This window comes from Aegilops tauschii, chromosome 1, assembly GCF_002575655.3.
Source record: "Aegilops tauschii subsp. strangulata cultivar AL8/78 chromosome 1, Aet v6.0, whole genome shotgun sequence".
In the NCBI taxonomy this organism is placed as follows: Eukaryota; Viridiplantae; Streptophyta; class Magnoliopsida; order Poales; family Poaceae; genus Aegilops; species Aegilops tauschii.
Genome location: NC_053035.3, coordinates 346,609,166 through 346,681,254, shown reverse-complemented (window position 1 = coordinate 346,681,254; position 72,089 = coordinate 346,609,166). Strand labels below are relative to the sequence as shown.

The window sequence follows — 72,089 nt, the reverse complement described above, 5'->3', positions numbered from 1 at the left end:
TGTGACATGCATGAAAATTTGGTTAGTTAAATTTATAGTCAAAATTTGGCAAGGTGCATCAAATCAACACATGCAAGTATCAAAAGGAAAGTCACGGCATGCATGCATGCGTTGTACTCCCTCCATTTCCAAATATAAGTCCTTTTAGATATTGCAACAAGTGACTACATATGAAGCAGAATATGTCTACTCCTACATACGAAGTAGCCCATTTTAAATGTGTAAAAAGACTTATATCGAGTGCAGTGCTTTGATGTGTCGCGTCAACTCGTACAAGACCGAGAAATTTGATTACTACAACGCCCTCTCCCTCGCGGACTGAGCTCCGGTGCATTAACTGCACCTGCCTTTGGCTGCATGACAGGAGGGCCAACCACCTGTTGGGCTCACCTGTCATAGACGCAAAGGCAGGAGCAGTAAGTAGAAGCTTTCGCTACACGCTATCCCTCCCGCACGAGGTGGACGGACATGCAGCGGTGGATTCGATACTGTAGAAGTAGGAGTAACATCATTGTTCGTCTTCTCAAAGAGGCGAAGAGCCAAGCGCAACCCGAACATGGCAGTTGCGAACGCTCGCGTGGTGCGGTTCCTTGGAGTACTAGCCAGGCTCTTGCATGAGACAAAATTGCTATTGTTTAACAATTAAACTCCATTATCCATTGGTTGATACTCATTCTGCATAGGTCCACGCGCTTAGCACCGTTTCCTCCTGGTGTCACCAATGTTTATTTGCTAATTAATAGCATTGCATGCAATGAACTAGCCATTGCAAGTCATTAAAAGCATGCACACCTCTCATCTCTTATTGGTTGATATGTCAAGAAACAAGAAACAAGGTAGAAGTTAATGCACCGCGCCTAAGTGTTTTGGGACTATTTGGTTTTCGTAAGATGACTTACACACCTAGACGGAGGGAGTAGTACAGCCCTGTAAACCGGAAAGGAGTATTTGCCTTTCTAGAGATTTCAACAAGTGACTAGACTACACCGTGTGCAGTACTCCCTCCCTTCCGGTTTATAGGGCTCAAATCTCAAATCTCATGAACCAAGGCATTTTGCGATTGGAGGAATGTATCTCGTACTTTACAAAACTACCCTAATTAAACTCATGCATTAATTACGTAGTTCTCTCGTTTTCCTCTCCGCCTTGGTCGCGGTGCACAATATTGAGCACTCCTATATGACTAGCCGCTCTATCTACATGCGGGACATTTCAAAGCATCCGGGCCCGCGTGCCATCCACCAAATCACAGCGAGGTGCTACAGTCGAGACTCACCTGTCACCCCGGTGTGCCCGTCATGACCCGTCATATCACAAAACCCACACCTTTACCAGCAATGGTAAGGTGGCCTCCAAGTTGGACTGGACGAAGCAACCATCATCTCACTGGAACACTCGTTCAAGCCCTTTCTTCCCTTTCTTGAAGAAAACCTCACTCCAGGCTACTCACTTCTGCCATTTTTCTTCTGTACCGACGAAGGAAAGGTGGGCGAATCAGTTATGCTGCTATATTTTCATTCCAAGAATCTTCTTTTTGCGAAGCACCGACCGATTCTCACATCCTATTCTTTTCCCGTTTTCATTGCGATTGTGGTTTCCTTTCGATTGCTTTTTGTTTGTCAGTTCATTGATGGATCCTGGAGCACTAGGCAAAGAGTTGCCGGCGGACAACCCACTGGAGACAGCGATCTCCAGGAAGCGAGCACCGACCAACGAGTTGACCATGTTGGCGGGCCAACCCATGGAGATGAAGAACTCCAAGAAACAAGCACTGGCCAAAGAGTTGAGGACGTTGGCGGACGAACTCCTCAAAGAAAGTTGGAAGAACAGCAAGGGCCCCACCGTGCCTACCCCAGGAACTCTGATTGCCACCTATGTGAGGCTCAACACCGAGTTTGAGGAGATAGTCACCGTTGAGAAGCAGTATTCCCCTGGCAAGGTGATGGCCCGCATCGAGGACGAGGAGATGTACCCCGGAGGGATGAGATCCCCCGGTGAGCTGCACAAGGTAAAAAATAATGGCTTATTACCATAGTTGTGGTTTTTGATTATTTGCAATGTGCTTGCTAATATGTTAGGGTTGTGCAGGTGCCGGTGGACGTCCTTGATGATTCCGGCCCGTCCTGTTGGCATCGCCCCGGAGATCGATTCCGATGCCGCTGTCCATCCTGTGGACATCGCCCCAGAGATCGATTCCGATGTCGCGGTCAGTCCTGTGGACATCGCCCCAGAAATCGATTCCCATGCCATTGTCCGTGTTGTGGTCATTGCCCGAGAGATCGATGACAAGAAATAGTTGGTAGCGCTAATCCTTTAGGGTAGTTTGCATTGCCATGTGTTTAATTACCAGAATGATGCGTGTTATCAAACCATCTTAGGGCTAGTGCACTGTCTTGTGTGGGCAGATCTTGCTACTTTTGTTTGATAGTGAATCATGCGAACCCTCTCCGAGTTATGGAAACAGATGTATCCTCACCAGCTTTTGATGTAATATATGGCATGCTTAGATGTAAGTTTGAACTGTTTATCATATCAGCAGGGCTTGTTTGATGATTCTTGGTGTTAGTAGGCTAGCTACTGTGCGAGCTATAGTACTTGCAAAACACTCACCGAAGAGAAACGTTGGGACTGATGAGCTCGTGGTACGCTTATACTTATCCCTCGTTGATCGACCAATAGCCCTAGCTCCTAAAATTGTAGGCTTAGAGATCGATCAGACAATTGTCGACATACATTCAGGCCTCATTTGGTTCATAGGGTAGGAAAGTCGTAGCAAAAGTATAGAGAACGTGCAACACAAAATCATAGCAGTGCAGAGACGTACTCCCTCCGTTCCAAAATAGATGACCTAGGCGGGCTAGTTTGGCCTAGTGGGTTTCAGTGATATGACGTGGTACAGTGTCGTCCAGTCTTCGCGTGTGGTAGCAGTATTGCGGGTACAGTAAGTTTTCTTGAAGAAGCGGAATTCAACGAAGTCATGATGGTTCCTTCGTCTGAACAACTTACAGTGGGAAAGGTTGGGCCTGCGATACGACCGGGGTAGACCAGGATAATTTTGTGCATGGCAGGTGGACCAGGATGGTCGACGTCCCACATGTCGGCGAATGAAAGTATTCTTTCCGATATAGAGGACGAGCAACGAGTATTCATTGTTTATTTTTGATGAAAGCTGTTGTCTCCACTGTTACGACAGAGGAGTATGAAACACGGCAGCCCAGTGAACTTGGCATGTGCACCACTCCCTCCTTCCTCATGTAATGCCCAGGTTACAGCTTTTTCTCACTTTCTCTCTATCTATTTCCTCTCAAATGTTTTTTACCTTTCTTTTTTTAAGACACAATTGTTTTTATGCCTTTTTTTAGAATTATTTTTTATACCTAGGAGCACGTGTAGAGACGGGCTCTTGCAGAGGCCACTCCTTGACTTTGTCAATGCCTCTCTCTCCTCCACATAAGGAGTACTACTTGCTATGCATGCATGCAGCGGGCAGCTGGCGTCTTGAGGGGCCAGGGCGGTGAGAGCGGGCTCCGGAAGCGGTCCGGACTCCAGCATGGCCCACCTCACATTATCACCATATATTTCTTGGAGTCCGTGCGAGGCGGGCGGGCGATCTCTTCTCCCTCCCCCGTTTCTCTCTTCTCAGCCGACGCCCGCCGAGCGATTAGATTTCGGCTATCGACGGTTTATTCAATTACGGTCCCACATGTCAGTGAAATTGCAAGACAACGCGTGTCCCCTCTGGTGAGCGGCGTGTAAGCCGGACTGTCGGGGTTGCGACGTGTACGAGTCGTAAGTGTGCCGCCTTTTCCTTTAGAACTTGCGAAGCGTAACATTTTTGCGTGATCGATCGATAGAAATCCAGAACAAAATGATGAGGGCGGTGCTTTCCCGCTCGTTAGGCGGGCTAGTTCGAGTGATATGACGTGCTACAGTGCCGTCCACTTTCTCCATTTTTATGTAAGCAAGAGTTTACACTCTTACGCGGGAGGAGTGCGAAACACCGCGGATCTGATTTTGATCGAGGGATAACTGTTCCCTGCCAAATAATGGAGGATTGTTAGCGATTATAGCATGATAGTTAGGGCATCTCCAGTGCTGGCCCACAAATTTACACCGGCATCTGTCCGAGGACACTGATGGATGCCATCCGATGCTGCCTGCATACCTTTCGACAACTATATGAACTAACCGGACGAAATTCGTGCAAACAAAACAAATTTCAAATTAACCGGATGAAATTCATTACATTTCGAAAACTTTTCCTACAAACTGGACGAAATTCATTACATATTTCGCACAAACCGTACTAAAACCTACTGTAAACCTAATCTAAACGATCGCCGGCGCCCGACCACCATGTCCGGCCATGAACCCGAGAAAGCCGGCCATTGCCTTTGCCTCCTCCTCATCCGCCTCGATAACCTTCGCCTCCAGAGCGGCGGCGACCTACCGTGTACTACTCTTCCTCGCTGCCGGCTGCGCCCGCGCACGCGCGCCGGCTTCGTGGTCGTGGCGGCGGAGGGCGGCCAGGGGGGTGCCGGCGATCTCCTTCGTTTGCTCCTACGACAGTACGTCGAAGAGAGCTTTGGGGCGCGCCCGGAGCGGAGCCGCCGATGTCCCTCGTCTGCTCCTGCGACAGTACGTCCAAGAGAGCTTCGGAGCGCCAGGAGGCCATGGTTAAAGTGGTGCCGACAGAAGGAAGGGACCGGAGGATAATAAGTGTGGGTCTTTGGCTATGGCTGGGAGCTGGGGCTCAAGTTAATATAGCGGGCGAATGGCAATGAGCCGCGGCAGACGGATGGACAACTGGCGCCGGAGTAGGTTCGTCGGGCGTGAATGTGGACGCCGCTTCAGTGACTTAACTGCAGATGCGTTTGGGTTACTAACATGTGGGCCCAACGGGCATCTGGCCCGCATGTCAGTGACACACCAATTGCACCTGCAGTTAAGTCCGGTGAATGCGGCATTGACATTCTGGAGAGACGGTGACCGTTTCAGGCGGGAAGCGCGCGCTAGCGATGGAAGGGGTTTCGGTGTGCAGTGGCACTAAGATCGGTCGCTCACGATAGTACATACTCCATACCATACTACCCTCTCTAGCTTAGGTTGTTTTATAGATTGTCGTTGTGATGGACGATATACATGAGCAAGGTGGTCCTAGTATGACCGTTGGTGTTGAGCCAGGTGAATACATGCTCGGCGTTCACGTAGGCCTCCATCAAACGTCTAAACAGTAATGTCAAGCACCGCTGGGGCGCGCAGGTGATGGGCTCGCCGTTTGCGTTGCGCCATGAGCAGGACTTTGATTTAGAGGGCGACGTGCATGCATTAGCATGCTTTGACAGCGTGAGCATGAGTGTCTGACGCGAAGTATTTCATTTTCATTTGGCCGACGAGGGTGCGTTGCAGCGACGAGTCCGTGGTCTGATTCCCCACATACGCATAATTTTGGTTTTTACAGTATTTCTTTCTCCATTGACAGGTAGGCCCGCGTAGATAGATAAAGAACACGAGCTGATGAGGCGCATGCGGACTGTTTGACTGGTCAACCAGACAAATACGGAGCTATACGCTAGGCCAGTGACCGTATAATCACCATATCTCGTATACAATGATCAAAGTGAGCTATCAAGACAAGTTCGATGACCGCCAATGCATTTTACTCGGTAATAAATGACCAGGATTGAAGGGGAATCCAAATTTGCTTCGTCTTCTGTCCTTGAGCTCTTGACAAACCAATGCACTATACGGTTGTCCGGCCACTCCACCCCAGAGCTCTCACCAAGCGTCGTTCATTCGACCGCGCCGCACACTAACCGGTAAGGCAGCGATGGCATCCTGCCGCGCCGAGTTCCTCACCGCCCACGACCGCACACAAAATGGTAGGGAAGTGATGGCATCCCGTCGTGCCGAGTTCATCGCCGCTCGCGACCTCACAACTATGTGGGAGGAATTTGAAGATGCCAAGGCCGAACGGGCGGTAGAGCAAGAGGCGGCCAAAGCCGCACAGAGGGATCGGAAAAGTCAGAAAGCACTCAAGAAAAGAGAGGCCCGCCGCCGCAAGAAAGAAAAGGACGCACGCGCTGCTGCGGAGAGGTCGGCGGAGATCCAAGCACGGTGGGGTGTCGCCGACAAAGCCGGGAAGGAGAACGACGGCGTCTGGCCAGCATGTGAGAAGTAGTAGTACTAGTAGTTAGTGTGTGTGTGTCTGTGTCTGAGTACGAGCATGTACCAATACTACTAGTTACTACTGTAGTTTTTAGAGCAAATTACCAGTACATTAGCCTAGACTAAATGGAAAAATTCCTATCCTAAGCCTCAAATGGCATCTCTTTCTCTATAGGAATTGAGATGCATGTCATCTCACTTCCTATGATTTTCATATTCCTATCCTATGAACGAAAGGAGGCCTCTGTTGGAGTAACTACTGTAGCTAGCAGTACTGCTGGTACAGTAGTTTTCTTCAAGAAGCGGAATTCAACGAAGTCATGATGGTTCCTTCGTCCGAGCAACTTCAAAGTGGGAAGTGGGCCTGTGATTTGACGGCTCATTAGTCATTGTTACTGCGTCGCGACGACCTGGGTGACTCTCCCTTGGAGTTCTGCGTGCATGGCAAGTGGACCAGGATGGTCGACGTCCCACATGTTGGCGAACGGAAGTATTCTTTCCGATATCGAGGAGCAAGGAAACCGCGTGGTATAGTATCACTGCTGATTGGTTCGCAAAAAAATAGTATCACTGCCGATTTATAATTATTTTTTATTTTTTATGAATGCTAGCGTTTCAACTCTTACGATGAAGGGTGCCAAACACGGCACGTGCTGGATGTCCCACACGTCAGCGAAAGGAGTGGGACATGAACAGCGTGGTAGAGCCCAGCGTAAAAAAATAGCGTGGTAGAGCGTCTCCACTTCTTCCACTTCTGGGTCGGAGACCACACGTAGTAGTACTTGGTGGTATGAACGATACAAAGTGCGACCTGGAGAGAAAGATACGTCTAGTTGGAAGGTCTCGGGGCATACAAGTAAACAAATATAAAACTTAATATGTGCCTCCAACTAATATAGTAGTAGTAGTAGAGTATTTAGGCATGTACTCCATAACATGACCGTGCATTGCACGTACAACATTTAGTGGTAGTACATAGTAAGAGACAAATGCCGCCCAAGAGTTCCCTTCTCGACCTACTTTTGGGTGTTTGGTAGAGTGTATGGAGGGTGCATGAGTCCACACTAGTTTAGCACAAATACACTAGAAGCATGCATGAAGAGAGCATGCATGAAGAGGGGTGTTGAGTTGAGCATGCATGAAGAGGGAACAACTATGCTGAGACGAGAACGCAACCAAACACACCCTATATGCCATGCATGTTCATACCATTTGTGCCTTTCTACTTCACTTACTGCGCTACAATACTCAGTTTCGTACGTCCACTCCTGGGTACATGTCCGTCTCGTAGTTCCAGTCCCACGTGTTCTTCATATAGATGGAACGATCCTTGCATAACACGTGCACCTTGATGCTAGATGTCTCGTGTGTTGGCAAAAGGATGAACAAAGCTCACGTAAAAAAATAGAGTGGAAGAACATAGATTCCGGACGACCGAGAAGGAGCAAGGAACCTCGTGGTGGAGCGTCTCCACCCATAATATTTAATATTATTCAGTGATATAAAATTAACCAATCATCTCCACAGTGGACTGGAAGAGTACGAAACACGGCAGCCCAGTGTAGTTACATCATACTAGTACATGGCTAACCCACGCTATCACCATATTTCTTGGCTTCCGTGCGACACCTATCTCTAGTAATCCAGCAGCCTGTATCGCTTCTCCCTCCCCGTCTCTATCAAAGTGCGGCGGGCTGGCGTTTCTGCCGTCTATTGAGGTCGGTTAACTATCACATGTTACCGACATGCCAAGAGCATTCTAAAAAAAATTCCTTTCACGTTCCGTTTTCAAAAATAAAAAATCCTTTCACGTACGAATTTGCCTGTAGGGGAGAGGATTATAGGACACCATAGCTTATCTGCCTTGATTTCCGAAACCAGAACTACCTCGGCCTTCCCTCAACTGATTGACCTAGCCGTTGAGCAACTTGCATGTCCTATACTGCTCCTGTTTGATACTCTAACTTAGCTAGAGGTTAGACTAACTCATGACTAACCCTGAACTAACTGTATCCAAAGAGGTGTTTGGGTGACAGGGTTAGATTGACAATAAATGCACTTCATGGAGAGAGAAAAGTGATTTTTTAGTGGTCCCCATGAGAACTATCTCCAGTTAGCACCTCTTGGGTGGGATAGTTTTTTTTGGTGGGTTCGGTGCAATTTGCTCCAATTTAAACCCTCATGCTTGGATACTTTAGGGCTATTTGAGCCCCAACTAGCTCAAACTAACTCTAACCCATGGATCCAAATAGGGCCTATGGCCAATCTCGACGCGGAGCAGTCGCGTGCACCGGGAAGCGGCGCTCTCACGGCTGTCGCGCCACTTCTAAGCCGGCGCCAGTGAGAGGTCGCCTCTGCTCTGGCTAGGCATTAATGCGGCACTGACGCTCCAGGGCGACGCTGACCGTTTCACGCGGGAAGCGCGCGCTGGCAAGGGAGTATAGGTTTTGAACCGTTTCAGGTGTAGTACTGGTAGTTTGCAAAACTACTCAATTATTGCACTCAGTTTCCTAAGAAATTGTGGTAAAAAATGTTACTCCACAGCCCGCTTCCCTTCTCCTTCCTCTTCCACCGCCCGCGCATGTCCGCGGGAAGCGACCGGTCAACCCTTATATAGGAGTGCTAGCACAAAAAGATGCATGCATGACCACTAAAATTTCCATATTAAAGCGCCGCTCCGGCGAGAGTATGGCGTATGTTGTTCCCTTCGGCCGGCCCATGGCTACCGGGCGACGGCGACCAGAGAAGAGGTGGCGGGAGGGGAATGAATGCAGCTACTGTTTGGGTTCGCCTTCCGGCTTAAATAAATGCGCAGCATCACGTGTACCCGCGGGTGCACAAATTGTAACATACGTGTCTGCTTAAGTGCCCGTCACGTAACTGGTGTGTGTGTGAGAGAGATTCTGAGAGACAGAGTGCGTGTGTGCAACTCTACTCTTCGGACATGTACTCAACCTTTTGCATCGGGATATAAGTATAATGGTATTTACTTTAGCTAGTGATTTACGTGGCCATGTTAACGTGGTTGTGTCAAAAAAATGTCACTTCCTGCTCGTGATTTGCGTTATAATTACAAGCAAGATTCTCGTGCATTGCACGGAACATCAATATGCATTTTTTTACAGAACACCTGTTGTGATTGACCCATGCAGGAGTAATCCCATGTGTAAAAACTAATGATATCTCGAGAATTTTATCGGAAAACTGGTATCTCGAGAATGTCATCGAAAAAATGAAAGATGAGAGATAAGGCGAGGAGGAGTGGAGCATGGTGGTGACTGGTGGTCGGAATGGGCGGAGGCATGGGGATGGACGGCGCCGGCAGGCGGCAGCGGCCACCATGCATGCTAGATTGTTCCAGAGACTTATTCCTTTTTTAATTGCTGAGCAATGAGGTTGCGGGAGATAATGATGTGGAGAGAGGTGCGGGTATCTTTGGTAAAATTATCATAGTTTTCTTTCTATCCTCAGATATAGATCATACGGTCTGTATTACAAGATGGTAGGCACACCATCACCGCCAACTCGTTTTTTTATAAGGGTACAGATGATAAGTTTGCTGACTACTAAAGTAAAGTGGAATTTGTCCATGTTATGCAAGTAAATAAAGGTGATTATTTATCATACAGGTAAGGTTGGATGAAGGGTGGTAGGAACAAATGCTCCGCCTAGAGCATGTGTGTGTGAGATGGAGTCTTAGTGTGTGTGTGGGGTGTGTGTGTGAGAGAGAGAGAGAGAGAGGAGAGAGAGAGAGATGGAGTCTTAGTTTGTGTGTGTGTGAGAGAGAGTGAGAGATGGAGTCTTAGTGTGTGTGGGGGGTGCATGCGTGCGTGCGTGTGTGTGTGTGTTTGTGTGTGTGTGAGAGAGAGAGAGAGATATGGAGTCTTAGTGTGTGTGGGGGGGTGCGTGCGTGCGTGTGTGTGTGTGTGTGTGTGTGTGTGCGTGTGTGTGTGTGTGTCGCGGGGTCCTCTGTGGCGGATGTAATTTAAGTGTGCATGGCTTCATCATAGAGAGGTGATGTGTATGGCAGAGGCCACCAACGATGGGGTGCGAGAGAGAAAATGCCCGTAGAGAGGGAATAGAAGGTGTGTGCGCGTGAGAGGAGTCGACATCGAGAGAACGTGTTTGTTCGAGAGACACCGAGGAAGACTACTATATATTGATGGTGCATGTAGGCGGGAATTAAACAAAGGCATGGTCTTATTGGTTTCGGGGATATAGGGGAAGAGTGAGAGGCGGGGGGGTAGCTAGAAGGAGATTGTTAAGTGTGAGTGTGTGTTTTACCCATCCGGGCGGAAGTTATGTGCACAAAAGAGGAGAACGATTCGATGTGGCATTAGAATTGAGGGTAATTAACTACGTATGGAGACATAGAGACCTTGAACGTGCATGTGTGAGAGGTATACATGTATACGTGGGATGTGTGCGTGTGCGCGCGCGCAGGATCGAGATAAAAGAAAGAAGACATAAGTCATAAGATCAACGACATGGGAGAGACGGATCGGTATGACAATATGCATGCATGTGAGAATGCAGGGAAGAAGGCCCGACAATTGAGCATGTGTTTTTGTCTTTAAGAGATAGTGGCGTGGGCTGGAGCATGCATCTATGGCGAGCAGAGGGAGTGAGGCGCAACGATTGTGCAAAAGGGACCAACCTATAAATGCATATGTATGGAGAGACATATATAGTGTGGGTGATAGGAAGCAAGACTCCGTGCGAGAAAGAAATGTTGACGGAGAAACTACACATAGATACAGAGATGGAGATGCTAGCTAGAGGGACATCCGCTAGTTTGGGTGTTGGAGATGACCGTCGGGTGGTTCAAAGGGTGAAGTTATATATGTGTGTGAGAGGGCACTTGACTGCATGTAGAGAGAAACATATGTAGTGTGCGTGATAGGAATCAAGAGTGAGGGCGAGAAAGAAGGTTGATGGAGAAACAGATAAATAGAAAGATAAAGATGCTAGCTAGTGTGCGTTAGAGATAGGAGTCGAGTGGATCAGAAGGCTGGGTTATGTGTGTGGGTGTGAGAGAGATAGAGAGAGGGTGCATGTGAGTCACATACAAACAGATATCAGAGAGAAATGAGATCTAGAGAGACGGAGTTTTGTGTCTGCGAGAGAGAAAGATATTTCACAACGAGAGTGATAGCTAGAGAGACATACGAGGGAACGCAAGATATCTCTAGGGAGAGAGGGTGTGTGTGAGCGACACACAAGAGAACAATGGAGAAATATGAGACCCTGGGAGACAGAGTTTGTGCTTGTGTGTGAGAAAGAGATATTGAAGAGGAAGAGTCGTAGGTTCTCATATCTAAGGAGCGAAAGACATCTCTGTATGAGGGGTGTGCGAGTGGCACACATGGGAATAGTAGAGAGAAATGAGACCCCGGGAGACAAAGTTTTGTGTTTGTGTGAGAGAAAGAGATTCCACGTGGAGAATCATAGTTAGAGACACATAGCAGGGAGCGAGATATACTTAGAGAGAGATAGAGTGATGAAGGTCGAGGGAGAGAGTACCGTCAGTGTGTTACGAAGATAAAAGATCATTGTCGACATACAGGTAGCACGAGAGATACCTGAGAGACGATGAACGCGTATAGGTCCAGAGAGATAGTCCTATATAAGCATGAGTGATAGCTATATGAGACGAATATCTGGATTAAAGGGGATTCAAATATTTAAACTGGAGATCACGACATCAATAATATCATAACGCAAATTGGTGTATCAAACATGCATATTCATTTGAATTTGGGCACACGTGTAATGTTATATAGTTATCAATATTGGTGATCCATAGATTCTTCAATTACAAACAATGCATGGTTTATATGCAATTAATGTCTAAACGGGATTACACTATATGTTGCGTGTGTGAAACACATTATACATGTTTGAGAAGTAAAAAAACCCGCATGAAACACACATTAATTGGAGACAGTTAGCGAGGAATGCATACATTGGATTTCAACATAAAGTGGTTTCAAATATTTGAAAATCCAAATTGATGGATACAACCTTATGAATCTGAGATCATGCCATTTGTAAACCATATTTATGTATAAATGGTGTTGTGCTTTTGAAAGTATATATAAAAAATGATGTATATAGAATGTAATTCCAATTGAAAATGGATCCCGCCCGAAAAAAAATAGAATACAAACGGGATTCGAATTGAGTTGGCACGGTAAACGTGCACTCTGCAAAATTTGAACGAAGCGGGGAAAGTCGCAGTAACCGCCCGAAACCAAAATCTGCGAGATGGAAATCACTACTGCCTATCCCTGCCACGCAAAGCCTATCTGCTGGATTTCTATAGGTTTCGATAGGGGTAGGTTTGTAATTTCACCCAAACGTGACGTAACCGCCTCTCACCCGGATTCATACACGGTGGGCGCCAAAACACAGTGTGTCCTCGGCCGAAATCGACTCCCTCCCAGATTCATATTCATACACGGTGGGTGCCAAAAACAAACTCTCGTCGGCAAATATTCGGTGTATGCGAGATTACCGTCCTATCCCCAACCGACTAATGTTGCTGTGATGTAGTAGAAATTTGAAACGGGGGCTAAGTTTGTAAATTTCCTCGCATTTGAGACAAGCGCCCCCTGAATACATGGTTCCCCCCTTCCTCTCTACCTCCATTTTCCCCATTCGTACTCCGTGGGCGCCAAAACACCCTCTCCACCCCACCCTCCTCCGTCCGCCGCCGTCCGCCACCCCATCCACCGCCGTCCTCCTCCACCATGCCGGAGCTGATACCCCGACGCTGCCGTCCATTACAAGAGATCGACCTCTCTCATCCACGGCTTCGGACCGGGATCCTTGCATCCCGTCCTCTCGCTTCATCCCCGCCGTCGTCCACCTTGCCGGCGCCGCTCCTACGACCGTCTCGTCCACCGCGCCCCGCCGCCACCGTCTACCCTCCTAGATCTGCTTCCACGCCGCCGACAGCCATCGCTACCGCAGCACCGTCAAATTCTCAGCAGATGCGTACATGGCGCCGCACCAGAGGCGGTACTCTTTCGTATCTGCTCAACTTATTTATCGCAGCAAGAAAATAGATCGCCACTGCTTTACTCTGATTTCTTGTCTTGGTTGCGAAGTTGCGTTTGTCCGGTTTGCACCTTCAGATCCGCCATGGCACGCTCAACACTATACTCCCAATGCTTATGGTTTTCCCCTTTTATATTCCACACTAGTTAAATCAAAGTAGACTAAATTTCAAAATTGGGTCAGTCAATTTTTCAGAGCTCGCCGGAGTTCGCCGGTGCGATCGAAGGGGCTCGGGTGGTTGTGGGGCCTCGTCGAACGAAGAAAACTCGACGCGGGTGGGGGTTGGGGCGGGGTGGGGGTGGGGATGGCGGAGGAACACAGGCGGTGGGGGCCGGTGGTCCGGCCGGCGGCCCGTGCGGTGTTCTGTATGGGAAGAATTAGAGACGAGGAAGAAGAAGGGTTAGGAGATGTAGGATCTTCATCCAACCGCCTGAAATGGTCGAGAGACAACTGGGAGTTGCATTCTTAATGAGCTCTAGTTCATCATGTGTGGGCACTGCGCAACCAACATTTTATTATCCAAAATCTGCTTGCTCTTCTTTACCATGTTCCTCTTCCGTTCTTCTTTAATATGTACTCTCTCCGTTCCTAAATACAAGTCTTTGTATAGATTCCAGCATGGACTACATATGGAGCCAAATGAGTGAATCTACACTCTAAAATGTATCTGGATACATCTGTATGTGATCCATAGTGGAAATCTCTACCAAGACTTATATTTTGGAACGGAGGGAGTATGATAGTAGTACAGTATGATCCTTGTACTGAAGATGAGCAGGGACATTTGCAGTGTAGAGGTCTATACGGTCGGTTGTGATGGACACTTTGAGCCTCTTTGATTCGTAGGATCTTGTAAACATAGGAATAGGATTTGTAGTGGCCTGCCCACTTGAATCCTATAAGAATAGCAAGGAAATGTGGGGAGCTGTGTCGCCTTTGAGAGTTACACTGATATTAACAGTACCACACCTTCACTTTGATGGCAAGTCTATAAACGAATTTCCGGTGAAGTCTCCTGTGTTAAATTTAGAAGACATTGAATGGAAAAACCTTGTTATGCACTGGTCTCATTCCCAGGATGAGGTACTGTCTATCAAATCACATGACAATTTGAACTTCTACTTTTCCGCATGTGCCTTACGGATCTTTTTGCAGGAAATCTGCTCGAAGAAGAATTCCGGTTTGACAAGAACGACAGGATATCGCAAATATGATGCCCGCTGCTTTGCTCTTGTTAGTACCCGTTGTCCTGTATCACTGTACTTGCATACATACCTGGTTCATTATGTGACAACAGTATGCATGATAGCTTGCTTATCAATTGTTCGCTCCAAATTATCTGATCTGTATGAATGGTTACATTCGTGTAGAATATATCCAATGCCAATGTTTTTTTAGCTCTGCATTGTTCTTGTAAGTACATGCTGTCCTTTATCAGTGTACTTATAATAACAGGTAGTTGTTCATGTACCATCACTCTGCAGCTTATTTTCCTTTGCCCTCCATTTTCTACACATCAGATCTATATTTACTCTTACCATAAGGTTGGTACTGAAGAAGTTTAGCTGTGCATTGCTCTTGGCTGTACCTTTTGCCTGTATCGCTGCACTTACATTTATAGCTACTTGGTTATGTAGCATCACTCTTCATCTTATCTTAAATATTCTCCATTTTTCGTATATTATCACATCTATATTTACTCTTAACAAAATGTAGAATAAAGGCAATGCTTTTGAAGAAGATTCTGTGGTAAACTTCTTGAATTGCACCCCCCATCAGCATGGACAAGGCCTTTATAGAGCCTGTCTTCACCAATAATGTAAGTTTGTCCATCTCAAGCCTTCAAACTTTGTTGTATATATTTGGTTAGGCATGACTGCAACAGCTGTTTATTTTTGGTGTTTGCATCAAATTGCTTGTTTAAAGTTTATTATGTAGTTCATAAACAAAAGTTTGTCCTTTCTCAATTTAAGTTTTCAGTTGTACAACCAAGTTCCTTCTTCATACCATGTAATTAAACTATACATAGCAAGTGATCTTATTTTGCATTGCATGTATGCTTCTGTTCTTCATCCGTAATCCAGTCGTGTGGTGAACCTACCCACTACAGCACAATGTCATATTCTGCAATGTCTTAACTATGAACAATGTCATATCATTCTACTATTATTTAAACCGTCTCTTTATTTGCCAATCTGAAATGGTATAAATTGACAGCACACTAACCATTGATACTTATGACTTCTTGATCTGTAATCCAGTGGTGTCGTGAAGCTGCCAACTCCTTCACAATGTCATTTCCTGCCATGTCTTGACCTGAACAATACCATATTGTGTTAATGCAATTTTAAACTGTGTCACTTTATTCGTCAGTAAGAAATGTGATGAATTGTCAGCACTGATACTTTTATGTGCAAAACCTGTCATCTGTCTGCTTGTTTATCTTTCAGAGTGAGGAAGATATAAGTGTTGAACAAGCGCAGTCTCATCATCTTGCTCAGCTGCTTGCGCTGCAGCTCCCCAGCAGGGCTAACCTTTCTTGAACTCTATTGAAGTGTTGTCGGTTTTGTATATTATTTTGTCGGCGTGTTTATTTGCACTGGTGGCGATCTTTGATGCCCAGTGTATGTAATCTGCTGTCTGCTTGTGCTTTATTATCATAGTGGCGAACTTTGATGCCCAGTGGACGTAATATGCCGTAATTTCTTTATTGTATAGTCTAGGTTTTTTCTTATTCACGATGCTGCAGTTATTTTACTGTATATATATCCTGTCTTCGCAGTAAACCGGCCAAACCGTAAAATTACGGTACATAATCGGGCCGTCATGCAATCACGATGTAGGTTGGGCCTGAAACGTGCCGAACAGCTCACGGGCCGGCAGCAGCCAGAAATGAACCCCAACCCATGATTGTGCGAATCAAATCACGGGCTTTTAACAGGCCAAAATTGTCTCGATCCTTGTTTGGCCCAATCAGATATCGGCTGCGAGCAGGCCGGATGCAAACCGGGCCGTAGTTAGGCCCAACTATATGCCGGGCTTTTAACAGGCCGAAATTAATATAGGGCTGAAATGTTAAACGGGCCCTTAACAGGCCAAAACTAATATCAGGCCGAATTACTAAGTGGGCCTTTAGCAAGTGGGCCCAAAAGCATAGTGTCCAGTTGACGGGCGGAATCTGATATGGGCCATAATTGTGCCCAAAGCCTCTTGAAGGGCTGGACCTGATCTGGGCCGTAATTTGGCCCAGAACGTGGTAGGCTTTTAACGGGCCGGATCTCATATGGGCCACTATTAGGCCCGGAGCATGGCAGGCCATTAATGGACCGGATCAAATATGGGCCGGCATTTGGCCCAAAACATGGCAGCCAGTTAATGGGCCGGCCTACTAGGGTCCTCAAAATCTTGTGGGCCTACAGCTGGGCCGGCCCATTAATGTTGGCAAAATCTCGTGGGCCTTTAGCTGGGCCGGCCCATTATGATCCGCAAGAATCTTGTGGGCCTTTACCTGGGCCGGCCCATTATGGCACATAGAAATCTTGTGGGCCTTTACCTGGGCCGGCCCATTATGGCCCGCAAAATCTTGTGGGCCTTTAGCTGGGCCAGCCCATTATGGTCCGCAAAATCTCGTGGGCCTTTAGCTGGGTCGGCCCATTATGGTCCGCAAAATCTTGTGGGCCTTCGGTTGGGCCGGCCCATTTAAACTTGATGGGCCGGTCCACGTGTCAACATATCATAGGCGCGTCTCGCCCATTGGATGAGTGACACCTGTGCCAACGTGGACCTGACACGTGTCTCCTCTAGCCAATGATGATTTTACACGTGGAAAATCCCCATTGGTCAGGGCTGTTAACGGGTTATCGGATCCAAAACCCGACCCGATAGCTTAACGGCGTTCCGTTACGGTGGATGCCATGTGTCGGTCACCCTTGACGAAAGCACTTCTGTGACGCGCGATTTATCGTCATGGAAGTGGACACTTCCGTGATGATAATTTTGGCAATGTCATGGAACACTTCTACGACAGCACAGGTATGACTATCTTGATTCTGTCATAAATTTGTCATGGATGTACATGCATGACAAAAAACGCGACCTACTGTGACAAACACGTATCATCACGGAAGTATATTTTTTTATAGTGCACGGATTGATAAACCTTAGGTCATCCACTTGAGGGAAATTTGCTACTGTCCTACAAACCTCTGCACTTGGAGGCCCAACAACGTCTACAAGAAGAAGGTTGTGTAGTAGACATCAACTGGGTCCTTCTCATCATCGTCGTCGCCTTTTTTAGGTGTGTCCACCATGTACACGTCGTATGAGGAGGTGGCCGTCCAGCGTTCGTGAATGGCGGGTTTTGGGCCTGCTCCTCTCCAGCATCGTCGTCCATACCGTTGATGTCTTCGGAGGCGTAGTCGAGCATGTCGGTTAGATCCTCGACAGTGGCTATAAAATGGGTGGTGGGTGGGAAGTAAAATTCCCTATTTTCAGCCCCTAGTCTGGGCTGAGCGCAATTCGGAAGCGGTTCCTCTGTGATTGCGAGGGATCGCATTAAGTCCAGAGCCTCGTTTAAGAGCGAGGGTTGGACGGGGACAGAAATTCCCTGGCCGAGGCCGCATGACGCGGACTGCGAGGGTTCGGAGCTAGTGTCCAGAGAAAAGCCCGACTTTGTGATGACTGCCGGTGGCGCTATCTTCTCCAGTTCTCCGGTGTCGAGCTCTATAGCCGCAGAGAGTTCGGCGGGCTCTAGACTCCCATCTTCGGACCTGGGGACGCGCTCCGGATCTAAGGCCAGAGTGGTGGTTGGAGCCGCGAACCCTTGGAAGATCAAGTCTCCTCGGGTATCAGCGACATAGTTCAGATTTCCAAAACTGATCTGGTGACCAGGGGCGTAGCTGTCGATCTGCTCCAGGTGGCCAAGCGAGTTGGCGCGCAGTGCGAAGCCGACAAATACGAAGATCTGGCTGGGGAGAAAAATCTCCTTCCCGGCAGCACTGTTGCGGATAATCGATGGAGCCATCGAGCCTTTCGATGACGGCACAGTTGAACTCTCAATGAAAGCACCAATGTCGGTGTCAAAACCGGCAGATCTCGGGTAGGGGGTCCCGAACTGTGCGTCCAAGGATCGAGGGTAACAGGGGGTAGGGGACACGATGTTTACCCAGGTTCGGGCCCTCTTAACGGAGGTAATACCCTACTTCCTGCTTGATTGGCTTTGATGAGTATAGGGGTTACAAGAGTTGATCTACCTCGAGATCATAATTGCTAAACCCTAGATGTCTAGCCTGTATGATTATGATTATCCCTACGGACTAAACCCTCCGGTTTGTATAGACATCGGAGGGGGCTAGGTTTGTACAGAGTCGGTTTACAGAGAAAGGAATCTACATATCCGCACGCCAAGCTCGCCTTCCACGCCAAGGAGAGTCCCATCTGGATACGGGGGAAAGCCTTCCATCTTGTATCTTCACGGCCCATGAGTACGGCCCATGTCATATAGCCCGGACGCCCGAGGACCCCCTAGTCCAGGACTCCCTCACCTGCTATACATTATTTTGCTCTCTTTATTGGTAGATGCATTAATGGTAAACATGACCATAGTCATCTTTGTGCCCCTGACTTGAGCATTCTTAAGAGTGCAGTGTTGAGTGATAAACAATTTAATATGGGGGCCATTATTGCATGTCGTTTATAAAGTAATGCTTTAGTTGGACATTTCTTTGGTGGGATTTATGCTACTCGCTTAGCCACTTACCTAGAGATACATATTAAGGAAAATGATGTCATGCTGCCACCTAGTTTTCTCGATTATGATGCTATGGAACGCCACCAGTTCCTTGAGAGGAACGACCCTCCGTTCAGATATGGACTAAACTTTAACATGCGTGGTGTCTTCCATATTACTTTGCCTGCTCCTTCCTTCTTTAATTTCTAGGAAAAACATAGACACTTCATATTTGAGGAGGAAGCCGAGGAGTATGAGAGGGCAGTAGAGATTGCCCGACTTGATGAGGCAGCACGCCAAGCCATGGCCGTCGCATACCAGTACAACTCGAACTATGACTTTGGGTATTATCCAGGTTATCAGGGGCCGTAAACCAACTTAGGCTAAAAGCCTAATCTTGGGGGGTACGTATTTCTCACCAACATTACATTCATGTTCACACGTTTCATTTCAGTTGTCGGTGTTCATCCTCTTTCATTGTATTATCCATGTTAGTTTTATTTTTTTCTTCTTCTTTTACTTGTTGGGAGCTTTCCCGTGTAAATAGTTTTTCTTGTTTTTATTTTTCTTTATTATTTTGCTTTCTTCAGAAAAACTAAAAACTCCAAAAAATAATAGTGTGTTTCTCTGAAGTTCTTTTCTTTTGTTGAGTTGTCGTAAGGGGAAGACCACAATGGAAATGTTGAGTGGCTCTCATATGTATTATTGTTGATCTAACAAAGAGCCCCAATTACCTTGTCTTCTCCTTTGAATAAATGTTTGCACATCCTAGCATAACACTCTTGCACTATTATTATTTTCATATTGTTCGGTCATGCAAGTGAAAGGCAATAATGACGATATTTGATGAAGTGACCATGGCAAGGAAAAGTGGGTATGAACTAAACTTGTTTTTGTTTTTGTAAATATGTTTAACTCAGTATCCATGATTCAGCATATTATGATTAAACATGTTTATGATGACAATTAGAGATCATAGTTGTTCATGCCATGCTTAAGTACCTAGGAGTGGATAATGATTTATCTTGGGTGTCAACATGCATTAAAATGATTATGATGTAGTACGATGATATGGTATCCTCCTCTAAATGTTTCAAGTGGCTTGACTTGGCACATGTTCACGCATGTAGTTGATTCCAACCAACATAGCCTTCACGATTTTTATGTTCATGGTGTTTATATCCTACTCCTACTAGTACTCAATTTTGATTATTCATAATGCATGTTTATGACCGTTTTTGCTCTCTAGCTGGTCGCTTCTCAACCTAATTGCTAGGCTTCAGTTGTACTAAGCGGAATGCTGCTTGTGCATCCAAACCCTAAAACAAAGTTGTTTCAGATGAGTCCACCAAACCTACCTATATGTAGTATTACTCTGCCGTTCTAAGTAAATTTGCATGTGCCACCTCTAATTATTCAAATAAACATCTGTTTTGCATGCCCGTGCCGCTCATGAAGCGACAGGGGTTGGTTAGTATCTTCCATGCTGAGCGGGTTATTCTCATGATGAGTGTTTACTCACTTTCCCTTGCACGAGAGGGGCTAGTAATAGGGATGCCCAGTCCCATGTTAAAATTGCAAATAACAAAACAAACTCCCCCAGAAAGTTGTTGGTATGGAGGGCACCCGAGGATTCGGCTAGCCATAGCTTGTGTTTGTTGGTGGAGGGACAGTAAACTTTACTTTACTGCTTGGGAACCACCGCTAATTTGTTTAGCATGGGAGATATTGAAAACACTCGGTTGTGATGTTGACAGGAAAGGCATGCCTCCCAAAATTATATTTATCTCTGTTTTAAGCTTCGAGCTCTGGCACCTCTGCAAATCCATACTTCCCTCTATCAAGGGTCTATCCATTTACTTTTATGTCATTTTACTTTTATTGTTGAGTCATCACCCCCTCAAACAAGCACCAGTCCTGAGAGCACTATTGTCATCCTCATGCATTGTGTCTAGTTAATATTGTGTGCATCATGACTGGATCTCTTCTACCATGAATTACAATGTTTAGTCCCTACTTGAACTTTGGAGGTGCTCTGCATTTATGTTTTGCGGTCTCAGAAAGGGCTAGCGAGATACCACATTGCCATATTATATCATGTTGATTTTGACAAAGTGTTGGCATTTGAGATATTTTATTATTGCTCGCTAGTTGATTATGCCATTGATATGAATGAATATGATTTCTAAGAGTTATTATTTGCATGGTTAGTTATAATCTTTGCTGAAAACTTGGGTGCTATTTAAGCATATATATAGAAACAATAACAAAAGAATTTGTAAAAGTTTTTATTTATCACTTTCAGTTTGTTAACTAAATTGCTTGAGGACAAGCAATGAGTTAAGCTTGGGGGAGTAGATACGTCTCCATCGTATCTACTTTTCCTAACACTTTTGCTCTTGTTTGAACTCTAATTTGCATGATTTGAATGGAACTAACACGGACTGACACAGTTTTCAGCAGAATTGCCACAGTGTTGTTTTTGTGCAGAAATAAAAGTTCTCTGATTGATCTGAAAATTTATGAAGAATTATTTTAGAATATATAAAAAATATTGGCAGGAGAAAATACCAAAGGGGAGCCACCTGGGCACCACAAGCCCAGGGAGCACGCCACCCCCCGGGCGTGCCCTGCAGGCTTGTGGGTCCCTGGCAACTCCCGCAACCCTATTTCCAACTCCATAAATACCTATTCGTCAAGAAAAAAATTAAGGAGAAGGAACCATCGCGTTTTACGATACGAAACCGCCGCCACCTCCTGTTCTTCATCGGGAGGATAGATCTGGAGTCCGTTCTTGGCTCCGGAGAGGGGGATTCGTTATGCAAGAGATGTTGGCGAACGTAGTAATTTCAAAAAAAATCCTACGCACGCGCAAGATCATGGTGATGCATAGCAATGAGAGGGGAGAGTGTTGTCCACGTACCCTCGTAGACCGACAGCGGAAGCGTTATCACAACGCGGTTGATGTAGTCGTACGTCTTCACGATCCGACCGATCAAGTACCGAACGTACGGCACCTCCGAGTTCTACACACGTTCAGCTCGATGACGTCCCTCGAACTCCGATCCAGCCGAGTGTTGAGGGAGAGTTTCGTCAGCACGACGGCGTGCTGACGATGATGATGTTCCACCGACGCAGGGCTTCGCCTAAGCTCCGCAACGGTATTATCGAGGTGTAATATGGTGGAGGGGGGCACCGCACACGACTAAAATATCGTATATCAATTGTGTGTCGAGAGGTGCCCCCCTGCCCCCGTATATAAAGGAGCAAGGAGGAGAGGGCCGGCCAAGGGGAGGTGGCGCGCCCAAGGGGGGAGTCCTACTCCCACCGGGAGTAGGACTCCTCCTTTCCTTGTGGGAGTAGGAGAAGGGAAGGGGGAAGGAGAAAGAAGGAAGGGTGCGCCCCCCTTCCCTAGTCCAATTCGGACCAGACCATGGGGAGGGGTGCGGCCACCTTTTGAGGCCTTTCTCTCCTTTCCCGTATGGCCCATTAAGGCCCAATACGAATTCCCGTAACTCTCCGGTACTCCGAAAAATACCCGAATCACTCGGAACCTTTCCGAAGTCCGAATATAGTCGTCCAATATATCGATTTTTACGTCTCGACCATTTCGAGACTCCTCGTCATATCCCCGATCTCATCCGGGACTCCGAACTCCTTCGGTACATCAAAACTCAATAAAACTGTCATCGTAACGTTAAGCGTGCGGACCCTACAGGTTCGAGAACTATGTAGACATGACCGAGACACGTCTCTGGTCAATAACCAATAGCGGGACCTGGATGCCCATATTGGCTCCCACATATTCTACGAAGATCTTTATCGGTCAGACCGCATAACAACATACGTTGTTCCCTTTGTCATCGGTATGTTACTTGCCCGAGATTCGATCGTCGGTATCTCGATACCTAGTTCAATCTCGTTACCGGCAAGTCTCTTTACTCGTTCCGTAATACATCATCCCGCAACTAACTTATTAGTCATAATGCTTGCAAGGCTTATAGTGATGTGCATTATCGAGTGGGCCCAGAGATACCTCTCCGACAATCGGAGTGACAAATCCTAATCTCGAAATACGCCAACCCAACAAGTACCTTTGGAGACACCTGTAGAGCACCTTTATAATCGCCCATTTACGTTGTGACGTTTGGTAGCACACAAAGTGTTCCTCCGGTAAACGGGAGTTGCATAATCTCATAGTCATAGGAACATGTATAAGTCATGAAGAAAGCAATAGCAACATACTAAACGATCGGGTGCTAAGCTAACGGAATGGGTCAAGTCAATCACGTCATTCTCCTAATGAGGTGATCCCGTTAATCAAATGACAACTCATGTCTATGGCTAGGAAACATAACCATCTTTGATTAACGAGCTAGTCAAGTAGAGGCATACTAGTGACACATTGTTTGTCTATGTATTCACACATGTATTATGTTTCCGGTTAATACAATTCTAGCATGAATAATAAACATTTATCATGATATAAGGAAATAAATAATAACTTTATTATTGCCTCTAGGGCATATTTCCTTCAGTCTCCCACTTGCACTAGAGTCAATAATCTAGTTCACATCGCCATGTGATTTAACATCAATAATTCACATCACCATGTGATTAACACCCATAGTTCACATCGTTATGTGACCATCACCCAAAGGGTTTACTAGAGTCGGTAATCTAGTTCACATCGCTATGTGATTAACACCCAAAGAGTACTAAGGTGTGATCATGTTTTGCTTGTGAGATAATTTTAGTCAACGGGTCTGTCACATTCAGATCCGTAAGTATTTTGCAAATTTCTATGTCTACAATGCTCTGCATGGAGCTACTCTAGCTAATTGCTCCCACTTTCAATATGTATCTAGACCGAGACTTAGAGTCATCTAGATTAGTGTCAAAACTTGCATCGACGTAACCCTTTACGATGAACCTTTTGTCACTTCCATAATCGAGAAACATGTCCTTATTCCACTAAGGATAATTTTGACCGCTGTCCAGTGATCTACTCCCAGATCACTATTGTACTCCCTTGCCAAAATCAGTGTAGGGTATACAATAGATCTGGTACACAGCATGGCATACTTTATAGAATCTATGGCCAAGGCATAGGGAATGACTTTCATTCTCTTTCTATCTTCTGCCGTGGTCGGGCTTTGAGTCTTACTCAATTTCACACCTTGTAACACAGGCAAGAACTCTTTCTTTGACTGTTCTATTTTGAACTACTTCAAAATCTTGTTAAGGTATGTACTCATTGAAAAAACTTATCAAGCGTTTTGATCTATCTCTATAGATCTTGATGCTTAATATGTAAGCAGCTTCACCGAGGTCTTTCTTTGAAAAACTCCTTTCAAACACTCTTTTATGCTTTGCAGAATAATTCTACATTATTTCCGATCAACAATATGTCATTCACATATACTTATCAGAAATGTTGTAGTGCTCCCACTCACTTCCTTGCAAATACAGGCTTCACCGCAAGTCTGTATAACACTATATTCTTTGATCAACTTATCAAAGTGTATATTCCAACTCCGAGATGCTTGCACCAGTCCATAGATGGATCGCTGGAGCTTGCATATTTTGTTAGCACCTTTAGGATTGACAAAACCTTCTGGTTGCATCATATACAACTCTTCTTTAATAAATCCATTAAGGAATGCAGTTTTGTTTATCCATTTGCCAGATTTCATAAAATGCGGCAATTGCTAACATCATTCGGACAGACTTAAGCATAGATACGAGTGAGAAACGCTCATCGTAGTCAACACCTTGAACTTGTCGAAAACCTTTTTGCGACAATTCTAGCTTTGTAGATAGTGACACTACTATCACCATCCGTCTTCCTCTTGAAGATCCATTTAATCTCAATGGCTCGCCGATCATTGGGCAAGTCAATCAAAGTCCATACTTTGTTCTTCATACATGGATCTCATCTCAAATTTCATGGCCTCAAGCCATTTTGCGGAATCTGGGCTCACCATCGCTTCTTCATAGTTCGTAGGTTCGTCATGGTCTAGTAACATAACTTCCAGAACAGGATTACCGTACCACTCTGGTGCGGATCTTACTCTGGTTGATCTACGAGGTTCAGTAATAACTTGATCTGAAGTTTCATGATCATCATCATTAACTTCCTCACTAATTGGTGTAGGTGTCTCAGAAACTGGTTTCTGTGATGAACTACTTTCCAATAAGGGAGCAGGTATAGTTACCTCATCAAGTTCTACTTTCCTCCCACTCACTTCTTTCGAGAGAAACTCCTTCTCTAGAAAATTTCCGAATTTAGCAACAAAAGTTTTTCCTTCGGATCTGTGATAGAAGGTATACCCAACAGTCTCCTTTGGGTATCCTATGAAGACACATTTCTCCGATTTGGGTTCGAGCTTATCAGGTTGAAGTTTCTTCACATAAGCATCGCAGCCCCAAACTTTAAGAAACGACAACTTTGGTTTCTTGCCAAACCACAGTTCATAAGGCGTCGTCTCAACGGATTTTGATGGTGCCCTATTTAACGTGAATGCAGCTGTCTCTAATGCATAACCCCCAAAACGATTAGTGGTAAATTGGTAAGAGACGTCATATATCGCACCATATCTAATAAAGTACGGTTACGATGTTCGGATACACCATTACACTGTGGTGTTCAGGTGGCGTGAGTAGCGAAACTATTTCACATTGTTTTAACTGAAGGCCAAACTCGTAACTCAAATACTCTTCTCCACGATCAGATCGTAGAAACTTTATTTTCTTGTTACGATGATTTTCTGCTTCACTCTGAAATTATATGAACTTTTCAAATGTTTCAGACTTCTGTTTCATTAAGTAGATATACCCATATCTGCTCAAATCATCTGTGAAGGTGAGAAAATAACGATATCCGCCACGAGCCTCAATATTCATTGGACCACATACATCTGTATGTATGACTTCCAACAAATCTGTTGCTCTCTCCATAGTTCCGGAGAACGGCGTTTTAGTCATCTTGCCCATGAGGCATGGTTCGCAAGCATCAAGTGATTCATAATCAATTGATTCCAAAATCCCATCAGTATGGAGTTTCTTCATGCGCTTTACACCAATATGACCTAAACGGCAGTGCCACAAATAAGTTGCACTATCATTATTAACTTTGCATCTTTTGGCTTCATTATTATGAATATGTGTATCACTACGATCGAGATCCAACAAACCATTTTCGTTGGTGTGTATGACCATAGAAGGTTTTTATTCATGTAAACAGAACAACAATTGTTCTCTAACTTAAATGAATAACCGTATTGCAATAAACATGATCAAATCATATTCATGCTCAACGCAAACACCAAATAACACTTATTTAGTTTCAACACTAATCCCGAAAGTACAGGGAGTGTGCGATGATGATCATATCAATCTTGGAACTACTTCCAACACACATCGTCACCTCGCTTTTTACTAGTCTCTGTTTATTCTGCAACTCCCGTTTTCGAGTTACTACTCTTTAGCAACTGAACCAGTATCAATTACCGAGGGGTTGCTATAAACACTAGTAAAGTACACATCAATAATCTGTATATCAAATATACCTTTGTTCACTTTTCCATCCTTCTTATCCACCAAATAGTTGGGGTAGTTCCGCTTCCAGTGACCAGTCCCTTTGCAGTAGAAGCACTTAGTCTCAGGCTTAGGACCAGACTTAGGCTTCTTCACTTGAGCAGCAACTTGCTTGCCGTTCTTCTTGAAGTTCCCCTTCTTCCCTTTGCCCTTTTCTTGAAACTAGTGGTCTCGTCAACCATCAACACTTGATGTTTTTCTTGATTTCTACCTTCGTCGATTTCAGCATCACGAAGAGCTCGGGAATTACTTTCGTCATCCCTTGCATACTATAGTTCATCATGAAGTTCTACTAACTTGGTGATGGTAACTAGAGAATTCTGTCAATCACTATTTTATCTGGAAGATTAACTCCCACTTGATTCAAGCGATTGTAGTACCCAGACAATCTGAGCACATGCTCACTAGTTGAGCGATTCTCCTCCATCTTTTAGCTATAGAACTTGTTGGAGACTTCATATCTCTCAACTCGGGTATTTGCTTGAAATATTAACTTCAACTCCTGGAACATCTCATATGGTCCATGATGTTCAAAACGTCTTTGAAGTCCCGATTCTAAGCCGTTAAGCATGGTGCACTAAACTATCAAGTAGTCATCATATTGAGCTAGCCAAACGTTCATAACGTCTGCATCTGCTCCTGCAATAGGTCTGTCACCTAGCGGTGCATCAAGGACATAATTTTTCTGTGCAGCAATGAGGATAATCCTCAGATCACGGATCCAATCCGCATCTTTGCTACTAACATCTTTCAACATAATTTTCTCTAGGAACATATCAAAAATAAACACAGGGAAGCAACAACGCGAGCTATTGATCTACAACATAATTGGAAAAATACTATTAGGACTAAGTTCATGATAAATTCAAGTTCAATTAATCATATTACTTAAGAACTCCCACTTAGATAGACATCCCTCTAATCCTCTAAGTGATCACGTGATCCATATCAACTAAACCATGTCCGATCATCACGTGAGATGGAGTAGTTTCAACAGTGAACATCACTATGTTGATCATATCTACTATATGATTCACGCTCGACCTTTCGGTCTCCGTGTTCCGAGGCCATATCTGTTATATGCTAGGCTCGTCAAGTTTAACCTGAGTATTCCGCGTGTGCAACTGTTTTGCACCCGTTGTATTTGAACGTAGAGCCTATCACACCCGATCATCACGTGGTGTCTCAGCACGAAGAACTTTCGCAACGGTGCATACTCAGGGAGAACACTTATACTTTGATAATTTAGTGAAGGATCATCTTATAATGCTACCGTCAAACAAAGCAAGATAAGATGCATAAAGGATTGACATCACATGCAATCAATATAAGTGATATGATATGGCCATCATCATCTTGTGCTTGTGATCTCCATCTCCGAAGCACCGTGCTTGTGATCTCCATCTCCGAAGCACCGTCATGATCACCATCGTCACCGGCGCGACACCTTGATCTCCATCGTAGCATCGTTGTCGTCTCGTCAATCTTATGCTTCTACGACTATTGCTACCGCTTAGTGATAAAGTAAAGCATTACATGGCGATTGCATTGCATACAATAAAACGACAACCATATGGCTCCTGCCAGTTGCCGATAACTCGGTTACAAAACATGATCATCTCATACAACAAATTATATCACATCATGTCTTGACCATATCACATCACAACATGCCCTGCAAAAACAAGTTAGACGTCCTCTACTTTGTTGTTGCAAGTTTTACGTGGCTGCTACGGGCTTTAGCAAGAACCGTTCTTACCTACGCATCAAAACCACAACGATAGTTTGTCAAGTTGGTGCTGTTTTAACCTTCGCAAAGACCGGGCGTAGCCACACTCGGTTCAACTAAAGTGAGAGAGACAGACACCCGCCAGTCACCTTTAAGCAACGAGTGCTCCGAACGGTGAAACCAGTCTCGCGTAAGCGTACGCGTAATGTCGGTCCGGGCCGCTTCATCTCACAATACCGCTGAACCAAAGTATGACATGCTGGTAAGAAGTATGACTTATATCGCCCACAACTCACTTGTGTTCTACTCGTGCATAGCATCAACGCATAAAACCAGGCTCGGATGCCACTGTTGGGAAACGTAGTAATTTCAAAAAAAATCCTACGCACACGCAAGATCATGGTGATGCATAGCAATGAGAGGGGAGAGTGTTGTCCACGTACCCTCGTAGACCGACAGCGGAAGCGTTATCACAACGCGGTTGATGTAGTCGTACGTCTTCACGATCCGACCGATCAAGTACCAAACGTACGGCACCTCCGAGTTCTACACATGTTCAGCTCGATGACGTCCCTCGAACTCCGATCCAGCCGAGTGTTGAGGGAGAGTTTCGTCAGCACGACGGCGTGCTGACGATGATGATGTTCCACCGACGCAGGGCTTCGCCTAAGCTCCGCAACGGTATTATCGAGGTGTAATATGGTGGAGGGGGGCACCGCACACGGCTAAAATATCGTATATCAATTGTGTGTCGAGAGGTGCCCCCCTGCCCCCGTATATAAAGGAGCAAGGAGGAGAGGGCCGGCCAAGGGGAGGTGGCGCGCCCAAGGGGGGAGTCCTACTCCCACCGGGAGTAGGACTCCTCCTTTCCTTGTGGGAGTAGGAGAAGGGAAGGGGGAAGGAGAAAGAAGGAAGGGTGCGCCCCCCTTCCCTAGTCCAATTCGGACCAGACCATGGGGAGGGGTGCGGCCACCTTTTGAGGCCTTTCTCTCCTTTCCCTTATGGCCCATTAAGGCCCAATACGAATTCCCGTAACTCTCCGGTACTCCGAAAAATACCCGAATAACTCGGAACCTTTCCGAAGTCCGAATATAGTCATCCAATATATCGATTTTTACGTCTCGACCATTTCGAGACTCCTCGTCATATCCCCGATCTCATCCGGGACTCCGAACTCCTTCGGTACATCAAAACTCAATAAAACTGTCATCGTAACGTTAAGCGTGCGGACCCTACAGGTTCGAGAACTATGTAGACATGACCGAGACACGTCTCTGGTCAATAACCAATAGCGGGACCTGGATGCCCATATTGGCTCCCACATATTCTACGAAGATCTTTATCGGCCAGACCGCATAACAACATACGTTGTTCCCTTTGTCATCGGTATGTTACTTGCCCGAGATTCGATCGTCGGTATCTCGATACCTAGTTCAATCTCGTTACCGGCAAGTCTCTTTACTCGTTCCGTAATACATCATCCCGCAACTAACTTATTAGTCACAATGCTTGCAAGGCTTATAGTGATGTGCATTACCGAGTGGGCCCAGAGATACCTCTCCAACAATCGGAGTGACAAATCCTAATCTCGAAATACGCCAACCCAACAAGTACCTTTGGAGACACCTGTAGAGCACCTTTATAATCACCCATTTATGTTGTGACGTTTGGTAGCACACAAAGTGTTCCTCCGGTAAACGGGAGTTGCATAATCTCATAGTCATAGGAACATGTATAAGTCATGAAGAAAGCAATAGCAACATACTAAACGATCGGGTGCTAAGCTAACGGAATGGGTCAAGTCAATCACGTCATTCTCCTAATGAGGTGATCCCGTTAATCAAATGACAACTCATGTCTATGGCTAGGAAACATAACCATCTTTGATTAACGAGCTAGTCAAGTAGAGGCATACTAGTGACACATTGTTTGTCTATGTATTCACACATGTATTATGTTTCCGGTTAATACAATTCTAGCATGAATAATAAACATTTATCATGATATAAGGAAATAAATAATAACTTTATTATTGCCTCTAGGGCATATTTCCTTCAAGAGATGTCAATAATGCCACGGGAGGGTAGGACAAAAGATGCCATGCATGTTCTTTTCTATAAGCACGTATGACTATTTACGGAATACATGCCTATATTACATCGATGAATTGGAGCTAGTTCTGTGTCGCCCTAGGTTATAACTGTTACATGATGAATGTCATCCAACGTAATCATCCATCACTGATCTAATGGCTTCGAGCTTTTCACATATTGATCTTTGCTAAGTTACTACTATTGTTGTTGCTGTCACAATTGCTACTAAAATTATTACTATTACCGTTACTGCTACTATTGCTATTGCTACTATCGCTATCAAATTATCATACTACTGTGCTACTGATCACCCTGCTGTAGGTATTTAGTTCTCCAGGTGTGGTTGAATTGACAACTCAACTGCTAATACTTGTAAATATTCTTTCGCTCCCCTTGTGTCGAATCAATAAATTTGGGTTGAATACTCTACCCTCGAAAACTGTTGTGATCCCCTATACTTGTGGTTTGTCACCCTTTAATCAGCTTCGCCGAGAGAGAAACATTTCCGGCAAATATTTCCGTGAGTTCATCGCACACCCTCCTGATGAGTCCTTCATCCCCAGGCAAGCCATGCAATAGCCACTTGCATGATGGCCTTGCAATAGTCGTGGTTTTCACTTGAATATTTAATAATTGTTTGCTTATTTAATGATGTTGTTAATACTTCGGTTATTCTTGTGGATCCATGCTCATGATCATGCCATGTTCATTTGATTGTAGTGAGTTAAATGGTCATTTGTTAGTATTATTATGCTCATGTTGCATTCTTGTAATTATTTCATACTAGTGACAGTGATATATATGCTTATATGCATTATTATCGTCTGTTATGCAAGTACTTGTAATATTCATGATCATCACTATGACATGCTCTTTTGCATTCAATAAACTACATGATTTATTGTTGTTCATGTAAGATGCATATGCTAAATGGTTATGTTGCCCATTCATGCTAATGTTGATATCATGTTCATTTGCATTGTTATTTCATCATGTTAATCTACTATGGCTCGGCTCATCACCATTCAAGTTAAACCTAACAATAGTTGAACTTCAACAAATCTGTTGGCTGAGTCGTGGTGCCACCGAATCGACCTCACCAGTGTAACCACACTTGCCTGGATGGGGAGGCCCTAATTCGGTCTATTGTCATGCCTCTCGTCGGTGCCTCTAACTAGGCAAGGTTATGCGCGTGCTACCTTGATCAGGTAGGCGGCCCCAAGCCTTGTGTGCCCAAGTTGTTTACGCATGTATGTCCCCGTTTGGGACCATTTGTTTTTGTTTTGCCACGACGGTGGCCAGCCACGAAGGTGGCAGATGTTAAGAGTTGGCATCCGGGGCCACCCATGACATGGCCTAAAGGGGAGGTTTGTCGGAGTGGCCGGGGGAGTGACATGCAATGGATTGGTTTTGTTAGAATGTCGTTGGTCCACCCGAATGGGAGCATGAGGCCATGAGTTCCGTGGTGTGGGTACGGTGTACTAACCTCTGGAGAGTGTATAATATATTGATAGCCGTGTCCTCGGTCATGGACACAGTTCGTAGTAGATCACACTATGGGTCAACGGTAATAATAATCTAGATAATAAACAACCCTAGTTACATGAGGAAAGAAGTTGGTGGATCTTTATGTGGCCATGAGATGATCATGATGGTATTGTGATGATGGTTGATTATGAGGTGATCTTGTGATGATCACGATGGTAAGTAAGATGGGTATCTATGATGGTTACGACGTAACCTCCGAGAACAGTAAGTTGGTCCACAGGACCTTAAACGTCAACCCCCCTCTCATGCTAGTGCTAGTATTATCATGTTCATATCATGAGTAACGTGTACATGCCATGCTCATCTCATATTGTTCTAGTAGTATCATGCTCATTAATTAACCTATAAATGTCATGATGTTGTTTGTCTTTATTTCTTTGGTTGATGTGAGCTTGCGAGTACATTCAAAGTACTCACCTGGTGTGTCATGCCAGATTGCAAGTGATGCCGTGATTGATTGCTTGTTGAGGATCCCGAGTTTGCGTGCTAGTATGTGTCCCAGCCAGAGTCCTCGCGGAGTGGAGTTCATCACCATCGTCACTATTCCGCTGCTAGAAGTTATTCCGCTACTACGAGTTGTTCCGCTGCTAGCATAGATACACCTTAGCAAGCGTAGTGTCGTCGTGCCTTTGTAACCTTTGTAATACCCGAACCCTTATACCCACAATATATGTAATAAGAGTTGATTTGTTCGATGCCAAGCAGTGTTGTATTCCAGAAGACTTGATCCCTGGGCTGGAATACGGGGTGCTTCGGCCTCTTTGAGCCGGGGTGCCACGATCGTTTTCCTGGGACAACAGATCCCTCGCGTCATCATCCTAGGGCCACCCCCTGTCGCTCGAGGGGGCCTGGCCAGCGCCCTGCTGTAGATCTCCGCCACCCTCCCAGGGCCTCGCCAGCTCCAGCGCCAGGTAGATCACCGGCGGCTCCAGGTCCTGCTCGTTCAACAGGTTTAGAAACGGGCTTTAGTTGCATGATGTTGAGGCTGTAGCAACAAAATTTAGCATGACAAAAATCAGTAGTGGAGCATGATGTTGGAGTAGTTGCATGATGTTGCATGATGTCGGAGCATGACAAAAATCAGTACAGCATTGGAGTAAAAGTGCAATACTATCATTAACAAAATAACATGACGTTGGAGTACTATAGTTGCATGATGTAGTACAGTTGCAACATCATTTCCTCCACATCCAGGGCAGAATCACTTTTACAACATCATGCAACATCATTTTCATGATAGGAGTACGGTGGCATGATGTTGGAGTACTAAAAGTGCTTGGTGTTGCATGAACTTATACTACGGCAGTACCTGAACAGGCTCCAGGTCCAACAGGTCCAGCTCCAGGCTCCAGTGCACCAATTCTAGAACAGGCAGCAATTAAAAAAGGACATAGACATAGTCAAGTGATACGTCTCCAACGTATCTATAATTTATGAAGTATTCATGCCATGTTTGCAATAATTTTATATGGTTTTGGTGCATTTTTATATGATTTTCATGGACTAACATATTAACCTAGTGTCAGTTGCTGTTTTTTGCTTGATTTTGATTTGCAGAAAATCCGTACCAAACAAAGTCCAAACGCGATGAAACTTTTTTATGATTTTTTTGGAACATAAGAGACCCCTGAAGCTTCGCGGGAGGACCAGAAGACCCACGAGGCGGTGACAAGGCAATACGGCATGCCATGGGGGTATGGAGGGGTTTTTTTTTGCCTTGTGGCCCCCCTCGTAACTCCTTTTGGCGTGAAAATCAACATTAAAAATTCTTATAATTAGAGAAATCCCCAGAAATAAGCCTAGAATTTCGACTCTGCCATCGCAAGCCTTTGTTCTGAAGAGATGCCATCTAGAGGCCTTTTCTGGCACCCTGCCGGAGGGGAAAATCATCACCGGAAGCCATCTTCATCATCCCGGTGGTCTCCATGACAAGGAGGGAGTAGTTCACCCTCGGACTGAGGGTATGTACTAGTAGCTATGTGTTTGATCTCTCTCTCCCTCTCTCTCTCTCTCTCTCTCTCTCTCTCTCTTTCTCTCTCTCTCGTGATCTTGATAGGACACGATCTTGATGTACCATGAGCTTTGTTAATATAGATGAATCAGATGGTGTTCTTCCCTCTCTATCTTTGTTGTGATGAATTGAGTTTTGCTCTTTGAGGTTTCATTATGTTGGATCGTATATTGGATTTGAGATCACTTGACGTATGTCTTGCATGTGGATACCCGTGGGGAATATGTGATATTCTATTGAGTCACTTGATGTATGCTTTGGTAATCAACTTGTGGATTCCCTGGTGACATTGGAGTAATCTATGTATAGAGGTTGATACACATTTTCGTCCTACTTTCTCCGATAGGAACTTTGGAGTGATTCTTTGTTGCACATTGAGGGGTTGTTATATGATTCAATTATATTAGCACTGCTGAGAGATTGCACTAGTGAAAGTATGAACCCTAGGCCTTGTTTTCAAGCATTGAGATACTGTTTTGCTCACCGTTCGCTACTTGTTACCTTGTTGTTTTTTATCATTCAGATTATAAAAACCTATTTCTACCATCCATACTACACTTGTATCACCATCTCTTTGCCGAACTAGTGCACCTATATAATTTGCCGTTGTATTGGGTGTATTAGGAACACAAGAGATTTCTTGTATTTGATTGCAGGGATGTTTGAGACAGACCATCTTCATGCTACACCTCCCTCGGATTGATAACTATCAGGTCATCCACTTGAGGGAAATTTGATGTTGTCCTACAAAACTCTGGGCTTGAAGGCCCAACCGAGTCTGCAAGAATAAAGTTGCGTGGTAGACATCATCAGAGTAGAGGCATGGATTTTGATCTCAATTGCACTCCAGCCGAAGAAGAAGACATACTCCAAGACGATATGAACATGGAAGAAGAAGAGGGCATCGATCTCGGTCAAGATGCAGTTGGTGAGCTCTAGGACGACGACACCACCACAGATCCGCCGCTCCCTTGCTCCGGTGATGCTCCGCTGCTCCACATCCAGCTCCGCGTCGCTGCTCCGGTGCAGCTCCACATCCAACGTCGTCCCGCTATTTCCTGCGCAGCTCCACATCCAGCGCCGCTCCATCATCGGAGCATGGGGATCCAGCGCTGGCGCACGTAGAACAGCGCCTCATGTTGGGTAACGTAGCAGAAATTCAAAATTTTCTACGCACCACCAAGATCAATCTATGGAGTAATCTATCAACGAGGGGAAGGGGAGTGCATCTACATACCATTGTAGATCGCGATGCGGAAGCGTTGCAAGAACGCGGATGAAGGAGTCGTACTCGTAGCGATTCAGATCGCGGTTGATTCCGATCTAAGCGCCGAACCACGGCGCCTCCGCGTTCAACACACGTGCAGCCCGGTGACGTCTCCCACGCCTTGATCCAGCAAGGAGAGAGGGAGAGGTTGGGGAAGACTCCGTCCAGCAGCAGCACAATGGCATGGTGGTGATGGAGGAGCGTGGCACTCTTGCAGGGCTTCGCCAAGCACCGCAAGAGACGAGGGGGGAGAGGGGTAGGGCTGCGCCAAAGAGAGAGGAAGTCTCATGTGTATGGCAGCCCCAAAACCCCCACTATATATAGGGGAGGGGGAGGGGCTGCGCCCCCATCTAGGGTTGCCCCCCCCCAAGGGGTGCGGCCAGCCCTAGATGGGACTTGGGGGGCGGCCAAAGGGGGGAGAGAGGGGGGCGCCCCACTAGATGGGCCTTAGGCCCATCTGAGCCTAGGGTTTCCCCCTTCCCCCCCTTCCTGCGCCCTGGGCCCCTTGTGGGAGGCGCACCAGCCCACCTAGGGGCTGGTCCCTTCCCACACTTGGCCCACGCAGCCCTCTGGGGCCGGTGGCCTCACCTGGTGGACCTCCGGGACCCTCCCGGAGGTCCCGGTACGTTACCGATAGCACCCGAAACTTTTCTGGTGACCAAAACAGGACTTCCCATATATAAATCTTTACCTCCGGACCATTCCGGAACTCCTCGTGACGTCCGGGATCTCGTTCGGGACTCCGAACAACATTCGGTAACCACGTATATCTATTCCCTATAACCCTAGCGTCATCGAACCTTAAGTGTGTAGACCCTACGGGTTCGGGAACCATGCAGACATGACCGAGACGTTCTCCGGCCAATAACCAACAGCGGGATCTGGATACCCATGTTGGCTCCCACATGTTCCACGATGATCTCATCGGATGAACCATGATGTCGGGGATTCAATCAATCACGTATGCAATTCCCTTTGTCTATCGGTATGTTACTTGCCCGAGATTCGATCATCGGTATCCCGATACCTTGTTCAATCTCGTTACCGGCAAGTCTCTTTACTCGTTCCGTAACACATCATCCCGTGATCAACTCCTTGGTCACATTGTGCACATAATGATGATGTCCTACCGAGTGGGCCCAGAGATACCTCTCCGTTTACACGGAGTGACAAATCCCAGTCTCGATTCGTGCCAACCCAACAGACACTTTCGGAGATACCAGTAGTGCACCTTTATAGCCACCCAGTTACGTTGTGACGTTTGGTACACCCAAAGCATTCCTACGGTATCCGGGAGTTGCACAATCTCATGGTCTAAGGAAATGATACTTGACATTAGAAAAGCTCTTAGCAAACGAACTACACGATCTTGTGCTAGGCTTAGGATTGGGTCTTGTCCATCACATCATTCTCCTAATGATGTGATCCCGTTATCAACGACATCCAATGTCCATGGTTAGGAAACCGTAACCATCTATTGATCAACGAGCTAGTCAACTAGAGGCTTACTAGGGACATGGTGTTGTCTATGTATCCACACATGTATCTGAGTTTCCTATCAATACAATTCTAGCATGGATAATAAATGATTATCATGAACAAGGAAATATAATAATAACCAATTTATTATTGCCTCTAGGGCATATTTCCAACAGTCTCCCACTTGCACTAGAGTCAATAATCTAGTTCACATCACCATGTGATTAACACTCACAGGTCACATCACCATGTGATGAACATCTAAAGAGTTTACTAGAGTCAACAATCTAGTTCACATCACTATGTGATTAACACTCAATGAGTTCTGGTTTGATCATGTTATGCTTGTGAGAGAGGTTATTAGTCAATGGGTCTGAACCTTTCAGATCCGTGTGTGCTTTACGAATATCTATGTCATCTTGTGGATGCTACCACGCGCTACTTGGAGCCATTTCAAATAACTACTCTACTATACGAATCCGGTTTACTACTCAGAGTCATCCGGATTAGTGTCAAAGTTCACATCGATGTAACCCTTTACGACGAACTCCTTTTCACCTCCATAATCGAGAAAATTCCTTAGTCCACTAGATACTAAGGATAAGTTCAACCGCTGTCATGTGATCCATTCCCGGATCACTATTGTACCCCTTGACCAACTCATGGCAACGCACACTTCATGTGCGGTACACAGCATAGCATACTGTAGAGCCTACGTCTAAATCATAGGGGACGACCTTCGTCCTTTCTCTCTCTTCTGCTGTGGTCAGGTCTTGAGTCTTACTCAATACTCACACCTTGTAACACAGCCAAGAACTCCTTCTTTGCTGATCTATTTTGAACTCTTTCAAAATCATGTCAAGGTGTGCGTTCTTTGAAAGTATCATCAGGCGTCTTGATCTATCTCTATAGATCTTGATGCCCAATATGTAAGCAGCTTTATCCAGGTCTTCCTTTGAAAAACTCCTTTCAAACAACCCTTTATGCTTTCCAGAAATTTTACATCATTTCGGATCAACAATATGTCATTCACATATACTTATCAGAAATGTTGTAGCGCTCCCACTCACTTTATTGTAAATACAAGTTTCTAACAAACTTTGTATAAACCCAAAAACTTTGATCACTCCATCAAAGCGTATATTCTGACTCCGAGATGCTTGCTCTAGTCCATGGAAGGATCGCTGGAGCTAGCATACCTTTTAGCATCCTTAGGATCGACAAAACCTTTCTGATTGTATCACATACAACCTTTCCTTACAAAAACTGGTAAGGAAACTTGTTTTGACATCCATCTGCCAGATTTCATAAATGCAGCTAATGCTAACATGATTCCGACGGACTTAAGCATCGCTACGGATGAGAAAATCTCATCGTAGTCAACTCCTTGAACTTGTGAAAAATACTCTTTGCCACAAGTCGAGCTTCATAGATGGTAACATTACCGTCCACGTCCGTCTTCTTCTTAAAGATCCATTTATCTCAATGGCTTGCCGATCATCGGGCAAGTTCACCAAAGTCCATGCTTTGTTCTGATACATGGATCCTATCTCGGATTTCATGGCTTCTAACCATTTGTCAGAATATGGGCCCACCATCGCTTCTCCATAGCTCGTAGGTTCATTGTTGTCTAGCAACATGACTTCCAAGACAGGATCACGTACTACTCTGAAGTAGCATGCATCCTTGTCGTCCTACGAGGTTTGGTAGTGACTTGATCTGAAGTTTTATGATCACTATCATAAGCTTCCACTTCAATTGGTGTAGGTGCCACAGGAACAACTTCCTGTGCCCTGCTACACACTAGTTGAAGTGACGGTTCAATAACCTCATCAAGTCTCTACCATCCTCCCACTCAATTCTTTCGAGAGAAACTTTTCCTCGAGAAAGGACCCGTTTCTAGAAACAATCACTTCTACTTCCAGATCCGAAATAGGAGGTATACCCAACTGTTTTGGGTATTCTATGAAGATGCATTTATCCGCTTTGGGTTCGAGCTTATCAGCCTGAAACTTTTTCACATAAGCATCGCAGCCCCAAACTTTTAAGAAACTACAACTTAGGTTTCTCTAAACGGTGTCGTCTCAACGGAATTGCGTGGTGCCCTATTTAAAGTGAATGCGGTTGTCTCTAATGCCTAACCCATAAACGATAGTGGTAATTCGATAAGAGACATCATGGTATGCACCATATCCAATAGGGTGCAGTTATGATGTTCGGACACACCATCACATTGTGGTGTTCCAGGCGGTATTAATTGTGAACCACTTTCCACAATGTGTGCCAAACTCGTAACTCAGATATCTCTATGATCATATCATAGATATTTTATCCTCTTGTCACGACGATCTTCAACTTCACTCTGAAATTACTTGAACCTTTCAATAATTCATACTTGTGTTTCATCAAGTAAATATTCTCGGCATCTACTCAAATCATCTGTGAAGTAAGAACATATCGATATCCACTGCGTGCCTCAGCACTCATTGGACTGCACACATCAAATGTATTACTTCCAACAAGTTGCTCTCTTGTTCCATCTTACTGAAAACGAGGCCTTTCATTCATCTTGCCCATGTGGTATGATTTGCATGTCTCAAGTGATTCAAAATCAAGTGAGTCCAAACGATCCATCTGCATGGAGTTTCTTCATGCATATATACCAATAGACATGGTTCGCATGTCTCAATCTTTTCAAAAACGAGTGAGTCCAAAGATCCATCTACATGGAGCTTCTTCATGCGTTCTATACCAATATGACTCAAATGGCAGTGCCACAAGTATGTGGTACTATCATTACTATTTTATATCTTTTGGCACGAACATGTGTATCACTGCGATCGAGATTCATTTTAGGTGCAAGACCATTGAAGGTATTATTCAAATAAACAGAGTAACCATTATTCTCCTTAAATGAATAACCGTATTGCGATAAACATAATCCAATCATGTTTATGCTCAACGCAAACACCAAATAACAATTATTTAGGTTTAACACCAATCTCGATGGTAGAGGGAGCATGCGATGCTTGATCACATCAACCTTGGAAACACTTCCAACACATATCGTCATCTCACCTTTAGCTAGTCTCCGTTTATTCCGCAGCTTTTATTTCGAGTTACTAACACTTAGCAACCGAACCGGTATCTAATACCCTGGTGCTGCTAGGAGTACTAGTAAAGTACACATTCATATAATGTATATCCAATATACTTCTGTCGACCTTGCCTGTCTTTGTAGCGACCAGACCTCAAATGGCATGTGCTGCTGTGCACCAGTGTCATCCCTGGATCAGTAATGCTGACACGCACAGTACAAATGGAGGATTTATAACAGAGTAGCAATCACACACTTATTACATCAAATATCCCCGAAGAGATTAAGTATGATAAACACGGCTTAAGGCCATCTAACAACGATAACAGCGGAAGACTTGGAAGATAAGTGAGTCCATCAACTCCAGCGGCATCACTGAGTATAAGACCACGACCTAAGGCACCTTACTCGTCATCTGAAAAGTCTGCAACATGAAACGTTGCAGCCCGAAAACGGGTCAGCACATAGAATATGCTGGCAAAGCAACACATAGAGAGCAATGAACAATAATAATGCTATACTATATGCATATATGGCTGGTGGAAAGGCTCTATGGTTACAGTTTTGCGAAAAGCCAATTTTATCCTACTGCAAAGGAATAAATTTTATTTAACTATCATGGTGGTTGAAACATTGAGAAGGTACCTCCAACTCAATCCCAATTAAGTAACATCATTAACCCAACAAAATTAATTACAAGTATCACAGTGATGAGATTCAAATGATAATCCAGATACTAGATACTCAAGTTGTCCATAACCGGGGACACGGCTAATCATGATCAGTTTGTACACTCTGCAGAGGTTTGTGCACTTTTCCCCACAAGACTCGGTCGCCTCCGCTTGATTCTCGCACTGCATGATGTTTGAGAAACGGATGACCGAGACACAGTCTTTCAGAAACAATCACTCTTTACTCTGGATGGACCGGTACACCTACTTTCCCCTACATCTGCTAGTCCACCTCTTCAAGAGATCCTGTAACCTACTCAGCTATGCTAGAGCCCATAATAGCTTGTGGCTGCACACGGAAGTTTCTAGCATGAATAATCTTATGATCCCTTTGAGCCTGGGTGGCGGACCTTATACATACAGACAACACTGGGTTCTCCAGGTGCCTCAATCCACCCAGATGTGAGTTTTAGTTGCCACCTTAAGTTGAACCATTATTAAACATCTCACATCTGTCATGAATATCACTCAAACCCAATCCACGTCTACGAGCATAGCATGGCAATATAATAGCAACGTAGAAGTAACTCCCAAGGGTTTGATATAGAAACAGGTAATAGGTACTACCTCAACTACTTCCCAATACCCACAGTTTATTTAGATCCTAATCATGCAATGTGTTTGAGGAAATAGATCTAATGCAATAAAACTGGGTATGAACGGGATATGATCAAAGTGTTACTTACCTTGCTGATGATCCGCAAAACCTAACGAGTCGAAGTAACAAGCGGCACACTCCGGGTACTCTATCGCAAACAAACAAGCATACAATCAGTACTCAGCTAACGCACAGGTAAAACTCGAATGAAAGATCCAACCAGAAATTTCAACTTAAGAACTCCGGTTTGCAAAAAGAATCAACTCGAAAGAAGCAACGAAAGTCAAACGGCGAAAGAAAGAAACTTCGTTTGCTAATCTGGATCTAGGTCAAATTTTACTGTAGCAAAAACTTGTTTGAGTAGGTTAAACGGAAAGAGAATTTCGAGACGAAACTCTAGGCGCTTGAATCGCCTGATTCCGATAAACGAGCGAAAAGTTAAACAGATTCGAAGATTCGATCAGAAATCGAATCCGAGAAAATAACGAGAAAATCCGATGAAAAAGAAAAAACGGACGAACGGTTAAATAACGGACGTTTGTTAACAGAGAAAAACCGATGAACGCGTTCGTTAAAACGAACGGTTCGGTGAACGCTCGCGAAATAAGAAAACCAAAAAAACCGATCTAGGGTTTTTTTTAAACGAAGGGTTTTTTTTTACAGAAAACCGGTCAACGACGGGGATAAACGACCGGCGGCAGTACCTCGTCGGGCGGGCTCCGGCGAGGGGCGGGGCTCGGCGGCGGGCTCGGGGCTCGGGGAGGCGGCGAGGGGCGGCGGCTCCGGGCTCCCGGCGGCGGCGGCGGGCGAGGCAACCGGCGGCGGCGGCGGCGATGATGCGGGCGGGCGGCGGCGGCGATGTCGGCGGCGGCGGCTCGGGGTGAGGAAAGAAGAGAGGGGGGGTATTTAAGGAGGGGGGCGGCGGTGCTTGGGGAAGGGGGCACCCGAGGCGGCGGCGGCTTCCGTGCCCGGAAGGGACTCCGACAGCGGCGGCTTCGTGCGGGAGGAGGAGAGGCCGCGGGCGGGCCGTCGGCTGGGCCTTTGGCCCAGTCGGCGCGGGCGCGTTTTTTTTTTAAGTTCCGCGGAAAATATTGCGTAGAAAAATAAATAAAAATCAGAAAAATATGAAATAAATTTTCCCGTCTAGTTAGAAAATCTAGAATAGGATGAACATTTTTAAAATCAAAAATAAATATTTTGAAAACATGCAATAAAAATTGCAAATAAAATCCAAATAAATTTCAAATAATGAATTTTAACATTTTTCCTCCAGTATTTCAATTGTTTTGGAGAAGTCATATTTTCTCCTCTCGTTTATTTAAAATGAAATATTTTTCCGGAGAGAAAAATAATTAAAACCAAAATCCTCGTTGGAAAAATTAATTGAAAAAAAATTCGGGAAAATTCCCAACTCTCTCCAAGGGTCCTTGAGTTGCTTAGGATTTATCGAGGATTTGTCAAAATGCAACAAAACATGATATGCAAATGATGATCTATGTATAACATTCCAAATTGAAAATTTGGGATGTTATAGTCTTCTCATCTACCAAATATCTAGGGTAATTCTGCTTCAGTGACCGTTCCCCTCATTACAGAAGCACTTAGTCTCGGGTTTGGGTTCAACCTTGGGATTCTTCACTAGAGCAGCAAATGATTTGCTGTTTCATGAAGTATCCCTTTGGCCTTGCCCTTCTAGAAACTAGTGGTTTTACTAACCATCAACAATTGATGCTCCTTCTTGATTTCTACTTTCGTGGTGTCAAACATCGCGAGTTGCTCAAGGATCATCATGTCTATCCCTGATATGTTATAGTTCATCACGAAGCTCTAATAGCTTGGTGGCAGTGACTATGGAGAACCATCACTGTCTCATTTGGAAGATTAACTCTCACTCGATTCAAGCGACTGTGGTACTCAGACAATCTGAGCACATGCTCAACGATTGAGCTTTTCTCCCTTAGTTTGCAGGCTTAAGAAACTTATCAGGGGTCTCATACCTCTTGACGTGGGCACTAGTCTGAAATCCCAATTTCAGTCTTCAAAACATCTCATATGTTCTGTGACGTTTCAAAAACGTCTTTGGTGCCACAATTCTAAAGCGTTAGCATTACGCACTGAACTATCACATAGTCATCAAAACGTGTATGTCAGATGTTTCGCAACATCTACAGACGACGCTGAGGTTCAGCACACCGAGCGGTGCATTAAGGACATAAGCCTTCTGTGCAGCAATGAGGACAATCCTCAGTTTACGGACCCAGTCCGCATAATTGCTACTATGAACTTTCAACTAAATTTTCTCTAGGAACATATCTTAAACAGTAGAACTAAAGCGTAAGCTATGACATAATTTGCAAAGACCTTTTGACTATGTTCATGATAATTAAGTTCATCTAATTATTTAATGAACTCCCACTCAGATAGACATCCCTCTAGTCATCTAAGTGATACATGATCCGAGTCAAACTAGGCCGTGTCCGATCATCACGTGAGACGGACTAGTTATCATCGGTGAACATCTCCATGTTGATCGCATCTACTATACGACTCATGTTTGACCTTTCGATCTCTTGTGTTCCGAGGCCATGTATGTACATGCTAGGCTCGTCAAGTCAACCTAATGTTTCGCATGTGTTCCGAGGCCATGTCTGTACATGCTAGGCTCGTCAACACCCGTTGTATTCGAACGTTAGAATCTATCACACCCGATCATCACGTGGTGCTTCGAAACAACGAACCTTCGCAATGGTGCACAGTTAGGGGGAACACGTCTCTTGAAATTTTAGTGAGGGATCATCTTATTTATGCTACCATCGTTCTAAGCAAATAAGATGTAAACATGATAAACATCACATGCAAATCATAAAGTGACGTGATATGGCCAATATCATCTTGCGCCTTTTGATCTCCATCTTCGAGGCGCGGCATGATCACCTTCGTCACCGGCATGACACCATGATCTCCATCATCCTGTCTTCATGAAGTTGTCTCGCCAACTATTACTTCTACTACTATGGCTTACGGTTAGCAATAAAGTAAAGTAATTACATGGCGTTATTCATTGACACGCAGGTCATACAATAAATTAAGACAACTCCTATGGCTCCTGCCGGCTGTCATACTCATCAACATGCAAGTCGTGATTCCTATTACAAGAACATGATCAATCTCATACATCACATATATCATTCATCACATCCTTTTGGCCATATCACATCACATAGCATACCCTGCAAAAACAAGTTAGACGTCCTCTAATTGTTGTTGCATGTTTTACGTGGCTGCTATGGGATTCTAGCAAGAACGTTTCTTACCTAAGCAAAAGCCACAACGTGATATGTCAATTTCTATTTACCCTTCATAAGGACCCTTTTCATCGAATCTGATCCGACTAAAGTGGGAGAGACAGACACCTGCTAGCCACCTTATGCAACTAGTGCATGTCAGTCGGGGGAACCTGTCTCACGTAAGTGTACGTGTAAGGTCGGTCCGGGCCGCTTCATCCCACGATGCCGCCGAATCAAGATAAGACTAGTAACGGCAAGTAAATTGACAAAATCGACGCCCACAACTACTTTGTGTTCTACTCGTGCATAGAAACTACGCATAGACCTAGCTCATGATGCCACTGTTGGGTAACGTAGCAGAAATTCAAAATTTTCTACGCATCACCAAGATCAATCTATGGAGTAATCTATCAACAAGGGGAAGGGGAGTGCATCTAAATACCATTGTAGATCGCGATGTGGAAGCGTTGCAAGAACGCGGATGAAGGAGTCGTACTCGTAGCGATTCAGATCGCGGTTGATTCCGATCTAAGCGCCGAACCACGGCGCCTCCGCGTTCAACACACGTGCAGCCCGGTGACGTCTCCCACGCCTTGATCCAGCAAGGAGAGAGGGAGAGGTTGGGGAAGACTCCGTCCAGCAGCAGCACAACGGCATGGTGGTGATGGAGGAGCGTGGCACTCCTGCAGGGCTTCGCCAAGCACCGCAAGAGACGAGGAGGGAGAGGGGTAGGGCTGCGCCAAAGAGAGAGGAAGTCTCATGTGTATGGCAGCCCCAAAACCCCCACTATATATAGGGGAGGGGGAGGGGCTGCACCCCCATCTAGGGTTCCCCCCCCCAAGGGGTGCGGCCAGCCCTAGATGGGACTTGGGGGGCGGCCAAAGGGGAGAGAGAGGGGGGCGCCCCACTAGATGGGCCTTAGGCCCATCTGAGCCTAGGGTTTCCCCCTTCCCCCCCTTCCTGCGCCCTGGGCCCCTTGTGGGAGGCGCACCAGCCCACCTAGGGGCTAGTCCCTTCCCACACTTGGCCCACGCAGCCCTCTGGGGCCGGTGGCCCCACCTGGTGGACCCCCGGGACCCTCCCGGTGGTCCCGGTACGTTACCGATAGCACCCGAAACTTTTCCGGTGACCAAAACAGGACTTCCCATATATAAAGCTTTACCTCCGGACCATTCCGGAACTCCTCGTGACGTCCGGGATCTCATCCGGGACTCCGAACAACATTCGATAACCACGTATATCTATTCCCTATAACCCTAGCGTCATCGAACCTTAAGTGTGTAGACCCTACGGGTTCGGGAACCATGCAGACATGACCGAGACGTTCTCCGGCCAATAACCAACAGCGGGATCTGGATACCCATGTTGGCTCCCACATGTTCCACGATGATCTCATCGGATGAACCACAATGTCGGGGATTCAATCAATCCCGTATGCAATTCCCTTTGTCTATCGGTATGTTACTTGCCCGACATTCGATCGTCGGTATCCCGATACCTTGTTCAATCTCGTTACCGGCAAGTCTCTTTACTCGTTCCGTAACACATCATCCCGTGATCAACTCCTTGGTCACATTGTGCACATAATGATGATGTCCTACCGAGTGGGCCCAGAGATACCTCTCCGTTTACACGGAGTGACAAATCCCAGTCTCGATTCGTGCCAACCCAACAGACACTTTCGGAGATACCTGTAGTGCACCTTTATAGCCACCCAGTTACGTTGTGACGTTTGGTACACCCAAAGCATTCCTACGGTATCCGGGAGTTGCACAATCTCATGGTCTAAGGAAATGATACTTGACATTAGAAAAGCTCTTAGCAAACGAACTACACGATCTTGTGCTAGGCTTAGGATTGGGTCTTGTCCATCACATCATTCTCCTAATGATATGATCCCGTTATCAACGACATCCAATGTCCATGGTTAGGAAACCGTAACCATCTATTGATCAACGAGCTAGTCAACTAGAGGCTTACTAGGGACATGGTGTTGTCTATGTATCCACACATGTATCTGAGTTTCCTATCAATACAATTCTAGCATGGATAATAAACGATTATCATGAACAAGGAAATATAATAATAACCAATTTATTATTGCCTCTAGGGCATATTTCCAACACCTCCGCCGCCCAAAAGCTCGTCGCCGGCACCTAAAAGTTCGATCTTTGGACCTCGGGGGTGGTGGATTGCTGGCGCAGGCGGTGGGAGAAAACGTGGTGTGGAAGCATGCGGTGGAGAAAGGGGGAGAGGAGAGGCCGGCAACGACGGGGAGGAGACGCCGGCGACTAGGGAGGGGATTTGGGAGGGAGATGGGTGACGAGGGAGGGGATCAGGAGGTGACTAGGTAGCGAGTGGGAGGGCATTTTCGGAAACTTCGAAAAATGCATAGTGTATCCAGATTTATACGCGAATCCCTTTAACTTCATATATTTCGGGACAGAGGAAGTAGCTGATTATAGCCTAAGAGCATCTCCAACAGGCGCCGAACGCGCCACGCGCTAAAAACTGCTTTGCCGTGCGCCCATCGCCTGGTTTGGCGCGGCGCGCAGCGCTGGCTCCAGCAGCCGCGCTAAAATGCAGCACGCGCGCCGCTCCAGCAGTGCGCAAAAAATGCAGCGCGCGCACTCATTCTACAACATTTTTTAATAAATTGCATAGATAAAAAACGATACAAAGGTATTTTACATCGGTGCAACTAGATAGATAGTTCGAAAGCATAGATAGATAGAACTACGGTGCAACTAGATAGAAACTACTACGGCATACATAGATAGAAACTACTCCAAGTCGCTACCATCATCACCATCATCATCCTCGTCGGTGTTGTCCGAGGTATCGAGCCACATGTCGTCCCAACGTTCATCATCTGACGTGAAGATCGACCTCCCACCTGCTGCAACGATATCGGACTGCGCATTCGCCAATGCCTTCCGCCGACGCCGGTCTGCCCGCTCCGCGCGGCGCCTTGCCGTCCTCTCCGCCCAGTAGGCACGCTCGTCGGCGACGTCCTCCGGGTGGCGACGGCGCCACTCCGCCATGGCTCGCTCGTCCTCCTCGGCGATGAGGAGGCGGCGCTACCGCCGAGCGTGGTCGGCACGGTCCATGTCGGTGATGAGACGCGGCGGAGGGGCGACGCGCTGCGCCTCCTCGCATGTGAAGACGTCCCGGAAGTTCATCTGCGACCGGGGCCTCTCCAAGCGCCACGCCGCCGCGTCGTACGCGCGGGCCGCCTCGTGCGCGCTCCGGAACGACCCGAGGCCGAGCCGGACGTCGCCGGACCGGATCTCGGCGGAGTACCAGCCGTTGGGGCGCTCGCGGACGCCGCAGTAGCCCGAAGAACCCCGGCGGCGCGGCGGCATGGTGGCGCGGAAAGCGGCGAAGCGGCGAGGTGGCGAAGCGGCGAGGTTGCGAGGGGAGGGCGCGTGGCTGTGTTCTGTGCGCGTGGTGAGCGCGGGATTTTATAGGCGCGCGCGAAGCCGCCAAATCTACCGCGCCGCGTGCCGCTTTCTTCCGCGCGCGCGCAAACGCTTCCCGCGCGCGGTAAGTTCCCGCCACCGCTGGAGCGCGCGGAACCAGCCGGCGCGCGCTAAAACCAAACTTTACCGCGCGGGCGCGCCTTTTGCCGCGCCTGTTGGAGATGCTTAAAAAAAGTAGTAGTTGATCATAGGCCCATCAAGCTAACCCCGTCAGTATTTCCCCAAACATCCAGATCTACAAACCACCCTTTCGCAATTGCCATGTGCGAGGCATGCAGCTCTATCAAACAATTCCTTAATGAATGGTGATGCGGATCGTTCCAGCCCATTCTGGTTTTGTTTTTTGATCAAGCAAGCATAAACAAAGGGATAAACTAATGTGAGGGAGAAAAGCACCGATCCAACGCAACGATCTTCAATTTCTTCATCCTCCCTCCCGTTTCCACCCTGGTGGTGGTGGCGGTGCACTCCTCTCCTCTCTGTCTCTGGCCGCTTCTCCCCCACCGCGAGCGACCACGAGCTCCCACCAACCGCCCCACCCGCCGGCCTCCTCACTGCTCGGTAAGGAGTAAGCCACACTCCACTCCCCGACCGACACCCCGCGCCGGCGCCTCCTCCATTCCCCGCGCGCCGATCGCGACCCCCCACCCCACCGCGACACCGATCCCTCGCCCGCCCCGCTGTCTGTCGGCGCCCGCACCCACCGCAGCTCACCGCGCCCGGCCCAACCACCCCAAATCCCGCGCCCCCCAAATCCCCAACCGAAACCGCACGCACTCCACTCCACCCCGCCACCCAGATCCACCCCCGCCCAGGCAGCCGCAGCCGCGATGCTCGTCCAGGACCGCGTGCTCCCGGAGCACGCCGGGAGCACCAAGTCGCCCAGGTCCCCGCGCGCCGCGCCGGGCTCCGACCGGCGCCACCCGCGGCCCTTCGCCAAGAGCCTCGACTTCAGCAACTGGGCCGCCGACCACTCCTCCAAGCTCCTCCTCCTCCTCTTCGCCGTAGCCTCCGTCGCCGCCGTCTTCCTTCTCCGCGGCGCCGGCCCGGACGCCGCGGCCCTCCTCTGCCTCGACCGCTCCGCCTCCCGCTCCGCCTCCGGCCCCGCCAAGCTCCCCTACCCGGACGTCGCCTGGTCCAAAATCCCGCCGCTCGCCATCGCCTCGGCCGTCCCCTTCGCCTCCTTCCGCGCCGAGAGGTGGATCGTCGTCTCCGTCTCCTCCCCGCCCACCGCCGCGCTCGCCGCGCTCACCCGCGTCAAGGGCTGGCAGCTCCTCGCCGTCGGCAACTCCCACACCCCCTCCGGCTGGGACCTCAAGGGCGCCATCTTCCTCTCCCTCGACCTGCAGGCGCAGCTCGGCTACCGCTCGGTCGACTTCCTGCCCTACGCGTCCCACGTCCGCAAGACGGCGGGCTACCTCTTCGCCATCCAGCACGGGGCCAAGCTCATCTTCGACGCCGATGACCGCGCCGAGGTGCCGGGGAACGATCTCGGGAAGCATTTCGATGTTGATCTGGGATCTGGCATCGCCAACCACCCCGTGCTGCTCCAGTACAGCCACGCGGATCCCAACCGCACGGTGGTGAACCCCTATGTGCACTTTGGCCAGCGCTCGGTGTGGCCGCGGGGGCTGCCACTGGATAAGGTCGGGGAGGTGGCGCACGAGGCGTTCTACACGGAGATCTTCAGTGGCCGCCAGTTCATTCAGCAGGGCTTGTCTGACGGCTTGCCGGATGTGGATGCCGTCTTCTACTTCACTAGAAAGCCGCCAACAGCGCCATTCGACCTGAGGTTTGATCCGGAGGCCCCCAAGGTGGCGCTTCCACAGGGCATGATGGCGCCAGTGAACTCCTTCAATACATTGTTCCACGCACAAGCTTTCTGGGGCCTGATGATGCCTGTTTCAGTGAGTTCAATGGCGGCAGATGTCATCCGTGGGTACTGGGCTCAGCGGATCTTGTGGGAGATTGGTGGGTACGTGGCTTTCTACCCACCAACTATTTACCGGAAGGATCATGTGCAGGCCTACCCATTTGCAGAGGAGAAGGATCTGCATGTGAATGTTGGCAGACTGATCAAATTCTTGAATGAGTGGAGGTCAAACAAGCAGAGCCTGTTCGAGAAGATTCTTGATTTAAGCTACGCCATGGCTGAGGAGGGGTTCTGGATGGAGCAGGATGTGAGATTGACAGCTGCTTGGCTGCAGGATCTTCTGGCAGCAGGGTATCGGCAGCCTCGCCTCATGTCATTGGAGATTGACAGGCAGCGGGCAACCATTGGGGAGGGTGACATGAAGGAGTTTGTGCCCAAGAAGCTGCCATCCGTGCACCTTGGGGTTGATGAAATTGGCACAGTGAACTATGAGATTGGAAATCTGATTAAGTGGAGAAAGAACTTTGGTAATGTCGTGCTGATCATGCATGTTAGTGGACCTGTAGATCGTGTGGCCTTGGAGTGGAGGCTCCTATATGGACGGATATTCAAGACCGTTATCATTCTTGCCGAGCATAGCAATGCAGAGCTTGCTGTTGAACGCTGCCCTCTGTCACACGCATACAAGTGAGTGATTATTACCCCTAATAACTCTTCTTTGACTTGCATTTATAGATCTTCTTCAAAACATGATCATCACTTGATATGAAAATCAATCTGCATAATGGTTAATATAAGAATTGAGCTGTATCTTCAGTCAGATCCAATGCCACCAGAAGTTCTGAACCATTTAATCTAAAGCAGCTCCTAACTAGATTACAGTGTTGGACCTAGTGCCAATTAAATGAATAATTTGTACTAGATGATGTTCCTATATTTTTTTAGCCCAGGTTCTTTTAGAATAAACACATTTTTGCTCAGTTAACTATGGTATGCTATTACACTCCCCTCAACCAAAGGTTTGCGTGATGGCACCAATTGTTTGCACTAGATATGCGCCTTAATTATCAGAATTATTGACAGCCATAGATGGTTCCACCCATAACATCTTATTTCCTTTTCCATTCTTGGCATCTGTTAGCTTATTTATACCTATGAGATGACTAAAGTTAGGTCTGGTTACTAAAGCAAAACAATGCAACAGAAAAGAGATCATCTCCGATTTCTGTTTGCAAGTTCAACTACTGGTCTTAAAAGATAACCTTACCGATGGGCTTTATATCATTGTGATGTTGTCATCATCACTACTCTTATAAAAAGCAGAGTTGGTGATGATGGTGTGCCTGCCATCCTGCAATATAGGTCGTCCGATCTATATCTGACGGATAGGAAGGAAACTATGGCAATTTTGCAAAAAGATACCCACACCCCTCTCCATATTTGCAAATAAGGCCATCCCTCGTTCATCCTTTTCTCCCACAAGATAAACTACTCATACAAATGCATCTTGATGTTCCGTGCAACGCATGAGCATCTTGCTAGTTATAACTAAATAGGGGGTATGAAATTGACTTGACTTACCTTCTTGACACTCCTTTTAGTTCTATCTTGATATGTGTACAGTACCAGCTTATGCGAATTCTGCTAATCATGTGAACAACATTTTGCATTTTGTCATCAGGTATCTTCCCAAGGTGTTTGCAAGATACGGTGGTGCTGATGGATTTCTCTTCCTCCAAGACCACATGATTCTTAACTACTGGAACCTTCTGCAAGCCGACAAGGAAAAACTTTGGATAACTGATAAGGTTTGTAGATCGTATCCACCTTCCATCCACATCCTTTTGTTTCTGATCATGTATGTGCTGTCAATCAATGCACATTATACATTAGGATTCACATTACTTTCTCATGTGGCAGATTGCACATTCTTGGGTTACTATTCCACTGGAGAGCAATAAAGAGGAATGGTTTGTTAAGCAAGGTGCTATGGTTAAGCAGGTCGTTGGCAGCTCCCCTGTTCATTTCCAGTCCAAGTATAAAGAAAGCATGGGCGAAGATAAGATTGTATTCTGTGGCAGCGAACTGTTCTATGTGCCCCGACAGTTTGTTGAGGACTTCGGTGATCTTGTGGGTCTCGTTGGCAGTTTGGATCTGCATCATAAGATTGCGGTCCCGATGTTCTTCTTGGCGATGGACTCGCCTCAAAATTTTGATTCGGAAGCTCTAGCCGGAACAGTTTTCAAGACCAACTTGGCAGCTAATGAGACTTTCTCAAGTATTTATACAGCTCAGTCACCTGCTGTTTTCCCAGTTAAGGTGATGAACGAGATTGATTTCATCAAGGTAATCCGGCTTATGTCCAAGGGAGACCCTCTTCTGATGGAGTTGGTATAAATATCGTTCTTGTAGTTGAAATGCAAACATTATTCTTCCGGAGCGAGGCCAGAGTAGACAGCGATAGTTTTCAGTTTTCAGGGGTTTCTCTGTTGTAATTGCATTTATTCTGTAGCTGTTCATTTCAAAGGTGTTGTACATTGTGTTGTATCAATAGTGACAAGGTTACTGGGGTTCAGCTTGGTCCTGCTGTCCTGCTGAAGGCAACAAAGGATAGCTAAGACTTCACTGGGAAGAGCCTCGACGTGGGCATCGGTTTTTGCAAGAGTTTTGGTGGTCGGTTATAGTACAGATTCACACTTGAGCAGTCTATTGTACCCGTCAACATTGGCAAATGAAAATCAGGCATACTCTCTGGCTTGTGTTTGGATGAACATGCTTTTCTGGGACAACAGGCCATAGAGAATATATTGTTTGTGTTTGTCTAGTACTACTGCCTTCTGGACTGAGACAGAGAATATCTGGGTTGCATAATTTTGTGGTCTTGGTGCTTGTTTTATTTGTGATAAGCTTTATTCTAACCTGAGCAATTATTTAGCAAATTTGTGCTAGTGGCTCATTTTTTCTGGGAAAAGTTTAAATGTAGTATTCACTTTTGCCTCTATTTATGTTGTTTAGCAAAGGATCGAACTTTAGTATTCACCTAAACATACTACAAGATCCAACAAATTGAAACAAACATGAATGACAGAGATCCGTGATAAAACTTAAAAGTTCAAGTCCTATTAAGGTTCTTTGAAATCTACGTCTCTAGCTTCACCTTTTGCAACTTGATATTCCAGCATTGACCCAGTTGATGAAATTAAAGACCAAACATGTACACAGACTGGACTAGCAGTGAAAGTTGTGAAAAGGTGTTGAGCCCTGCATGCTATTCTGGAAACCTAATTAAAGTTCTTCATTGTTTCGGAAAATAGGGGACTTGATGTCTCTTTGAATTCACTAGAGTTTGTGTGGATTAAGACTGGTTTCACTTAAAATCGTTGTACAATTATACACTTGTTGTGAAGCTTGTATTGAAGTAGACTAAACTTGATTGTAGTTCTTTTTTACTTTTTAACTGTAAAGTTGATTGTAGTATTTGTTAGCTGTAATATGTAATGCTGCCTTGTGAAACAAAGGAGTAGAGAATAAGAAAAACACGTTATGATAAGTAAAGGGGTGCAAGACTATAAAAGACATCGGATGGTCGTAGGAAGGGACGTAAATGTTGAAGTTGTCAGGAAATTCGATGAGTTGTGTGCCCATCCTTTGGTTGCAACGTGCACACAAATGTTAATCTTGTTGAGAAATCAGTACAATGCACATAGAAAATGTAGGGTTTGATGATTAAATATTTGCTTTATAATTCTCGGAGTAGAATCTTGCAGATTCCACTATAGGGTATCCTGGCTAGGTGAATAGATCGGAAGGGAAACAAGCGACCGGATTTACCCAGGTTCATGGCCTCTCGATGGTGGTAAGAGCATCTCTAGCAGGCCCCTTATGTCGCGCCGACCCGTAAAATAACCACCAGTTTACGGTTTGGCGCAAAAAAGTGTCCCGAACAGACACCGTAAGCGCGACCGACCCTTAAAATTTTTTGAGAGGCGCTGTAAATTGCCCCCTCCGACCCGCGAAAACCTACTTTTCCCCCTCGCCCTGTCGCTGCCCTATATCTTGCAAAAGCGGTTGGCGGGAGGGACATTCCAGCACGCACGTTCCCCACCCCCATCCAGCAGCCACCCGGCACCGTCGCCGCCCGCCCGCCGCCTGCGATTCTGTTCATTTCCGCTGTCGCAATCATGCCGCCAGGCCGCCCTTGACCCGGGTCCACCACGCCGCTTCGTCGCCGCCCTGGATCCGCCGAGCCGAGCCGCCCCGTGGTCGCCGCCGCCCCGGATCGACCGCCGCCGAGCCGCCCCCGGTTCGCGCTGCCCCGGATCGACCTCTGCCGGTGAGCCCCCTTTTCTGCCCCTTCTAGACCGACCGCAGTAGATGAATTTTCGTTCATGCGAGCTCAGATGCGATTTTGTAGATGGATTTGAGCCCTTGCGAGGAATTTTTGCTCGAGGGTTCATCCTCATCCGACGACTCGGACGTAGAGTCGATGCTCGAGCGCCATCGACAGCAGATGGTGGTGGCGGTCCTAGCCGTGATTCTGTGAAGGAGCTCGAGGATCGGAACTGCAAGAGACGGCGAGGATCGACCGTCGGACGTCTTTGCATACCTCGCAACCGCCATCTCGGGAACTGATACGTCTCCAACGTATCTATAATTTTTGTTTGTTCCATGCTATTATATTATCTGTTTTGCATGTTTTATATGCATTAATGCGTTATTTTATATTATTTTTGGGACTAACCTATTAACCTAGAGCCCAGTGCCAGTTTCTGTTTTTTCCCTGTTTTTGAGTTTCGCAGAAAAGGAATACCAAACGGAGTCCAAACGGAATAAAACCTTCGCGCTGATTTTTCTTGCACCTGAAGGAAACCAGGAGACTTGGAGATGAAGTCGGAGGAGCCACGAGGCGGCCACAAGGACGGAGGACGCGCCCCCACCCTTGTGGGCCCCTCGTGCACCTCCTGACCTAATTCTTTCGCCTATATATTCCCAAACCACCAGAGGCATCCACAAAAATACTTTTCCACCGCGGCAACCTTCTGTACCCGTGAGATCCCATCTAGGGACCTTTTCCGGCACCCCGCCGGAGGGGTTGCCATCACGGAGGGCTTCTACATCAACCCTATTGCCCTTCCGATGAAGCGTGAGTAGTTTACCATAGACCTACGGGTCCATAGCTAGTAGCTAGATGGCTTCTTCTCTCTTTGATTCTCAATACCATGTTCTCCTCGATGTTCTTGGAGATCTATTCGATGTAATACTTTTTTGCGGTGTGTTTGCCGAGATCCGATGAATTATGGATTTATGATCAGCTTATCTATAAATATTATTTGAATCTTTTCTGAATTATTATATGCATGATTTGATATCTTTGTAATTCTCTTCGAACTATCGGTTTGGTTTGGCCAACTAGATTGGTTTTTCTTGCAATGGGAGAAGTGCTTAGCTTTGGGTTCAATCTTGTGGTGTCCTTTCCTAGTGACAGTAGGGGCAGCAAGGCACGTATTGTATTGTTGCCATCGAGGATAAAAAGATGGGGTTTTCATCATATTGCTTGAGTTAATTCCTCTACATCATGTCATCTTGCTTAATGCGTTACTCCGTTCTTTATGAACTTAATACTCTAGATGCATGCTGGATAGCGGTCGATGTGTGGAGTAATAGTAATAGACGCAGAATCGTTTCGGTCTACTTGACACGGACATGATGCCTATTTTCATGATCATTGCCTTAAATATCGTCATAACTTTGCACTTTTCTATCAATTGCTCGGCAGTAATTTGTTCACCCACCGTATTATTTGCTATCTTGAGAGAAGCCTCTAGTGAAACCTATGACCCTCGGGTCTATTTTTCATCATATAAGTTTCTATTTTCCATCATATTAGTTTCCGATCTACTATTTTGTAATATTTTAATTTCCGATCTATAAACCAAAAATACCAAAAATATTTACTTTACCTTTTATCTATCTCTATCAGACCTCACTTTTGCAAGTAACCGTGAAGGGATTGACAACCCCTTTATCGCGTTGGGTGCAAGTTGTTTGATTGTTTGTGCAGGTATTTGGTGACTTGTGTGTTGTCTCCTATTGGATTGATACCATGGTTCTCAAACTGAGGGAAATACTTATCTCTCTACTTTGCTGCATCACCCTTTTCTCTTCAAGGGAAAAAACAACGCAAGCTCAAGAACTAGCAAGAAGAATTTTTGGCGCTGTTGCCGGGGAGATCTACGCCAAGTCAAGACATACCGAGTACCCATCATAAACTCTCATCTCTTGCATTACATTATTCGCCATTTGCCTCTCGTTTTCCTCTCCCCCACTTCTAAAATGATTTTTGATTTTTTTTGCCTTTTATTCGCCTTCTTTCCGTATATCTTTTTGTTTGTGTTTCCATGTGCCTTCTATTTGCTTGCATCTTTGCTTGCTAAAAATCTATTGATATGGATCCACTTAAAGTTTTCTATTTAGATCATCTTCGATCTATATGTGCTCGTGCTGAAACCCCAACTAGTTTAGTTGAGGGAATCTTTAGATGAGCATGCTCATTTTGTGCGTCACCATTTGTCTGAAAAAGAGGGACTCTTATGGAATCAAATAAACAGTTTGCTGTGTTATGCTTGGAATCTTTATGAAATTTATGATTTTACTTGTTGCTCTAAGAACCCTAGAAAACACCTTCCCTACCTATGTGAGTTTAATGATAATGAAATCTTATCTTCTTATAAAAATGGTGTTTATAGTTACTATGATATCAAACAAATTGAAGAATTTGTTGCTTTTAAGGGTGCTCATGAAGTTGCTTCTTTGATTGAAAAGTATGATATTACTCTCTACAAATCTGAAAATTCCGACATACTTAAATATTGCTATGAAAACTATGCTCATAATGCTTATGTTAAGGAATTTATTGAGAGAATGGCCGTTGCTTTGGAAGAAAATAATGATATGCATGTATCTATAGATAATTATGATTCCGATGATTTGATTGAAATATCCCTTGATGAACATGATGCTTGCCATTCTTATGGCCATGTTATAGTTCCTTATGTTAAACATGAGATTATTGCTATTGCACCCATACTTGATAGTTCTTTGAATCAAAAGCATGATTGCAATGATGTCATTATAAATTCTATTAATGTCAATTGTGTTAAGGATCTGCAAAACCCTAAGCTTGGGGATGCTAGTTTTGCTATGTCCACTATTTGTTGCAATGATCATGATTGGGGTGATTCATCTTATGATCTTGAAAATTTACTTAAGCCCCATGATGAATATGAGAGTAATAATAATGTTTGCAATAATATTGAAAGTGGGTTTGGAAGAGTGTCAACTTTAGATCCCACATATTTGGAGAATGTTCAATCTTATGAATTTTTTGATAAAAGTGGTTTTGGAGAGGTCATGACTTTAGTTAATGTCAATCCCACTATTTTGGAAGAGTGTCAACTTCGCATGCATGTGGATCGTGTTGAGAATATGTTATGTGATAGCTATATTGTTGAATTTGCTTATGATCCTACATGTAATTATTATGAGAGAGGAAAATATGGTTGTGGGAATTTCCATGTTAGTAAATTACCTCTCTTCATGTTGAAATTGCTATCGTCTCTTTCTTCTTCCTTGCATATGCTAGTTTTTGCTTGCCTTAATAATTTGTTTGCTTATAAAATGCCTACGCATAGAAAGTATGTTAGACTTAGATGTGTTTGTGACGTGTTTTATGATGCTCTCTTTGTGCTACAATTCTTCTCTTTTATGTGAGCATCATTGAAATTATCAATGCCTAGCTAATTAAGGGCGTTAAACGATAGCGCTTGTTGGGAGGCAACCCAATTTTATTTTTGTTTTTGCTTTTTAGGTTCTGTTTTGCAATAAATAATTCATCTAGTTCTCTGGTTAGATGTGGTTTTGTGTTTTAATTAGTGTTTGTGCCCAGTAAGACCTTTGGGATAGCTTACGGTGATAGTTGATTGATCTTGCTGAAAAACAAAAACTTTTGCGCCCAGTCCAAATTTTTTTAAAATCATAGAAGCGTGAAAAAATTCTGAATTTTTTACACAAGATTGATATACAAATTGCCCCTGTTTTCCTAATTTTTCAGAATTTTTGGAGTTACAGAAGTATTCGAACTATCCAGATTACTACAGACTGTTCTGTTTTTGACAGATTCTGTTTTCTATATGTTGTTTGCTTATTTTGATGATTCTGTGGGTAGTATCGGGGGGTATGAACCATGGATAAGTTGGAATACAGTAGATATTACACCAATATAAATAAAGAATGAGTTCACAACAGTACCGAAAGTGGTGATTTATTTTCTTGTACTAACGGAGCTTACGAGATTTCCTGTTGAGTTTTGTGTTGTGAAGTTTTCAAGTTTTGGGTAAGGATTTGATGGACTATGGAATAAGGAGTGGCAAGAGCCTAAGCTTGGGGATTCCCAAGTCACCCCAAGGTAATATTCAAGTACAACCAATAGCCTAAGCTTGGGTATTCCCCGGAAGGCATTCCCTCTTTCGTCTTCGTCTATCGGTAACTTTACTTGAGGCTATATTTTTATTGACCACATGATATGTGTTTTGCTTGGAGCGTCTTGTATGATATGAGTCTTTTATTTTTAGTTTGCCACAAGCATTCTTGCTGTACACACCTTTTGAGAGGGACACACATGAATCGTGATTTATTAGAATACTCTATGTGCTTCACTTATATCTTTTGAGCTAGGCAATTTTGCTCTAGTGCTTCACTTTATTTTTTTTAGAGCATGGCGGTGGTTTTATTTTATAGAAATTGATGAACTCTCATGCTTCACTTATATTATTTTGAGAGTCTTTAAACAGCATGGTAATTTGCTTGGGTTATAAATTTAGTCCTAATATGATTGGCATCCAAGAGGGATATAATAAAAACTTTCATATAAAGTGCATTGAATACTATGAGAAGTTTGATTCCTTATGATTGTTTTGAGATATGAAGATGGTGATATTAGAGTCATGCTAGTAAGTAATTGTGAATTTGAGAAATACTTGTGTTAAAGTTTGTGATTCCCGTAGCATGCACATATGGTGAACCGTTATGTGATGAAGTCGGAGCATGGTTTATTTATTGATTGTCTTCCTTATGAGTGGCAGTCGGGGATGAGCGATGGTCTTTTCCTACCAATCTATACTCCTAGGAGCATGCGCGTAGTACTTCGTTTCGATAACTAATAGATTTTTGCAATAAGTATGTGAGTTCTTTATGACTAATGTTGATTCAATGGATTATACGCACTCTCACCCTTCCACCATTGCTAGCCTCTCTAGTGCCGCAAAACTTTCGCCGTACCATAAACCCACCATATTCCTTCCTCAAAACAGCCACCATACCTACATATCATGGCATTTCCATAGCCATTCCGAGATATATTGCCATGCAACTTTCCATCATTCCATTTATTATGACACGCTTCATCATTGTCATATTGCTTTGCATGATCATATAGTTGACATCGTATTTGTGGCAAAGCCGCCGTTCATAATTCTTTCATACATGTCACTCTTGATTCATTGCACATCCCGGTACACCACCGGAGGCATTCATATAGAGTCATATTTTGTTCTAAGTATCGAGTTGTAATTCTTGAGTTTTAAGTAAATAAACGTGTGATGATCTTCATTATTAGAGCATTGTCCCATGTGAGGAAAGGTGATGGAGACTATGATTCCCCCACAAGTCGGGATGAGACTCCAGATGAAAAAAAAGAGGCCAAAAAATGAGAGAAGGCCCAAGTAAAAAAAATTAGAGAAAAGAGAGAAGGGACAATGCTACTATCCTTTTACCACACTTGTGCTTCAAAGTAGCACCATGATCTTCATGATAGAGAGTCTCCTATATTATCACTTTCATATACTAGTGGGAATTTTTCATTATAGAACTTGGCTTGTATATTCCAATGATGGGCTTCCTCAAATTGCCCTAGGTCTTTGTGAGAAAGCGAGTCGGATGCACACCCACTTAGTTTCTTTTTGAGCTTTCATAAACTTATAGCTCTAGTGCATCCGTTGCATGGCAATCCCTACTCACTCACATTGATATCTATTGATGGGCATCTCCATAGCCCGTTGATATGCCTAGTTGATGTGAGACTATCTCGTTCTTTTTATCTTCTCCACAACCACCTTCTATTCCACCTAAAGTGCTATGTCCATGGCTCTCACTCATGTATTGCATGAAAATTGAAAAAGTTTGAGAACATCAAAAGTATGAAACAATTGCTTGGCTTGTCATCGGGGTTGTGCATGATTTGAATATTTTGTGTGATGAAGATGGAGCATAGCCAGACTATATGATTTTGTAGGGATAAGCTTTCTTTGGCCATGTTATTTTGAGAAGACATAATTGCCTTGTTAGTATGCCTGAAGTATTATTGTTTTTATGTCAATATTAAACTTTTGTTTTGAATCATTATAGATCTGAACATTCATGCCACAATAAATAAAATTACATGGATAAATATGTTAGGTAGCATTCCACATCAAACATTCCGTTTTTATCATTTACCTACTCGAGGACGAGCAGGAATTAAGCTTGGGGATGCTTGATACGTCTCCAACGTATCTATAATTTTTTATTGTTCCATGCTAATATATTATCTGTTTTGGATGTTTTATATGCCTTAATATGCTATTTTATATTATTTTTGGGACTAACCTATTAACCTAGAGCCCAGTGCATGTTTCTGTTTTTTCCCTGTTTTTGAGTTTCACAGAAAAGGTATACCAAACGAAGTCCAAACGGAATAAAACCTTCGCGATAATTTTTCTTGGACTAGAAGAAAACCAGGAGACTTGGAGATGAAGTCGGAGGAGCCACGAGGCAGCCACAAGGACGGAGGACGCGCCTAGGGGGGTAGGGCGCACCCCCACCCTTGTGGGCCCCTCGTGCACCTCCTCACCTAATTCTTTCGCCTATATATTCCCATATATCCCCAAATCACCAGAGGCATCCAAAAAAACACTTTTCCACCGCTGCAACCTTCTATACCCGTGAGATCCCATCTAGGGACCTTTTCCGGCACCCTGCCGGAGGGGGATTCAATCACGGAGGGCTTCTACATCAACCCTATTGCCCTTCCGATGAAGCATGAGTAGTTTACCACAGACATACGAGTCAATAGCTAGTAGCTAGTTGGCTTCTTCTCTCTCTTTGATTCTCAATACCATGTTCTCCTTGATGTTCTTCGAGATATATTCGATGTAATACTTTTTTGCGGTGTGTTTGCTGAGATACGATGAATTCTGGATTTATGATCAGCTTATCTATAAATATTATTTGAATCTTTTCTGAATTCTTATATGCATGATTTGATATCTTTGTAATTCTCTTCGAACTATCTATTTGGTTTGGCCAACTAGATTGGTTTTTCTTGCAATGGGAGAAGTGCTTAGCTTTGGGTTCAATCTTGCGGTGTCCTTTCCCAGTGACGGTAGGGGCAGCAAGGCACGTATTGTATTGTTGCCATCGAGGATAAAAAGATGGGGTTTTCATCATATTGCTTGAGTTAATTCCTCTACATCATGTCATCTTGCTTAATGCGTTAGATTAATCCTCTAGATGCATGCTGGATAGCGGTCGATGTGTGGAGTATAGTAGTAGATGCAGAATCGTTTCTGTCTACTTGACACGGACGTGATGCCTATATTCATGATCATTGCCTTAGATATCATCATAACTTTGCGCTTTTCTATCAATTGCTCGGCCGTAATTTGTTCACCCACCGTATTATTTGCTATCTTGAGAGAAGACTCTAGTGAAACCTATGGCCCCGGGTCTATTTTCCATCATATAAGTTTCTATTTTCCATCATATTAGTTTCCAATCTACTATTTTGCAATATTTTACTTTCCGATCTGTAAACCAAAAATACCAAAAATATTTACTTTACCTTTTCTCTATCTCTATCAGACCTCACTTTTGCAAGTAACCGTGAAGGGATTGACAACCCATTTATCGCGTTGGGTGCAAGTTGTTTGATTGTTTGTGTAGGTATCCGGTGACTTGTGCGTTGTCTCCTACTGGATTGATACCTTGGTTCTCAAACTGAGGGAAATACTTATCTCTATTTTGCTGCATCACCCTTTCCTCTTCAAGGGATAAACCAACGCAAGCCCAAAAAGTAGCAAGAACATGATGTTGATGCAAGACTACTTCACTATCCGTCGCACCTCGTTCGGAGAAGGTATCGAATGCACCAATCCATCTTCATAAAAATAGTGATAGCTTGCGAGGCCAATTCTCGGTTTTTTACTCAAAGGAGAAACGCTGCGGGCTTGTTGGGTTTTAGCGCATATCAAAAAATCTCGGCAGCTATGAGGGTGATTGCATATGGTATTCCGGTGACTATGCCGACGAATATCTTCGCATTGGCGAAGATACTACAATTGAGTCAGTGCGGAGGTTCTCCAAAGTGATCATCCACGTCTTTGGTCATGTCTATCTTCGTGCACTCAACGAGAAAGACACAAAAAAGTTGATGGCGGCAAATGAGAAGTGAGGTTGGTCCGCCATGCTAGGAAGCATTGATTGCATGCATTGGACTTGGAAAAACTGCCCGAAGGCATGGCACATGTAGTATTGTGGCAAGTCTCGTGATGGAACAATTGTGCCAGAGGCCGTAGCATCCGAGGATTAATGGATTTGGCATTGCTTTTTTGGTATGCCAGATACTCTCAATGATATCAATGTGTTGCAGCGGTCTCATTTGTTTGCTAGACTTGCTAATGGTGATGCTCCTGCTGCAACTACACGATAAATGGCCATGAGTACACAAAGAGGTACTATCTTACAGATGGTATCTACCTTTCTTGGTGTACATTTGTCAAGAGCATCAAAAAGCGCGCAACTAGGAAGCATATTGAATTTGCAAAGGTACAAGAGGTTGCCCGTAAAGATATTGAAAGAGCCTTTGGGGTTTTGCAATCTAGGTTTGCCATTGTTCGTGGTCCTGCTTGTTTTTGGGACAAGCGAACCCTGAGCAACATCATGAGATGTTGTGTGATTCTTCACAACATGATCATCGAAGATGAGAGGGACATGAACTTGGAGTTCTTCTACGACAATGTCGGTAGCCGTGTGAAGCCAGTTAGAGACCCTGACCGCATATAAGCATTCCTTCAGACATACCGGCAGATTGAAGATGCAAACACCCACTATCAGCTTCAGGAGGATCTCGTTGAGAACCATTGGCAAATGCATGGGCGTTAAAACAGGTCATTTTACATTCATTTCATTTAACTCTGTTGGGGAACGTAGTATTTCAAAAAAAATCCTAAGATCACGCAAAATCTATCTAGGAGAAGCATAGCAACGAGCGGGGAGAGTGTGTCCACGTACCCTCGTAGACCGAAAGCAGAAGCGTTTTATCAACGCGGTTGATGTAGTCGTACGTCTTCACGATCCGACTGATCCTAGCACCGAACGTATGGCACCTCCGTGTTCAGCACACGTTCAGCTCGATGACGTCCCTCGTACTCTTGATCTAGTTGAGGCCGAGGGAGAGTTCCGTCAGCATGACGACGTGGCGACGGTGATGATGATGTTACCAGCGCAGGTCTTCGCCTAAGCACTACGGCGATATGATCGAGGTGTGTAACTGTGGAGGGGGGCACCGCACACGGCTAAAAGATCAACTGTGTGTTCTAGGGTGCCCCCTCCCCACGTATATAAAGGAGGGAGGGAGGAGGAGGCCGGCCAAGGGTGGCGCGCCCAGGGGGGAGTCCTACTCCAAGTAGAATTCACCCCCCTTTCCTATTCCCACAAAGAGAAGGAGGGAAGGAGGAGGAGGAGAGAAGGACAAGGGGGGGCGCCCCCAACCCTAGTCCAATTCGGTTTGGGCTAGGAGGGCGCGTGCCACTCCTTGGCCTGCCTCCTGTTGGGGTTCGTTGCAGAATTTTAAAATTTTCTACGCATCACCAAGATCCATCTATGGAGTCTACTAGCAACGAGAGGGAAGGAGTGCATCTACATACCCTTGTAGATCGCGAGCGGAAGCGTTCTAGTGAATGGGGTTGATGGAGTCGTACTCGTCGTGATCCAAATCACCTATGACCGAGCGCCGAACGGACGGCACCTCCGCGTTCAACACACGTACGGAGCAGCGACGTCTCCTCCTTCTTGATCCAGCAAGGGGGAAGGAGAGGTTGATGGAGATCCAGCAGCACGACGGCGTGGTGGTGGAAGTAGCGGGGATCCCGGCAGGCTTCGCCAAGCGCAAGCGGGAGAGAGAGGTGTCACGGGAGGGAGAGGGAGGCGCCAGGGGCTAAGGTACTGCTGCCCTCCCTCCCCCCCACTATTTATAGGGTCCCTGGGGGGGCGCCGGCCCTGGGAGATCAGATCTCCAAGGGGGGCGGTGGCCAAGGGGGTGGCTTCCCCCCCAAGCCAAGTGGGGGGCGCCCCCACCCCTAGGGTTTCCAACCCTAGGCGCAGGGGAGGCCCAAGGGGGGGCGCACCAGCCCACCAGGGGCTGGTTCCCCTCCCACTTCAGCCCATGGGGCCCCCCGGGATAGGTGGCCCCACCCGGTGGACCCCCGGGACCCTTCCGGTGGTCCCGGTACAATACTGGTGACCCCCGAAACTTTCCCGGTGGCCGAAACTGGACTTCCTATATATAATTCTTCACCTCCGGACCATTCCGGAACTCCTCGTGACGTCCGGGATCTCATCCGGGACTCCGAACAACTTTCGGGTTACCGCATACTAATATCTCTACAACCCTAGCGTCACCGAACCTTAAGTGTGTAGACCCTACGGGTTCGGGAGACATGCAGACATGACCGAGACGCCTCTCCGGTCAATAACCAACAGCGGGATCTGGATACCCATGTTGGCTCCCACATGTTCCACGATGATCTCATCGGATGAACCACAATGTCGAGGATTCAATCAATCCCGTATACAATTCCCTTTGTCAATTGGTATGTTACTTGCCCGAGATTCGATCGTCGGTATCCCAATACCTTGTTCAATCTCGTTACCGGCAAGTCTCTTTACTCGTACCGTAATGCATGATACCGTGGCTAACTCCTTAGTCACATTGAGCTCATTATGATGATGCATTACCGAGTGGGCCCAGAGATACCTCTCCGTCATACGGAGTGACAAATCCCAGTCTCGATCCGTGCCAACCCAACAGACACTTTCGGAGATACCCGTAGTGCACCTTTATAGTCACCCAGTTACGTTGTGACGTTTGGCACACCCAAAGCACTCCTACGGCATCCGGGAGTTGCACGATCTCATGGTGTAAGGAAATGATACTATACATTGAAAAAGCTCTAGCAAACGAACTACACGATCTTTGTGCTATGCTTAGGATTGGGTCTTGTCCATCACATCATTCTCCTAATGATGTGATCCCGTTATCAATGACATCCAATGTCCATAGTCAGGAAACCATGACTATCTGTTGATCAACGAGCTAGTCAACTAGATGCTTACTAGGGACACGTTATGGTCTATGTATTCACACATGTATTACGATTTCCGGATAATACAATTATAGCATGAACAATAGACAATTATCATGAACAAAGAAATATAATAATAACCATTTATTATTGCCTCTAGGGCATATTTCCAACAGTCTCCCACTTGCACTAGAGTCAATAATCTAGTTACATTGTGATGAATCGAACACCCGTAGAGTTCTGGTGTTGATCATGTTTTGCTCTAGGGAGAGGTTTAGTCAACGGATCTGCCACATTCAGGTCCGTATGTACTTTACAAATATCTATGTCTCCATTTTGAACACTTTCACGAATGGAGTTGAAGTGACGCTTGATATGCCTGGTCTTCCTGTGAAACCTGGGCTCCTTGGCAAGGGCAATAGCTCCAGTGTTGTCACAGAAGAGAGTCATCGGGCCCGACGCATTGGGAATCACCCCTAGGTCGGTAATGAACTCCTTTATCCAGACTGCTTCCTGTGCTGCCTCTGAGGCTGCCATGTACTACGCTTCACATGTAGATCCCGCCACGACGCTTTGCTTGCAACTGCACCAGCTTACTGCCCCTCCATTCAAAATATACACGTATCCGGTTTGTGACTTCGAGTCATCCAGATCTGTGTCGAAGCTAGCGTCGACGTAACCCTTTACGACGAGCTCTTCGTCACCTCCATATACGAGAAACATATCCTTAGTCCTTTTCAGGTACTTCAGGATATTCTTGACCGCTGTCCAGTGTTCCATGCCGGGATTACTTTGGTACCTTCCTACCAAACTTACGGCAAGGTTTACATCAGGTCTGGTACATAGCATGGCATACATAATAGACCCTATGGCCGAGGCATAGGGGATGACACTCATCTTTTCTCTATCTTCTGCCGTGGTCAGGCATTGAGCCGTGCTCAATTGCACACCTTGCAATACAGGCAAGAACCCCTTCTTGGACTGATCCATATTGAACTTCTTCAATATCTTGTCAAGGTACGTACTCTGTGAAAGACCAATGAGGCGTCTTGATCTATCTCTATAGATCTTGATGCCTAATATATAAGCAGCTTCTCCAAGGTCCTTCATTGAAAAACACTTATTCAAGTAGGCCTTTATACTTTCCAAGAATTCTATATCATTTCCCATCAATAGTATGTCATCCACATATAATATGAGAAATGCTACAGAGCTCCCACTCACTTTCTTGTAAACACAGGCTTCTCCATAAGTCTGTGTAAACCCAAACGCTTTGATCATCTCATCAAAATGAATGTTCCAACTCCGAGATGCTTGCACCAGCCCATAGATGGAGCGCTGGAGCTTGCATACCTTGTTAGCATTCTTAGGATCGACAAAACCTTCCGGCTGCATCATATACAATTCTTCCTTAAGAAAGCCATTAAGGAATGCCGTTTTGACGTCCATTTGCCATATCTCATAATCATAGAATGCGGCAATTGCTAACATGATTCGGACGGACTTCAGCTTCTCTACAGGTGAGAAAGTATCATCGTAGTCAACCCCTTGAACTTGTCGATAACCCTTAGCGAAAAGTCGAGCCTTATAGATGGTCACGTTACCATCCGCATCTGTCTTCTTCTTAAAGATCCATTTATTTTCTATGGCTCGCCGATCATCGGGCAAGTCAGTCAAAGTCCATACTTTGTTTTCATACATGGATCCTATCTCGGATTTCATGGCTTCTAGCCATTTGTCGGAATCCGGGCCCGCCATCGCTTCTTCATAGTTCGAAGGTTCACCGTTGTCTAACAACATGATTTCCAGGACGGGGTTGCCGTACCACTCTGGTGCGGAACGTGTCCTTGTAGACCTACGAAGTTCAGCAGTAACTTGATCCGAAGCTTCATGATCATCATCATTAACTTCCTCCCCAGTCGGTGTAGGCACCACAGGAACATCTTCCCGCGCTGCGCTACTTTCCGGTTCAGAAGGGGTGACTATCACCTCATCAAGTTCCACTTTCCTCCCACTTAATTCTTTCGAGAGAAACTCTTTCTCCAGAAAGGACCCGTTCTTGGCAACAAAGATCTTGCCTTCGGATCTGAGGTAGAAGGTATACCCAATGGTTTCCTTAGGGTATCCTATGAAGACGCATTTTTCCGACTTGGGTTCGAGCTTTTCAGGTTGAAGTTTCTTGACATAAGCATCGCATCCCCAAACTTTTAGAAACGACAGCTTAGGTTTCTTCCCAAACCATAATTCATACGGTGTCGTCTCAACGGATTTCGACGGAGCCCTATTTAAATTGAATGCGGCAGTCTCTAAAGCATAGCCCCAAAATGAGAGCGGTAGATCGGTAAGAGACATCATAGATCACACCATATCCAATAGAGTGCGATTACGACGTTCGGACACACCGTTACGCTGAGGTGTTCCAGGCGGCGTGAGTTGTGAAACGATTCCACATTTCCTTAAGTGCGTACCAAATTCGTGACTTAAATATTCTCCTCCATGATCTGATCATAAGAACTTTATTTTCCTGTCATGTTGATTCTCAACCTCACTCTGAAATTCCTTGAACTTTTCAAAGGTCTCAGACTTGTGTTTCATTAGGTAGACATACCCATATCTACTCAAGTCATCAGTGAGAGTGAGAACATAACGATAGCCACCGCGAGCCTCAACACTCATTGGACCGCACACATCAGTATGTATGATTTCCAATAAGTTGGTTGCTCGCTCCATTGTTCCGGAGAACGGAGTCTTGGTCATCTTACCCATGAGGCATGGTTCGCACGTGTCAAATGATTCGTAATCAAGAGACTCCAAATGTCCATCTGCATGGAGCTTCTTCATGCGTTTGACACCAATGTGACCAAGGCGGCAGTGCCACAAGTATGTGGGACTATCGTTATCAACTTTACATCTTTTGGTATTCACACTATGAATATGTGTAACATCACGTTCGAGATTCATCAAGAATAAACCATTGACCAGCGGGGCATGACCATAAAACATATCTCTCATATAAATAGAACAACCATTATTCTCGGATTTAAATGAGTAGCCATCTCGAATTAAACGAGATCCAGATACAATGTTCATGCTCAAAGCTGGCACTAAATAACAATTATTGAGGTTTAATACTAATCCCGTAGGTAAATGCAGAGGTAGCGTGCCGACGGCGATCACATCGACCTTGGAACCATTCCCGACGCGCATCGTCACCTCGTCCTTCGCCAGTCTCCGCTTATTCCGCAGCTCCTGTTTTGAGTTACAAATATGAGCAACCACACCGGTATCAAATACCCAGGAGCTACTACGAGTACTGGTAAGGTACACATCAATTACATGTATATCACATATACCTTTGGTGTTGCCGGCCTTCTTGTCCGCTAAGTATTTGGGGCAGTTCCGCTTCCAGTGACCACTTCCCTTGCAATAAAAGCACTCAGTCTCAGGCTTGGGTCCATTCATTGGCTTCTTCCCGACAACTGGTTTACCGGGCGCGGCAACTCCCTTGCCGTCTTTCTTGAAGTTCTTCTTACCCTTGCCTTTCTTGAACTTAGTGGTTTTATTCACCATCAACACTTGATGTTCCTTTTTGATCTCCACCTCCACTGATTTCAGCATTGAATATACCTCAGGAATGGTCTTTTCCATCCCCTGCATATTGAAGTTCATCACAAAGCTCTTGTAGCTTGGTGGAAGCGACTGAAGGATTCTGTCAATGACCGCGTCATCCGGGAGATTCACTCCCAGCTGAGACAAGCGGTTGTGTAACCCAGACATTCTAAGTATGTGCTCACTGACAGAACTATTTTCCTCCATTTTACAACTGAAGAACTTGTCGGAGACTTCATATCTCTCGACCCGGGCAGGAGCTTGGAAAACCATTTTCAGCTCTTCGAACATCTCATATGCTCCATGTTTCTCAAAACGCTTTTGGAGCCCCGGTTCTAAGCTGTAAAGCATGCCGCACTGAACGAGGGAGTAATCATCAGCACGTGATTGCCAAGCGTTCATAACGTCTTGGTTCTCTGGGATGGGTGCTTCACCTAGCGGTGCTTCTAGGATATAATCTTTCTTGGCAGCTATGAGGATGATCCTCAGGTTCCGGACCCAGTCCGTATAGTTGCTGCCATCATCTTTCAGCTTGGTTTTCTCTAGGAACGCGTTGAAGTTGAGGACAACGTGGGCCATTTGATCTACAAGACATATTGTAAAGATTTTAGACTAAGTTCATGATAATTAAGTTCATCTAATCAAATTATTCAATGAACTCCCACTCAGATAGACATCCCGCTAGTCATCTAAGTGAAACATGATCTGAGTTAACTAGGCCGTGTCCGATCATCACGTGAGACGGACTAGTCAAGATCGGTGAACATCTCCATGTTGATCGTATCTTCTATACGACTCATGCTTGACCTTTCGGTCTTCCGTGTTCCGAGGCCATGTCTGTACATGCTAGGCTCGTCAAGTCAACCTAAGTGTATTGCGTGTGTTCCGAGGCCATGTCTGTACATGCTAGGCTCGTCAACACCCGTTGTATGCGAATGTTAGAATCTATCACACCCGATCATCACGTGGTGCTTCGAAACAACGAACCTTCGCAACGGTGCACAGTTAGGGGGAACACTTTCTAGAAATTATTATAAGGGATCATCTTACTTACTACCGTCGTTCTAAGCAAATAAGATGCAAAACATGATAAACATCACATGTAATCAAATAGTGACATGATATGGCCAATATCATTTTGCTCCTTTGATCTCCATCTTCGGGGCGCCATGATCATCTTCGTCACCGGCATGACACCATGATCTCCATCATCGTGTCTTCATGAAGTTGTCACGCCAATGATTACTTCTACTTCTATGGCTAATGCGTTTAGCAATAAAGTAAAGTAATTTACATGGTGTTATTCAATGACACGCAGGTCATACAAAAAATAAAGACAACTCCTATGGCTCCTGCCGGTTGTCATACTCATCGACATGCAAGTCGTGATTCCTATTACAAGAATATGATCAATCTCATACATCACATATATCATTCATCACATCTTCTGGCCATATCACATCACAAGGCACATGCTGCAAAAACAAGTTAGACGTCCTCTAATTGTTGTTGCATGTTTTTACGTGGCTTCTATAGGTTTCTAGCAAGAACGTTTCTTACCTACGTAAAACCACAACGTGATATGCCAATTTCTATTTACCCTTCATAAGGACCCTTTTCATCGAATCCGTTCCGACTAAAGTGGGAGAGACAGACACCCGCTAGCCACCTTATGCAACTAGTGCATGTCAGTCGGTGGAACCTGTCTCACGTAAGCGTACGTGTAAGGTCGGTCCGGGCCGCTTCATCCCACATACCGCCGTAACAAGATAAGACTAGTAGTGGCAAGAAAAATTGACAACATCTACGCCCACAACTGCTTTGTGTTCTACTCGTGCATAGTAACTACGCATAGGCCTGGCTCATGATGCCACTGTTGGGGATCGTAGCAGAATTTTAAAATTTTCTACGCATCACCAAGATCCATCTATGGAGTCTACTAGCAACGAGAGGGAAGGAGTGCATCTACATACCCTTGTAGATCGCGAGCGAAAGCGTTCTAGTGAACGGGGTTGATGGAGTCGTACTTGTCGTGATCCAAATCACCGATGACCGAGCGCCGAACGGACGGCACCTCCGCGTTCAACACACGTACGGAGCAGCGACGTCTCCTCCTTCTTGATCCAACAAGGGGGAAGGAGAGGTTGATGGAGATCCAGCAGCACGACGGCGTGGTGGTGGAAGTAGCGGGGATCCCGGCAGGGCTTCGCCAAGCGCAAGCGGGAGAGAGAGGTGTCACGGGAGGGAGAGGGAGGCGCCAGGGGCTAAGGTACTGCTGCCCTCCCTCCCCCCCACTATTTATAGGGTCCCTGGGGGGCGCCGGCCCTGGGAGATCAGATCTCCAAGGGGGCGGCGGCCAAGGGGGTGGCTTCCCCCCCAAGCCAAGTGGGGGGCGCCCCCACCCCTAGGGTTTCCAACCCTAGGCGCAGGGGAGGCCCAAGGGGGGCGCACCAGCCCACCAGGGGCTGGTTCCCCTCCCACTTCAGCCCATGGGGCTCCCCAGGGTAGGTGGCCCCACCCGGTGGACCCCCGGGACCCTTCCGGTGGTCCCGGTACAATACCGGTGACCCCCGAAACTTTCCCGGTGGCCGAAACTGGACTTCCTATATATAATTCTTCACCTCCGGACCATTCCGGAACTCCTCGTGACGTCCGGGATCTCATCCGGGACTCCGAACAACTTTTGGGTTACCGCATACTAATATCTCTACAACCCTAGCGTCACCAAACCTTAAGTGTGTAGACCCTACGGGTTCGGGAGACATGCAGACATGACCGAGACGCCTCTCCGGTCAATAACCAACAGCGGGATCTGGATACCCATGTTGGCTCCCACATGTTCCACGATGATCTCATCGTATGAACCACGATGTCGAGGATTCAATCAATCCCGTATACAATTCCCTTTGTCAATTGGTATGTTACTTGCCCGAGATTCGATCGTCGGTATCCCAATACCTTGTTCAATCTCGTTACCGGCAAGTCTCTTTACTCGTACCGTAATGCATGATCCCGTGGCTAACTCCTTAGTCACATTGAGCTCATTATGATGATGCATTACCGAGTGGGCCAGAGATACCTCTCCGTCATACGGAGTGACAAATCCCAGTCTCGATCCGTGCCAACCCAACAGACACTTTCGGAGATACCCGTAGTGCACCTTTATAGTCACCCAGTTATGTTGTGACGTTTGGCACACCCAAAGCACTCCTATGGCATCCGGGAGTTGCACGATCTCATGGTCTAAGGAAATGATACTTGACATTGAAAAAG

At 45.8% G+C, this 72,089-nt stretch overlaps 1 protein-coding gene and 1 pseudogene across 1 annotated transcript; one reads left to right on the top strand and one right to left on the bottom strand.

Moving 5' to 3' along the window:
- Positions 1-47,180: 47,180 nt before the first annotated feature.
- LOC109767808 (uncharacterized) lies at positions 47,181-48,142 on the bottom strand (annotated as a pseudogene).
- Positions 48,143-48,281: 139 nt separating this feature from the next.
- Positions 48,282-52,576, top strand: LOC109767807 (probable glycosyltransferase STELLO2). Its single transcript, XM_020326527.4, has 3 exons — positions 48,282-50,439; positions 51,434-51,560; positions 51,673-52,576. The coding sequence occupies exons 1-3, from the start codon at positions 48,710-48,712 to the stop codon at positions 52,147-52,149; spliced, it is 2,334 nt and encodes a 777-aa protein (XP_020182116.1). The 5' UTR covers positions 48,282-48,709; the 3' UTR covers positions 52,150-52,576.
- Positions 52,577-72,089: the final 19,513 nt, after the last annotated feature.

Excerpts from the sequence above, each read along its gene's own strand:
- LOC109767807 (XM_020326527.4), top strand. The coding sequence starts at position 48,710 with ATGCTCGTCCAGGACCGCGTGCTCCCGGAGCACGCCGGGAGCACCAAG. Across the intron at positions 50,440-51,433 it reads CCTCTGTCACACGCATACAA|GTATCTTCCCAAGGTGTTTG; the intron begins GTGAGTGATTAT and ends TTTTGTCATCAG. Across the intron at positions 51,561-51,672 it reads AACTTTGGATAACTGATAAG|ATTGCACATTCTTGGGTTAC; the intron begins GTTTGTAGATCG and ends CTCATGTGGCAG.